Source organism: Ceratosolen solmsi, unplaced genomic scaffold (genome assembly GCF_000503995.2).
Source record: "Ceratosolen solmsi marchali unplaced genomic scaffold, CerSol_1.0 scaffold43, whole genome shotgun sequence".
Classification (NCBI taxonomy): Eukaryota; Metazoa; Arthropoda; class Insecta; order Hymenoptera; family Agaonidae; genus Ceratosolen; species Ceratosolen solmsi.
The window spans coordinates 4473102-4545190 of NW_011948431.1; the positions used below are offsets into that span (position 1 = coordinate 4473102).

General features: G+C 29.2%; 4 protein-coding genes across 4 annotated transcripts; 2 read left to right on the top strand and 2 right to left on the bottom strand.

Moving 5' to 3' along the window:
* The first annotated feature begins 8546 nt into the window (after positions 1-8546).
* On the top strand, positions 8547-18530 carry LOC105364261 (protein FAM179B). The gene is made up of 11 exons (XM_011502147.1): positions 8547-8609; positions 10533-10636; positions 12904-13139; positions 13693-13902; positions 15206-15439; positions 16106-16270; positions 16893-17083; positions 17164-17359; positions 17803-17951; positions 18082-18240; positions 18388-18530. The coding sequence occupies exons 1-11, from the start codon at positions 8584-8586 to the stop codon at positions 18506-18508; spliced, it is 1791 nt and encodes a 596-aa protein (XP_011500449.1). The 5' UTR covers positions 8547-8583; the 3' UTR covers positions 18509-18530.
* Positions 18531-20228: 1698 nt separating this feature from the next.
* LOC105364262 (tetratricopeptide repeat protein 18) lies at positions 20229-28153 on the top strand. Its single transcript, XM_011502148.1, has 19 exons — positions 20229-20339; positions 20429-20624; positions 20751-20906; positions 20988-21232; positions 21312-21488; positions 21761-21861; positions 21942-22069; positions 22145-22257; positions 22353-22489; positions 22580-22706; positions 23368-23511; positions 23891-24073; positions 24139-24272; positions 24682-24830; positions 24907-25079; positions 25148-25294; positions 25620-25871; positions 27743-27892; positions 27978-28153. Exons 1-19 carry the CDS (start codon positions 20229-20231, stop codon positions 28110-28112), a joined length of 2958 nt encoding a protein of 985 aa, XP_011500450.1. The 3' UTR covers positions 28113-28153.
* A 4933-nt stretch (positions 28154-33086) lies between these two features.
* Positions 33087-36168, bottom strand: LOC105364263 (uncharacterized; the record flags this gene model as incomplete). Its single annotated transcript, XM_011502149.1, has 8 exons — positions 36139-36168; positions 35734-35808; positions 35425-35646; positions 35168-35347; positions 34921-35073; positions 34757-34844; positions 34073-34309; positions 33087-33601 (listed from the first exon to the last, which is right to left on the bottom strand). Coding segments are annotated over exons 1-8 (1500 nt in total), but the record flags the coding sequence as incomplete, so codon positions are not given.
* Positions 36169-43860: 7692 nt separating this feature from the next.
* Positions 43861-64744, bottom strand: LOC105364265 (laccase-1). The gene is made up of 11 exons (XM_011502151.1): positions 64716-64744; positions 64039-64046; positions 63629-63951; positions 57128-57338; positions 53866-54146; positions 51415-51538; positions 50939-51159; positions 50292-50478; positions 48936-49142; positions 45827-46045; positions 43861-44379 (listed from the first exon to the last, which is right to left on the bottom strand). Exons 1-11 carry the CDS (start codon positions 64742-64744, stop codon positions 44003-44005), a joined length of 2187 nt encoding a protein of 728 aa, XP_011500453.1. The 3' UTR covers positions 43861-44002.
* Positions 64745-72089: the final 7345 nt, after the last annotated feature.

Here is a 72089-nt window from a genome sequence, read left to right on the forward strand (position 1 = left end):
ATTAACAAATAGCCCTAGACCTAGTTTTGACAGAACTTTATCCGCAGGCATTTCAAATCCTCCATGCATCACCCATGATATGCACATTTCTAAACAATTAAAAATGCCTAGTAATCTAATAACTTTTCAGCATAATGAAACTCATGACTCGCCGCAAATCCTCATCGTCTCGCTAATGCAACATAAAAATAAAAATGCGCGTTCAAGGCGTTTTGTACATAGGCGCTCGATGCCACGCGAGAAGGACGTAGATATAAAACGACTCGTTCGACAGTTCCTTCACATTTTACGCGTAAGAGCCCGTTCGCTCTTCTCTACCCATCGCAACTTAAATTCTGCCCATACCTTTGGTCTAATTACCGGGGGAACTTATGGAGGTCGCCCAAATATAACCAGTGCGCTATATAAAAATGGGGCGCCGGTGAGGATCGCGCACGCAGGTACGGTTATTGCGCGACATGCGAAGCCATCAGCCGGTGGATCGATCCCGAAACACCCCCTACCCTATACCCGCACACCCCGCCGTCGGTGGACACGGACATAAATTAGTCCGACGAAGGAATTCTAGGTCGAGCGATTGACTGGACGAGCTCCGCCTTTTCCTTTCGTACTTTCTTTCTCGACGGGACGTTCCGATGAAAGGGCTCGAGCGGCACTGAATATTTAACGACTAATGTCTACATTTAATGCGCCACATTTCCGTCGATGAGCTTACCCTTCGTCGCCAGGACTCCCTTGATTGTATTCGCCTTTACTCAGTTTACTTTTAGCACTTTTACGCGCTTTCAATACTTATTAATCACACTTATTACTGTGTATCTATTGTGAATTTCTATTTGACATTCTCCGAATTATACATTGTATTGCAATTGTATAATTGTAACTTTATATTCTATGCTTCATCCGATAAATATTGATAATTATAACAATGGCTTTAAGCTAAGATGTTGGTATGAAATAAATCATTGCATATACAATTTAAAATTATCTTCGACACATATAGATATTTATGTAATTACACTAAGAATTACAATTTAATGCAAATTTGTGTATAATAAGTTTTAAACTTTAATAATTATATATTACGTAATAATAATTTAATGAATAATTGATTAAGAAGAGTGATTAGAAAAATAGGTCACAATGATATTGATAATTTCAAAATAATGTAACTCGATCCATTTTTATGACATTATTACGAGTAAAATCGAGGGGAGATTTTATATCTCCAATTTAATGGCGAATACAATATTTTACTTATTTACATTTAAAACAAATCACTGGCATCGAGCAATAATAAATAAAATTTTCGGTTCGTTTCATAAGCGCAAAGAATGTACAATCACGACTGTTGAAAATCATAGAGTAAATGATTATTCATGATATCGGAAGCACGCAACGCGTTAAACATCTTGTCTGGAAATATTCGATTAATTTGATTAAAATTATAATAAAAATTGCTCTACAGTCATTTTAAATATTTTTCTTTATAATCTCTGAAATATAATCTCAAACGTTATTTAATTAATAATAGCTATATATGTATGTGAATGTAAAAATCTTAAATTTCTAAATATCAACAAAATATGTAAAACATAAAAAATATTTATTATAATAGAAAGATAATGTATTTATATTGAATGTGTTTATTTTTGAATTTTATCTTTAAATTTCATACGTAAAAGGCTTAATTAAAAAAATTTTCAATTTAATACGACTATATTAATTGCCAAAATTTATCACAATGGATCGTGTAAATGTGCCATTTATGTATTTTATTATTAATCATTTGAATTATCTTTGTAATAATACTATGTATCGTCCTAGTATTAGCGCAAGTAATTTATCAATTGTGATAGTCAATTGTATAATTGCAAGTCTTCTTTGAGATGGGATATAAAATTATGTAATTGAATGATTAAGCTCCCGCGATATCAATCAAGAAAAAATTCATCCGATATATCGATTGGCAAATTAGGCCATTTGCCTATTATAAAACACCTGTAACTAAGGAAAACGAAATGAAAAAAGTCCAAGGTGTCTTTGATAACTTTTTCGCGAGCTTGTTACGACCATGGAGATAAAAATTGAAACACAAACTATTGAAACGAGAGAATTTATCAAAATTACGTATATACGAAATCGATGAAAAAACGCGTGACGCGTTCAAGTCACCGATGGTCTAAGCTGACCTTCGAGTCAACTCGTTCCGCCCAGTAAACCGGGAAGCCGATAGAGTTGGCTTATGAAATTATAAGACGAAATAATAAATTTTGACAATAAATTTTGCATACATACCAATTATAAATATACGAGTATAAATAAAAAATAAAACACACTTCATAATAAACATATGCAAACTATAAGGATAATCTACTTCCACAAATTAATAATCTGTTGAAAGAATTTACATAAAAGTCTTGGTAAATTTTCAACTAATTTCGAGGCCTTGAGAAGTATACTATAAATATGCTTGAACGAGTTGTTGTTACAAACAAATAATATCTTTAAAATGCAGAACCTTTTTTCAAATTGACAACAAGCATTAAACATTTTTTTTTTAGTGCATTAAAGCATAGTAATTAAACTAATTATTAGTACAAATTCATTTGAGACTATGTAATATGTAATACTTTCGAAATATGTTAAGAAAATGCCGGAATAAGAAATGTCCCATATCATGCTAAATACGATTAATTATAGTTGTATTTTAAAACGATGACACGAAAGAAATTTCTATTCTTTATAGACCATACGATTCATAATTCAATTGGATTATTATTGTAATTCTTAAAAATCATGCTATCATTATTATTAATGATTTCAATAAATTCAGTACATTTCTATACGCTATATTCTATATCTCTACATTCCTTAAAATATATATATATATATGTATAAAAATATGTACATATATATAATTTATATATAATTTAGATTAGAAAATATTGTTGCCGAAAAAATTAATGGAACCTACAACCGCATGGTTGGTTGCGCAGGTATTGAGTTAACGATTTTGTCGACAAAGTGGCTTTGGGACACTGTCATATACATTGTCGAAGAGAAAGTTTGATATTTAAAAGCTCAAACCTTGATGATTTACAAACAATTTACGCCTGATTGTGAAGACTGTTTAGCCACTTCGATCGCGCATGTCTATTTTAGCAGAGTTGAGAGAGGTTTACGCGGTAATCCATATCGGTGGCAAAAGGCCTGAGGGCGTAAGAGACGCGTTGTGCGCGCGCGTCACTTTGGCTTAGGAACACCGTTAATTTACGCGCAACAACGTTTACTTGCGAATTGGCTTTGGCGGGGTGGGGGAGTAAAGGGCGTATACGAGCCTATAAATAATTAAGCCAACAGGCAATTATTTATATCGACGAGTAAGAATTTTTAGATTAGATAAATTTGGGCTTGTGAATTATGGAGAAAGGCATGGCTACAGTGAGTTAATAAAAAATACCTCAATTCCTTTCTGCAACATCTAGTACGGATGTTTTTATTTATAAAAGTGCTTTTACCTTGTAAGATAAAAGGCATCTACATTCAAGCTGCAATAAATAATTCAGCCTACTTTACCTTCTATCAATTCTATAAGCATGTACTGCTTAAATACAGATAATATTTGCGTCTCCTTTATTTGGATTATATTTTTTATTTATTTATTTATTGGCTAATCGCGTATTTTAAAGATGCGTAAATATACGTATTCACCCACTCATCCGCACAAAGGTCGCGCACTAACATGTGCAACATGTGCAATTAAACACTCATTTAGAAGTATTTACAGATATATATATATATATATATATATATATATATATATTGGCGCACGCATACAGATGTAAGTATATATAGATACTCATATATTTGTATTCTCTGTGTATTTTTCACGGTGGTACATATTCGATAAAGTAACAATATTTTTTAAATTTGAATATGCAAATTTCATAGAGTTACAGTAATAAATACTATATCCATGGTATAAAGTGCTTTTTCTAATGCAAAAAAAAAAAAAAAAAAAATTAAACCCGTAACCATTATACAGTAAAAAATCTTAATACTTTTCAATTAATACTTTCAATAAACAAGCATATAAGAGTTGGATTTAATTTTCAGTTTTAAAAGATAGTTGCATTTTTAAGTCTCGTAAAAGTGATTGGTTGCCCAATTAATTAAATATCGTATTATTCCTCGTGCTCCTATAACCATATGCAAGCCATATAAGCTATATAAACCTTACATTAAAAACTCGAAGTAATGAATTTGAAATAAAATTGTAGTTTAACCGGATATACTCTGTACATATGATGCCTATCACCAAGACAATGTTATCTTAATGTATTTTATCATATTAGTATTTAAATGCATTCATGCAACTATTCAAGTTGGAAGTTATATCTCAAACGTACATAAATACTAGCATTTATTAAAAACAAAAAAAAAAACAAAAACAAAAACAAAAACAAAAACAAACAAACAAACAAAAAACTGACATTACTTTTATTTACGTAGATTATCGATCACATTGTAACAAGAAAATACAAAAAAAGTTCTTAACAAAAATAAAAATTTTCATGTAGAAATAACGATTGGATTACAGTTTTATAAATATAGTTACTATATACTTGTATGCTATTAGATTGTTTTGTTTTTTATTTTACTTTTAAAAACTCGTTTACAAGACCTATCGTGGTTCATTAAAATATAATAGTTATTTGAAAATCCAGTGCTAGAGAGGTATATGCATTCATTATTACAAATAATATTTTTTACCATTAATATTTCACATGTTGGTAGTAGAGAAAATTGTATTTCCAATGGCAATATGGAAAAGGGACTGTGTCGTAGTGAGCAACGTATATAAACATATAATGAATTCACAGTGGCACGCGGCTTATCGTGATCTCTGTGTGTATATGTACGTGTACGTGTGCGTGTGTGCGTGTGCGGGTGTGTGTGTGCATGCGTGTGCGCGCGCGCGCGCGCGAGTGTGTGTGTGCATGCGCGATGAGAGTGGGTGAGAGAGAGAGAGAGAGAGAGAGAGAGAGAGAGTGAGACGATTGGAGTGGTGGGGGGGTTGAGGGTGGTATCACGGGCGTGCACAAGGGGATTCGAGTGGTCAGCGTCACGTGCTTTCCCCGTCCCTCTCTTTTCTTTCTCCCTCCCGTCCTTTCAACTTCCACAGCACCCTCCGACCTCCGACCCCTTCGCTCCATCCCTCGTCCATCGCGAAAGTCTACAGTCTCAGCCGGTGACTAGCGACAAGGGAAAGCAACCGCAGTCGCGCGTCTCACGGTCTCGCGAACGAGTCGACTCGAGAATTCAAGTAAGCTCCAAGTCCAAGTTACGTCCGACCGATTCGGCTCTCCCCTCCCCCACCCCCCTCCATACCAACGAGCCACCTTCCCCGATTTATCGCGCCCCTCGCCATTGTCCCGTGCACAATCAATCTTCTTACGAGCTGTGCACGCACGCGATTACTCCTCCTCGAGAGGCCGCACCCGCACTCTCGAATCCCGTGACTCTCGCTATTGCAACCGGTCCTACCTGCTCCGTTGTCGCGTACCTTTACTCGGCTCTCTCCTTTCCCCTCGTCGAGCCAAAAAGCGTGAACATCCGCACTTGGCGCCTTTACGCGAGTGAACAATCGACGCGTTTATTTTTTCACAGAGGATTTTCTTTTGTTGGGACGTAGATGCCAATGAATGTACGATTGACTTGACTTCGTTATTGCTAATATTATGGTTAGGATATAAATTTATAAATTTAAAAACAAAGCTTGTGATAATAAGTCGGGAGATTTTTTTAGAGTACCTTTTTTTCTTTTTTAAGGATTGTAAATTCGTATATAGCATGATTTTTCCATCTTAATTTGTTACGCAAATAAATTCAACTTCAACTTTATGAAATTATTAAACGATATATTTTTATTATTGTAGCTTGCATGTTATTGATTAGTTTTCTAGAATTTAATAAACTTAAATAAAGAATACAAAACATGCTTACTTATCGCTTAAATGGAGATTCATAATAATAATAGATGTATATTAATGAATTATGTATTTTAATTTCCTCTTTAGTTAATAATTTAATGTGAAACCAGAAATCTTTGTCGTATGTTATATTTTTAAAATATAGCCGATGACCGATAGAAAGTTTAAATACAAAGTAATTAAGTACTATTGTCATGCACATTTATTCGTGATATTTATCGTATACTTAAAACTGTAAACGTGAAAGGGAAATTTTTTTAATATACCTTCACTTTCTACACTATGGCTACGTACAAGTTGAAGTAAATTACAAGCAGCTTTATAGTAAAATACTTTTTCACTGTACGGAATACTTACACCTCACGATTATTACCGTTAAAAATAATCGCAGTTAATTTATTGCAATTTAACTAAAATTATATAATATAATTTAAAATTTTCTAGATTAATTTTAATGAAAAGAATATTATTTATACAAAATTTATTTCAATTGAAATGAGTCAAGTTTATAATGTAAAAATAATATATTAAATAATTAATATATTAATCTTAATAATCTCTTATTAAAATTAATATATTAATCTTCTGAGATTACATATTTTTTTCTATGAAAATCATATAAAATATAGAAATATAACTTATTAAACAATTCTTGCTAATTGAATACAAAGAAATTTTTCATATATATATATATATATAGAGAGAGAGAGAGAGAGAGAGAGAGAGAGAGAGTAATGTAAAATACACGGCAGTATCACTTTATTTTAAAATGTTTCTATTTACTTGAAATAATAACAATCGCTAAAAAAATCTTACCTATAAAAACCTTAAACTTTTATAATAATACGCTAATTTTAATTATTTACGCGAAATGTCAATACCAAATAATAAAATTTTCGTGTTGGCTACAATTTAAGGTGGAAAAAGTACAATATTATATTATTTATGAGATACTTCGTTTACGCTAAACTTCATGTAAATTAAAAATAATTTTGTTAATAATTATAAAAATGTTTATAATTAAGTTTAATGGAACTAAGATGTAAATTAAGGTGGTAAATAATCGAACTGTTGTTGTCTTTTCTGCTTCAAAATTAGTAAATCATTGTCATAATAATAATTAATATAAATATATCATTATTTAAAAGAAATTATATATATATATATATGTAATTAATTTTTTTAAATTAATAGTATTTTTTTTTTGTAATTAAACAAAATTACTTCTTCATTCTTTAATAAAGAAAGTATTTTAAAATGTAAGCAATTGAATGCATTTAAATTTTTAAAGTTATTACTAATTTCATTTTAACTTTTATTAACTAAATACAAAATTTATTTATATAATTTATTACAATAGGGCAAAAAAATTTTCTATAAAAACAAATTAATTATCTATTGTTTTTAATGGATGCTACTTACTAATTATAATTAATCGAATAGTTTCCTTTTCTTTTAATATACATTAATAAATAAATAAATATGTGTTGTAAATTTGAGAATATTTTCAAATATAAGAGTATCAATGTTTATTTTATCGAAATATGTATTTTAAGATTGTCATTAAATTTATAAAAAATAAGTTGTTATACACTTTTATTAAAAAAAAAAAATAAAAAAAATTATTAATAAACGGACTTAAGTATTATCATATATCGTGCTAATATTTGTATTAATTATTAGATGCAATAAGACTAATATATTTTTAACACACATAACATTGTACAGATTAATGATTATATGGTTTTCTTCCATTATCCGGCTTAAGAAATTGTATTAAATAGTTTTTTTTTTTTTTTTTTTTTCAATTGTATTTAGCGTTCAGCAAATTTTATGTTAAAAAAGAAATGATTGCCCACGTGTTAAAGAATGAAATACTGCCTTCCTTTGCGGTTGATAAGCAATAAATCATTACGGGTTGAATTCTCCTTCGAATGTTGCGAAGTTGAGCGAGTGCTTAAGACAATAAAGTTCATTAAGAGATGTATCGTAGACAAGTGGAAGGAAGGAAGCGACGAAATAAGCAGTGCTGATTCGCGAACAGCCACTTAAGTGCTACTTGAACATGCAACTCCAAATTGAGCAACACGATCCAGCCTCTTGATAATGACTCGAAGCTGGAGATGATTTTCAAATACTGCGTCTGGCCAGAAGTGGCTAAGGACGAGCCCAATGGCAAGGTCCTCGGCAACGGGACTGTAACCTCATCCGAACTTCCCCTCGAACCTCCGACTGGTAAGAATTTGTCGGATGGTCTCCTGGGCTGCTGTCCTTGTTTCTTTCGTAGCAGAAGGTCCATCGGGATCGACTCGAGAAATGTGTCGGAGCTGTCAGTCGGAGGACATGCAGCCAGGACCGCGACACCGATCTTCGCAGTCAAGAGCGACGACAGCCGCGGCACAATGTAGGATTAATATGGCACTATGTAAAATATAAGCATCTACCCCTTCTTCATAAAAGCAGAATTGAAATTTTACATATATTATCATTAGATATTAATGGCACAGATTCCTCGACGACCAGTGTATTTATGATAATATTTATGGAATCGAAGATCGAATAAGCAATCGATGCTTTTACAAGAGCAATGCTTCTAAATGAAATGCAACTAGAGTATGTAATTTGTAGTACTGATACATGTCTGCTTATTTTTCATAAAATTGCAATTGTAATTGTTAAATGTGAACATTGGTTTGTAAATATTTTGAAAAAATATGAAGATCCGTATAAGAATATTAGAATAGCAAAGATCTTGAAAAAAATTATTACGTAATTTCATACATTAAAAGAGGATATTTGTTAATAGATGAAACGAATTCTATTAAAGTATATAATGGATAGATAATTTCTTGTTATAAAAGAATTTCATTATATGGCTATTTGTTAAAAATGTATTGACAAGATTTATTAATACATACGTACGTGCAAACCATTTTTTTTCTTTTTTCGATACTTTAATAATAATAATACGTGCATAATAATGAAACAAAAAATAAAAAAAAAATAAAAAAAAAAAATTATATTTACCACAAAATCACTTCTAATCGTATCTAACGATAAATATCATTTGATATTTTTTGCTTTCATGCATATTCTGGGTCATATTGATTGATGGATCTAGGTTCAATAAAAATTGAATTTCTAGTATTACCATTAGCATTTACAGTAAATAGTGTCTACTGGATATAAAAATAGAATAACATAATTAATTTACAGTTGATTATATTGTAAAATACTCGTATAACGTTTATTCAATAGTTTATAAAAAGTTTTATCTCACTTACATTTCGAAAATTATACAATTATATAAAAGATTCTACAATTATATTAGATCAAAAATATTGTGGAATTACATATTATGTCTATTTAACAATTTATAAGAAAAAGTACAATATTTATAATTTTATAAACCGCGCAATACTTTTGCACTATTAATTACTGATGTTAATTTTTAAGACACAAAAACTTAATCGAATTGTCCATAGTTGCGTAATATTTATAAGCATATAAACAAATTAAATTAAAGTAAATTTAAATTTACAAAATAAAGTTTTGAAAAGTGACGGTGACCAGCAAATATAAGTCCCTTAAAATATCATTATGAAATACAATATAATAATAATATGAAATTAAAGCAGAAATTTTCTTACCCACTTAATATGAATATATGTGATTTTTGTTTATACTGTGATTAAGTAAAGCTTATTTGAAAATGTCATTACATTGCATAAGTTTGAATTTCATAAGCTTACACCTCTTAAATCATTAAATTAATATTCTTTCACTGTTTTATATCATTCATCTTTATAATTTATTCATTCTTATTATTACGCATCATCTCTATTCTTATTATAAACATAAGATTGTTAAAATGCTACTAGTCATCCCTATTCAAATATAATTATTCCATAGTTATTATTATTATAAATAGTTATGGTAATTAATAGCTGCATATTCTAAAATCAATAACTTGCATTAATATTTGTATAACAATGTATTCAATTATTATGTTTTAGAATAATTTCAGAATCGTCGTATTTATATAATCGTCGGATAATCATATTTTTTAGTTTTTATACAGCAAATAAATAAAGGCAAAATAAATAGATATGATAATTGAATAATAGTCACACTTCATGTATTTTGCTATTCGATTGCAAGTAAAATAATACTTTTCTTATTATGAGTTAAGCTTATATGAACATTTTTTAATTTATTTTTATTTCAACTTAAATCTTATCCTTATCTTATACTAAAATACTTATCTTATATTTTTCTAACCTCGATAAAGACTAAATTTTAAATTATTATTGATTGGCACCTGTACATCGCATTAAGCACCTTACTATTTCTGTTTTCTCCTTTCTAATATGTGAATTGCGTACGTATACAATAACTTTCATCTCGTTCATTATTAATGAACATTTTAATAATTAACGTATCGCGTCCTTATTAAAAAAAAATTCATTATCAATTTAGAGTTTTAAATTATTAATATTATTTGCTACACATATAATCTAACAAAAACTATTTCAGGACTAACCAAACGCCAGAAAAAGAAACCACGAACAGTGATAAGAAACATATTTCACCAAAACCTTCCCCCATAAAAAGCGAAAGGATATCATCGTCTTATTGCGGTAAGTTAACATTTTTCCACGTTTACTTTTCACAAAAATTCAACAATGCATGAACAATAGACTACTTAAGAACCACGAGAATGTATATTTCGATGCATTCAGTTGTATATCGTTTGTTCGCTATTTAATTTTCAAAACATAACTAAATCAACGTACTTTGCAATAGTGGCGTGAGTAACGAGTATTAAGCATTTGATAATTATAAGAGAAACACTTAACAATTAATTGTTAATGCGTCATAAATTTAGTGCTTTCCCAAAGTATCGTCAAGCACATTACGATAGTTTTGTATTTAATAGAGTAACATTGCTGCAATATTTAACCTATTAAAACTCATTCAAGATTAAAATATCTTTTTAAGCTAAAGAAAAAATAAATAATTGCAATATAAAGTAAGCGAAGCAATTAAATTTATAGTATAATTTAAAATTTTGAAAATATTCCATTGGAAATGGAAAACAATATGTATTATTCATTTATAAAAATCTACTTCGTGATAAAGGAAGAGCTATTGTAGCGGGCGAATTTGATACGATGGTGAGGTTAAGGACCTTGACGAACTTTAAGAGAGCTTCAAAATAACATTTGCTTTAAATCGATTATTAGGAGCTGCCTAAAAAAATTAAATATAGAGAGATAGTGATAAACAAATGTCGAATGCATAAATAAACTTTATTTTATCTCGCAATCGCTATTCGAATTTAACTCTACACTAATTTTAAGTTTGTACAAGACAAACTGTATATGCACACACCCCTACCCGCGTTCTCATTCTCTCTCTCTCTCTCTCTCTCTCTCTCTCTCTCTCTATATCTTCCTACCTTTCACCGATCGAAAACATTTGAACTAGAGCGAAAGGTTCTTAACCCCCGTAACGTACCAAGTCCTGCATGCACGAGCTGCATTGCAAATACCCGTGTGCGTGTACGTGCAATGTCTCTGGGCATAAAGTCAGAGACCTGCAGCGATAATCGATATTTAAGAAGGAAGGTAAAAGAAAGAGCGAGCAAGAGAAGAAGTGAGAAAGGAAAACAGTTTCGCCTATTTTACTATTCGTCGGTATCTCTCTCTCTCTCTCTCTCTCTCTCTCTATATATATATATATATATATATATATATATATATTTGTTTCACCATTCGGGAGGCTTTTGCTTCCGTTAAAACTCCAAGCCCACGACGATTACGCTCACTATCTGCCCGTATGTGTAGAGTCAGTCATTATATGCTAGAATACCGTGCGGAAAACGATCGCGAATGTTACCAGGGAAGGGGATGTACTTGGGCACATTCAGTGCTATTATTGCACACTTTATGAGTACAGAAGATTTTTCTCGTCGCTGTTATACGTATAATTTATCGGCGTTTTATATTTTGCTTTTCTTTACATTGTCGGTAGGCGAGTGCGTTAAAGAGTTGCAAAAGCCGTTTGATTAATCAGATAAATATTTTAAACGTAAATTGCTAATTATTAAGTTTATGCTTGGTGATACGCATTCACGCACACTAGAAAACATAATTTACCTCTTCTATTAATAAAGTGAATTAGACGTAATAAAAAAATTTTATAATAACAAAAGAATATCAATTAAAATGAGTCGTTAGTATAATTTACGATTATACGCACATTTAATGATGAATAGCCCAAGTAAAAAGTTAGAAATTTATTGTTTATACTAATTCAGATATTATTGGCACTAATTATGCAAAATATAATTCAAATGTACCTTAAAGATTTTCTTTCTTAACTGTAGGTAAAAGATAATCTTATGAAATTCACATTTAAAGCGTCTCTTTTCATTTTCAAGTTTTAAAATTCTCTTAGAAAATTTATAAATTTCGCCTAGAATTATATATTTATTTATAGAAAATAGTAATGGCATCAATCAATGAAACTCAATGGTACTTTCTTATGCTTAAAAAAGTAGACTTTTTCTTTAAAAGTCCGTGAAAAAAGTACTTTAAATGAATACTTTTAATAGTATTTTATAGCTAATTGAGAATAATTAATATATATCTTCTTCTGCTTATTATAAACTTATTAACTTGTTATTTTAAGTTAAAGTAGGTCGTTTATATTATAAATTACCGTGTTAGTATTATTGCTGATATTAGACTGATCGAAAAGAGCATACGGATCTCAACGTCAGAACAATAAGTTTAGCCGTACGTATGTGCATAAGTGATGTCATTTATGCATGAAAATCAATGGCCAATGAACGTAAAAGTAACGGATAAGCAGGCCGCGATTTTTCAAAAATATATTGCAGATGCGGATGAGGTGAGATCGAACGGTAGCAGCGCTTCATCCTCGAATCGATCGGTCACGAACAGCCAAAGGGTGCGGAGTCATGAAACGCTGTTGGTGCGCACAGAGAGCGAAGAGTCGAGCAACAACGTCGATGAGAGTAGTCGGCTCTCTTCCCCCGACAACAGGTCGGATTATAAAGCTTTCGACGTTATATCCGCCAAGAGTAATCCGAGCAGATGCAACACACCAGACGCCGTGAGTATTCAATTAACAATCGCTCGGTTCGAGATTTTCACTATGATCGATTATAATTGTATTGCCACTTGGTCTATTTATTCGCGCAACAAGTCAAGCGAGCGACAAAATTACATTATACCCGAGACTTCACAATGTAAATATCCAATATTTTTATATTAATCTCTATTTCGAAATATAAAACGATATGTAACATCTCTTCAATGTTGTGACAAAATTGAAAAAAAAACGAATGTAAATCTTAACGATTATTTACAAATAGTTTTTTTTTTTTAGCGGAGAAACTTTTATATAACTTAGCGAATACTGGCTATCTAGCAATTAAATTATTATTTTCTTCATTTAATCTTTTTTATTTCTTGAAAAATTGCCTACACTTTCATGAATTAATAAGAATTGAACGGCTAAGATTGATATCGATCTCAAATTAGAGCGCGAATGTAATTTCACCACAAGTATCCTCCGCTAATACTTTGTCGTCGATCCTTTTACCGTACCAAAAATAAAGTACAGCAAGCCTTTTAATTCTAATACAATTAAACTTCTATCGAAGGATTCCATTCATTCGGACGCGGAGGTGGACGTGGAACTCGAGGGATCGAGCTCGGACAGTCCAACAAAGCTTTCGCTGGAATCGCTTATCGATGAAGACGGCGACGAGGACGAAGCCGTCGGTGACTACGTAACGCCCATTTCCTCCAGAGCTCCATCAGAGAGCTCGAATGACGAGGATTCGAGGGATGGCCGCTTTAGTCCTTCGATGGTGAGTCCTTTACTTTAAGCCCATCATCCCGCGAATTGACTGCCATCTTAGACCTAATCACGGCTTATTGTATTTTATATATAAATTCTTTATTATTGTGAAATTTGTGAAAGAAATTTTCGACATTTATGAGCTAATTCACCCAATTTTTTCTCGACTAATTCAAGCTTCATATCAATCCTTATAATCCATAAGGTCCTCGTGTGACTATATCGTTTATTATATTAGTTTTATTTGCAATTTTTTATCGACTTTAATATTTCACATTAGTAAATTTATCATAAATAAAACGTAAAAAGGCCAATAAGACGGTTGAGTTAATAAATCCATTAATTCGAAATTATCTATTAGCAACAAAGTTAATTGCCCGAATGAATCGAACACGATCATTGAACATTTGATAAACTTGCATCATTGAGATTTATTATATATTTGATTAAGTATTTTTATATATTAATTATTTTTTCATAGAATTCAACAAAATATTTTCTAAACGTTTTTCATAAATGTTTATTGCTATATATTTGGCGATTACAGTAATCGCTATTAGTAATCAGATTCGATTTACAAATTATTAAGCAATTATTTAAAATATTACAAAGAGAGCTAAAATGTATACCTTCAAATGTTAATGTAATGTAATGTTCGTTATTATTAGAATAAAATAAGAAAAAATTGAAAAGATTGTATCGTCCAATGATTCTTAATTCCAATCGATAAAACTTCATGAGATTACGCATAAAAACTATTTAATTAATATAAACGGTAGAATCTTTATGAAACGTAAAAAATGATTATTTTCAAATGCTTTTAAAGCTGATGACAATAATCAAAGAAAAATTTCTTTTTTAGTTGGCATATCAAATTTTCAATGATATGCTGCTAACAGGAGCCTCTCCTACTTATTATTATAGTCAGCTAAAAGTTAAACTTTGATTTTTAGAAATAATGGCACTGATCACGCTATGAAAATATGATCATAAATATTACATCGACATAGATAAAAGATGTATTTATATCTTTAAAACCAATCATTGTTAAGACTAATTAAAATAAAAATTCACACGTCATAAAAAGAAAGCAGCCCCTCTTATTAAAGTAATTATACAGTGGAAGCGTATGAAGTTTGTTACTATCACTATGCTGTCAAAGTAATTTTATCGAAAGATTTTCTTCGTCTAAACAAATTTCGGTAAATAATAAACTAATTCGCCATTAAAAATGAAAGAGCTACGGATATATGGAAAACATTGCATAAAAAGCGAAAATACCTTTCTCCGGATTAATCGTTAAATGTGTAAAGGTGGAGTTGAATAACCGCACCAACGGCGTCGGTGAAGAGACGGAGGATTTTCAAACTGGCGAGGTTAAGGGTGCGACCAAAATTGGTGCCGTGAGAAATTCTGCAGGAGATGTGAAGATAATGACAGGCATTGGCAATTCACCAGTTCGAAAAAGGATGTCCTATACATTAGATGACGATTTGAAAAACAATTCCAGCGTCACCGTATACAACAACAACAACGACGATCTCACGGTAATTAGAATTTTATTTGCTTACAACTTTACATTGTGTACGAGGGATTTAACAATACTTTACAAACCAAACAAAGAAATAACAGGAGCGTTACAATTTTCAAGCTCTTTATGTTTGGACAAAAACAGTCCATATTTATAATGTTTTTATAAATAATAAAATCCATTCGGTAGCAGAAGGTAGCAGTAGACGGTAGTAGTAGTAGTAGTAGCGGTAGTAGTAGTAGTAGTAGTAGTAGTAGTAGTAGTGGTAGTGGTAGTAGTAGTAGTAGTAGTAATACCAGTATAAGATTATTTTTACGAAAATCAATTAGTCTACGATTTACGTATAAAACGTTTTATCTTTAAAAAAAATAAATAAATGATCGTAACGTCGTATTATACCTTAATTATAATTTCTGTCCACTACGTGGTATCACTATGTCGTCATTCAAACCTTAAGAATTAAAAATGAAAAAAATGATATTTTGAACAATCATCTTATTTAACATTTATAATTATCATTAAATCTAACATATATCATTTATTTACAAACGCGAATCACTCAGTTCTAGGATTAAACACTCTATGGCATATATCATTGTTTGGGTAAAAAATGCTTTTAAAATTATTTTAATTAAATTTTTTAAATTATTAGTTATTTATTTGGAGCTATTTTTATTTTTAGACTTCTAAAAATTCGAGCCCAAGGAGATTTATAAATCAAGATCGATCGTTGAAGGACACGCACTCGGGTCAAACTCCGCCACTTCGAATTGGTTTTAACAACGTTAAACAAGTCGTGACTACCGACGTTACCGATGAAGCTGACGATGTCATCGTCAAGCCTCAGGTTATTTATCGATTTCGTTTTCAAGTAGCCTTAATAATAGGAATGATGCTATCTAAGTTGCTTCTAAGTTATATTATAAATAATGAAAATAATTGTATTCGACTTTACAATTTATTTTGATAATACTTGAAAACATTTCGTAATAAGTAAATATATTTTATTAAATATTATTTTTTTAATCTTTTACTGTATTATATTTTGTTTGTCACTAATGAATATCGATTGTTTGCTTGTTAGCCTGAAAAATGGACGTAAAATCCAATAAGAAAATATGAATAAAAATTAAATAAGTACGTATGTAAGTTGAAATTTATGCACCGGCAGCAAAGCCATGAAATTTCTTTAATCTTGAGGTCAATTTATTACTATTATTAATATTTTGATAATTTTCATCTTTATGTCGGCATACGTATGCAATTGTATAGTGTACTCTAATAACGTTTGCAACAAACAATCTTATTAGTAATTTATCAGTGTCAGTTTGTTTGTTATTATATACGTTAAATTAAAATGAATATTAATTTTGTATTTCGTTTGAGCTGTAATTTATAATTGATAGGTGAGCAAGAGGTCAGTGAATGTTTAATGCATAATTTTCATAATTGCCTTGGTTACATTACAGATGTCACGCCAGATGCAGCAGCCAATTGATATTTCAAAAAGATCGTGTAAAGTATCCCCTTGCAAAATAAAATCGCAGTTAAATTGCAAAAGAACAGTTTCAGTGCCGGGCAATCATCGACATTATGACAAACCCGTGGAGAAGTCGAAGATAATACGACAGTGTTTTGAACAGCTGGAAAGCAAAAACTGGTGGGTCGATAAGTAAATTGTCACACAAGGTAGCAGCTATTTATTTCAGAAAGCTTAACTGAAAACTTCACGATTTTCAGGGAAATAACGTTAAAGGGGTTAAAAGTCTTATCGGAAATAGCCAAGGACGAGCCTGAATTATTAGATAGTTGTACACCTGGACTACTAGCTCGTGTCCTCGGCAAGAATGTGACAAATTTGCGCTCCCAAGTAGCAAGAGCCGCTTGCTCGGCAGCTACTCAGGTGTTCGCCACACACATTCGAGGCATCGATCAGGTATGAGTGTCTGCTTAACCTCGAGTAGTTCATTTGGTTATTGCGCGAGACAATTATTACGAGTTGAGTTTTAAGCAGCAGAAAATCAATATTTTAATTAACATTTTTTCATTATAATAGTGTGATATTTCGCAGTGAATCGCTTCATTCTTTCTTTCGTTTCCCCATTAAAATTGACTTGAATTTGTCGAGTATTAATTAATTATATCGTGGATTACATTTTTCAAAGCCTATTAATATATTAACGTCACTATTAAATTAAATTCTTATAAAACTTTTATTCTTATTTTTCATTAACCAGTGTTGCTTTTTGTGTCGTTTTCTTTTTCTAAAGTACAAGTTATGTACCAAGTGTACGCGCATGCTATTGCTCAGCTTATCCCAAATTCAAAACCAATAAATAGATCAATGCTAATATACTTTCGATCTTTCTCATTGCTTAGGATCTTGATGAGATAGCAGGACCGCTTTTGCATAGAACCGCTGACACTAATAAATTTCTTCGCGAGGACTGTAATAGTGCTTTGGACAGCATGGTGGAACATTTTCCACCACATCGAACAATCGTAACTATCGCGAATCGCGGTGCTAGGTATGTATAATTGACTTAAAAATATACGCTATAAACAATAAAAATGACCGATAAATGGAATGTACGAAGGCACCGATTACATTTTACTATTATAATTATTATATTTATTATATTATAATTATCGCTGCAGTCATCAAAATACTATTGTTCATGCAACGACTGCACGGCTGTTGCTTGTTACCGTCACTAAAATCGGTTCGGAGCATGTGATGATTTTACCACGGGATGTTAAAGAAAAATTATTTGCGACAACAGCGAAACTTCTCACCGATGGAAATTTGCAATCGAGGTAGGAAATCTTTCTATATACTGTTGTATTTATAAACCGTTGTAGGCACACGCCCATTAATCTCAATTTTCACATTACACTTTCGCTGTAATCAATAGTTGCTTAATAAAATGAAGCACATAATCATTTTGTTATTTTCATTTGTAGGAAATATGCGAAGGAAACTTTTAGACTCTTGTCGCAATGCGAGGGATTCCGAAAAACATTGACTGATGCCGTGCCGGAAAATACTCTAAGACTCATTGATAAAACTTTGAGATCACTATAATTAATATGTATATAAAAGGAGGAGGAGGAGGAGGTGGAGGGGGAGGGGGAGGGGGATAAATATGAAAATAACGAAGTAATTGTTGTTTCTTATGAAAAAATAATAGTAAAATTATAAAAGTTTTCGGATCGATGAGTATAAATTCCATCTTTCAAAATTATGTTCATCTTACGTCACTATTAAACATTAAATTCCAACACAAACTCTAATTAAACATTCGCAACTATATCATTGATTTTTCAATAATTATTAACAACAATTATTTATTATGGCTCGTATATTATATTTATATTTAATGAAAGTTGAAGAGTGATTTCAAGTTTTAACATTAAGTAAAGTTTTATAAAGCAGCGAGATTTTTTTACGCGCGGCAACACTCAGTTGCCAAAAATGTGGAAAATCGAAAGATGAACAGGAATCAGCGGGCACAAAGCAGTCACTTTCTATTTTTATTCAGCGATTCATTTTTATATCAACTTATACAGTGATGAAAGCAAAAGGAACGATATAATGCATGTATTCGCCATACTTGTCGTCGAATATTATTAACTTATAGTGCCTTGCTGTATATAAAAATACATAATTATAATATACCGACTCTCCATTGTACTACGCACACTATTATTTTATGATATACTAAATAATATAACATGATCATTTCATATAAAACTAAAGTGTCAATTCGCACAAATAATTTTTATCTTGTATTGTCATTTATTACGCGGCACATTCATTCTGGCAATTCCGTTTCTTTTATTATCCTACAATCCGCATTGTCGTCTAGGGCATTAATGGTGGTGCTGAATTAAAAAAATCATCAAGTCTCCAGGCATAATTGGACAATTTTCACCACAATCAATATAATAACAAATTTAAAAATAATTCCTTTTTATATATAGCTTTTGAAGTTTTACTTTTCGAGAAATACAATAAGAACATATTGGAACTATTTATTTATCGACAAAAATTAATAATAACAAACTTTGCTATCAAAATTATAATAGACCTAATTTATAAATTTTACACCCACTTAAGTCAAACGTCGTAATAATTTCGTAGACTAATTTTTTTAGTTTGAGTCTCGTGAAGCTAATCGCGATGAAAGTTATAAAATATATCAATAACTTGGGTTGTTTTAATATTTTATAAATTTACAAACTAATTTTCCTTACTTTTCCTTATTTCGTATAATTTATTTGTCCTAAGTTAAACATAATTAAAATGAAAGAGCAATCAACTTTTTGATCGTTTATAATTTCATATATATACATTTGTTTATTACAATGTACATCATTTAGGTATTAAAAAAAAAAAAAAAAAAAAAAAAAAAAAAAAAAAATTACACTACGGATAAATTAAATAATTATAAACATATTCTTTTAAGATTAACTACTAATTGATTTTATTAATTAAAAATTTTCAATATATAATTTGAATTTTTATGAATAATTTAGTAAACAAATTAGTTTTTATTAGTATGATAATTATTTGAATGTTAATAGAACATTGAGAAAAAAAAAAGAATGAAAAGAATGAATGAAATTTGTCTCTTTTAACCTACAACTATTGCTTTTCTCAAACATAACGGTAGGTTTTCCATTTAATTACAATTAGTCGCTTTGAAGGATATAATTTTTAAGAAGATAAATAAATAATAGGACAAATAATTACTCATCCTTATAAATGCTAATCAGCAAGCATTAAAGGCAAGTCATATAACATGCAAGTCGAAACAATTAAGTCTGCATCTGAAGATTCTCTATCTTATTCAAATAATGATGAAGATGTTCATAATGAAATTGAAATATCGATCGACAGTATTGAAAATATTGTAAGTTTAACATTAACAAAAACTAATATAATTAAAGATTAGATGAATATCGACATTGCTAGTTCATTTATTGCTTGTCTTTTATCCAGATCAGGAATGAGAGTTTCCTGATAAAAATTGTAATAGAACACGAAGATTTACTATTAGGAGAAAGTGACACCATTAAAATAAATTCTAGTTATAAAAATTTAATTAAGGTTTATCCGATAGATTTTAAAATTTCTTTATCTTATATACCTAACAATACGAGCAGCATTGCCCCACTCGTATCAACGCCTATTTTGAGTAAGTTACGTACTATTTGTCATGAATAATAGAATAATTTTTTTAAAGAGCCAAAATAACTGAAAATCATTGTTATATAAGAATATTATATATATATATATATATATTAAAATTATCGTACAATAGTTAAGATATTTGAAATTTTGGGGGACAATGGCTCATCAAAACCAAATATTGAATCTAAAGATAATGAAACAGCCAATGAAAGATCAACGTCTGAACTAGAAAGTAGTCGAAAACTTTATGGAATGTGTAATATCGATATGCTACCGATTATTTTAGGTATTTTAATATATTATACACATTTAAATAATTATGTGACTTCTTGCGGTAATATATAAGATATAATGGAATTACTTTTAGGAGAAATAACGTTTAGTGAGAAACTTCTAGTTCAGAGTCCATCCTATACTTGGGATCAGAATATCGTATCTTGGGAAAATTTATCTAGAATATCAATAACGGTGCAGCAAGACGAAATAAAAATTTTGGAAGATATAGATTTTAATTTTTTGAGTATCACAATTGAAAGTATGTATAATTTGCCAGATAATTTTACCAACAGCATGAACTACAAATGTGGTACTATATTATATCCGCATAAAAACGTATGAATTGAAAAGACTTTTGATATCTTGTTGGAGGATTGGCACGATGATTTATTTGCATTGTTTTAAATGTTTAAAGGTAAAGGAGTCTTGTATTATTTTCGATGATGGCACGTGGACCAACATTTCTAATGTTGAAAAGATGAAAAGCTGGAGATCTTTACAGGACGTACAAAGTCGCGCGCGCTTATCCAAATACAAAATCGATTCCGATTTCAATAATATAAAAAATGACTTCAAGTCACTCAACTTAAAAGTAACTTTTAATGTGAAACTTTCAATGATACATAATATACACGGTATATATACAATGTATATATACAATGGTATACATTTTCTTTAATATAACATAGTCGGATAAAAAACTACCTAATGATTTACCTCGTCATTTATAATGATCAATGCATTTATTTATTATAAATGATCGTTAATATAATGGAACATTGTTATTATTATTTATAACGAAATTGAAAATATTGCATGAGTAAGAAAATTCAAACGATGTATTTCATAATAATAAATTTTTAGACAATCATTGAACCAAAAAATAAAAGAATCAAGTGGAATGTTATGAACAGAAGTTTCTTAGATAAAAAGAATATCGATCGTTTAAAGGATCGACTGAAAAAGTAATAATTTCATTCGCACATGATAAATAAATATTCTATTTAACGTCGGTATTAAATTTAAACGCACGACTTTATTTAAGGTACAAGTATTGGCCATTTGAAGTTATAGTTAAAGAGAACGTTGATCCGTCTGAAACGAAAAGAGAGAGTACCGAGGAAGTTATTTATCAATTTTACGCTGACATTAGTCAACTTATCTTTCCCGGACGTAAATACAATCTTATAATCTACCATTACAACAATTTAATGCAATTAATATAATATAATGACAATATTATTATAGAAAAAAAGGTACGCGTCTTATCGCAAATACATATGCAAAGTTTGGCTGAGATGAAAGAAAAAACCGGACTAGAAATAAGCATTTTTAGCAATAAATCGTTAGAAGATTGTGAGGTAAAAGTCATTAAATGCTTATAGCAACATGTTCAATTTTGTTTACTTTTTACACAAATAACGTAATAACGAAATCTTTCCTACACCTCGTTTAGTTGCAATCAGATGAAATACCAAGTACATCGGATTGTTCAGTTTATGGTGAAAACGGAAAACCTGTTTATATTCTAGTAGAATTCGAGCTATACAAAACTCTTTTTCCTGCTCGGATTTTAGAAGATTTCACGAAAGCGTTTGTATAATTATAACAATAATAAGAACAACAACAATAATAGATTACAATATCTTTGGTAGCTGATATTACAAACCAATTATATTATAGCACGGAGATTTTGAAAAATAAGCCAAAACCAAATAAGCCAATTTATTTGTATACCCCCGATTTGGTACACGATCAATATATCAAATGTATCAAGCAACTTGTTGACGTTCTTGAAGAAAGTTATCGAGTAAGAATTTTCTAATATACATTTACGTATTTAAGAACCGTTTATATTATATTTTGAGGAAGAAATTTTATTTAAAAAAATTTATATTACAAAACAATCGTTTGTTAATGCCGATTTTAACCTTTTTCAAGTACAATATAGATGATTTCAGTAGACTAATAGATAATATAATTGGCATTAGTTATCAAATAAATGATATTATTGTAAGACAAATTTTCCTCTTTTCCATTAAAGTTTTTGCATCAACGTAATATAACAAAAATTTATTTTTTAAATCCTATATATACTAAAGATATTCTCGTTTTGCTTTTGTTTATATTATAAATTATAAATTAATCGTATTATATATATATATATATATATATATATATAATTATATCTCGTTTTGATATACGTAATGATTACTTTTACTCATAAAGAATTCGTTTATAAAACATAATTTCAGGATTATACTAATCATAATGATTTTCATTCTAAAAATACTTCGTCGAGCACATCTTCTAACTGTGGGAAAACAAATTGTCAACCTAATATATTTCCAAAATTAAATTCATCGTGTGATTCGTCATATCCTTATTTTCAAATTGAAGTTTGTTAATATTTTACATTTATCATTCACTCATTACATAGATAATTCAAACTTTTATGTGCTATGTTTTAGGACGATTTGACTCGCTTTAAACAATATCTACACGAGACTGGAAAATATTTATCTATGCAAAGCACTTTAAAGAATAAAATTATTAATTTATTAGACCAAAAGTTCCCACTCAATTCAGCTGATTGCTTTTCAACAAAAAACCAAGTGCGCAACGCGGCTTTGATAAATTTATTAATCTAAATATTTTTTAATATTATGTATCTTGTGTTAAAAAAAACATATTACGCTCAACGCCATTCGATTATACTAAAATCTGTATATAATTTAAATTTCTAAAAAACCACTTATGCATGATCTTTACATATAATAGCTATTTTTCATGACGGATTGTCAATTTGTTCAAAGTCACAATTCGTAAATGGTAATTTACGATTCTTTTACTACTCAACCTCAATCGTAATTGCATAATATGTAAATTCGATCATTGTATAAATAGAATATTAATAATAATAATAATTTTTAGTTTAGGCTGAAAAGATCACTTCAAACTTTGATATGTAAAATTTATTTCGTGTCGATGTAGGATTTTATAGTTTCGTGTTACTCGTATTTGGTGGAACAAATGCACATTGCACTGAATACGAAACTTGATGTTCGTTTTGGCGATGAGTACATTGATCCGGAAAATCCTGATGAACTTTGGATCCGTGCCGAAGAAGCATACGAATATAAACATTACGACAAAGCTAACAAACTATTGATAAAGGTTGTTAATATTATCAATAAAACACATTGTGTTTTTATTTCTATTAATTATTGTATCTGTCTTAGATTATTTCAAATGATCGAAGTAACGCAAGCTCATGGGTGAAATATGGGATCTATTTGCTTAAAATATCGAATAATGACGAAGCAATCGAATGTTGCAGAGAGGCAATTCGATTAAATAGCCGTCATAAAATAGCGTAAAATATATTGTCAATCAATTATAAATAACGTCATAATACTTTAAAGCAATGAAAGCAAAATTATGAGTTATTTCTGTAGAACATATTTATATATAAGGAAGGGAAAAATACTTTATCAATTATTTAATAAGTATATAAGACATTATTGGTATTGATCGAGGGCTTACGACGCTTATTAACTTAAAAAAGAAAAAAAGAAGAAGAAAAAAAATTGTTTAAAATAATTAAAAATAACTGAATTCCTTGCATATCTTTTCTATTGTGGAATATAAATTCTTATTCTCGACAAATTATTTACATTTTCATGATAATTTTGCAATTTATTGCTTACATTTGTATATGTAAAATCAAAAATTTGAAAATAAATTTCACTTAAATTAGTTTATCATAAAAATGTGTATCGTAGATTACTTATGTACGGCATACTTCTTGCCATGAATGAAAATTATTCGGAAGCTGAAATTTTCATTAAAGCCGTAACCCTTTTTTATCCAAGATTCAGTGAAGGTTGGGTAATTTTGCATTTATTATACGTAAAAACTGAATATTATCCAGGTAATAATTATAATTATTAATTAAAATTTATTATTATCATATTAGCAAGAAACATAAAAAGAAATTATTTAAACAGGTATCGATATAACTTTACAACTTGCCGAAAAATGCTTAAAGGATAGAATTCCCGACAAAGATACTATGGAGATTTTAGAAAAAGAACCAATCGCATGGTCAACTAATCTTTGCAGTGAAAATAGAATTTTTATTTTGACAGCAGTGCTGTTACTCAAATTAAACCTTTATAATGTAATTTGTTATTACTATACAATGTAACACGCTATTTATCCTCAATATATTTGTATGTGAATTTTCAGTTTGCAGGCTTGGCTTTGACTCAAGAATTATCTCTTAGACAGAAATCAGTTGAATTTTTATATTTTTTTAGCGTTAATGCTTACTTAAATCGCAACTATGAAATTGCGCTGGACTATTTAAATCAAGCGGAAACAATTATTGGCACCGTACGTTTATCTTAATTCTATTTAAAAATATATTTCTGTTTAAAATTTGTTTAAATAAATATATTTACTTTTTCATTCGATAATTTCGTATGAGTACAAGAACAATATAGTAGTACATTAAATCACACTAAGAATTCGTATTTATATCAATAATTTCTCTTTTCTTTTTCTATACGCTAAAATTACACTTTTAACAATCCAATGTTTCCGCATACTGCTTTATGAATTTTAATATTATTTTATCATTATTTTGACTTTTTATGTTATCTTTATTCGATTATTTTTTATGACATTTTTGCAATCGTAGTATCGAATAAAATATTAGGATTACAGCATAGCTGCTTTATTGGGACATGTATTTTACGAATTTGGAGACATGAACGAAACGATAAAATACTATGAAATCGTCGATAAGCTGTACGAAAGACCGGAAAATATTCATTTGGTGCATCTAAGAATGGGTTTTTACTTCATAAGCAATCGACAATACGAGCGTGCAAGAAATATCTTTTCACGCGCCTGCAAACAGGCCTCAACTTGCAAAATTTGGCTGGGATTCGGCATATCAAATTATCATGTAAGCATTAAAATTGCCATCTATATATTACGGGACGCTGTTTAATTATAAAGATTTAAAAAAACAAAGAAAAACAAAAAAAAAAAAAAAAACAAAAAAAAACAAAAAAAATAGTACTAAGACATAAGCTATTAGTGAATATTAGGCTTAACGAGTTTATATATATATATATATATATATATAAATTTAATTATAAGAAAATGTATTTGCGATTAGTAATTATCATAAGTAACTCTAATCAAACCTAGACCGGGGAAAAGTTGAACGAATTTATGTATTGTGTATATTGACAATGCTCCGATGAAAAAAAAAAAAAAAAAAAAAAAAAAAAAAAAAACGTTTATTTAAGAGAATCGTTATATCTATAAACATAATGTTTAGTGTAAATAATTGGCTCGCGTATAATTGCTCATATTGTTAAGCAATAAACATTGAAATGAAAAGTCCTTGTGTCATCCACTAATCTTACTTCGGATTATTTTATGAATGTTAAAACAAAGACTCGTCGCGTGGTCAACTTAACCGTCGAGTAGGAGGCGTCGAGCCGATTAACCGCGTCGACACTCTCTGGTCAATCCGGGACTACCATTATCTTAATGTCCTGGCAAGATTATAAATACGATGTTGCGCAATATTATATATCGCAATCTCGCCAATTCTAAGAAGGAGAAAGTCCCTCTCGAGAGAACCCAACAATCGATCAATGACTTGGTTGGAAAATCTCATCATTCCTCTTCAATGGCGATTCTCCCACTTTAGTGTCGCTGTCATCCTTTCACGGTACTTGTCCCGCACATTGCATGCCATTGTCTTGTAAATCACGAGAATGTTTGACGTGCCTCTTGCAACGGTTCCATCCTAATTCCTCGTCATCTCTCTGCGCGTCAGCCTCATTCTACGAATCTCCACGTCGGACTTGGATGCGCAAACCGTCAATCTTTACTTCACTTACGTCAACAGCACTTACGAAATCCTTGTCATACACTTACAATTACCATATCTTTATGAATTTATGCATTGTAATTTTGATTTTTCTTTTACTGCCAAAAATAATCGTTAGCGTAGGGCCAATTAAATCTTGGGTATTTGTCTCGTTATAATTCCAAAGTTCTATTATAATAGAACAGGGGATGGGATCGCGTTATAAATTCGATTGGCCGTGCACAATCCATACGCGCATAATGTTTTCAAAATTAAGAGCTTGAAAATTAAATGAGATTTTCAGTAGCTTAATAAATTATCCTCCAATTAACTTTCGATTGATAAATTTCAATTACAAATTGTGGCCAACGTATTATTTGCTTATACTTTCAACTAGTCGCTTAAATTCTGAACGAGCGAATAAAATCGAATCAATAAAAAGAAAAACAAAAAAAAAAACCAAAAAAAAACAACAATGTGTCGCTGAGACCAAGGTAAATGGTTTTTCAATAAAAATTACGAGTTCAATAATTAACGAGTGCTGAATAGTAATAATACATGACGAAAATACCGGGTTAACATAAAAAAATGCAAGTATGTTGAATTTTCTTAAAAAATGCTCAATTTCGAACAGAATTAAGTATTAATAATTTTCCTATTACGTATCTATCATTTTTATCGACGGGCGTTTAATAAGTTTTTATTTAGATAGTATTAAAGCAATTGGAAATTGGATGATCGTATATTTAACGTATATCTAAAATTAAATACGTTCATCACAATCATTTCGATGATAAGAGTTATCGTGTCTATTGAATTTAAAATTATAATCAAGAATTATTCGTCTTAATTAATCTTTGTCTACTATTTAATAATTACGAGCTCTTGATAAAACTGTCCGATTATACAAAGCGAGAATTAATAAAAAAAATGTTTCCTGAACTTCGTAGCTCGAGTATTACGAAGAATGCGAAGCCGCTCTAATCGAGGCCAATAGAATCGACGACGAGGATCCCGAAGTCTGGGCTTACTTATGCTTATTAAGTATATCGTTGCATAGATACGACGAGTTCACTCAATGTTACAGACAGACGGTTAAGGTAGAGATAAAAAACAACGTATTTACAGCCATTACAATTTTATTAACAATTCATTTTCCTGTTGTATTTTATTTTCTCTTATTAGAACAATCTTAAAAATGACGAACTTTGGCGGCTTATAACACGTACAATGGACACTTTTAACTATACGACACCATTTGTATTCGATGATCCAAGTAAAAAATGTACTTGTACAGCAATGTCGTGGGCTAAACAATAACAATTTTTTAAGGTGTTCATTTCTCTCTCTCTCTCTCTCTCTCTCTCTCTCTCTCAATAAATAAGTTTAACTGTTCAAAGTATAATAAAGATTATTCGAACCTTGCGTAAATTTATTCTTATTAATGAGTTAATTCAGTGAAAACATATATCGTTACAATAATCGTTACAATTGCCAGTAAGTAAAAGAATAATAGTAATAAATCTATGCTTATTTCTTGTTTTATTATTATTCAATATTAATATTATTATTATTTTTTTTTTTATTTTTTTTTTTATTTTTTTTTTTTTTTTATTGTTATCGAGTAAATTAGAACTAAGAATAACAGCATTTTTTTAGTTGAATATTTTCAACGATGATGAAAAATCCATATGAATTTTCAATTATTTAAATTTACGATTAATTAATTGGTTAACGCATAAATCGATGACGTCAGGCGTTAGTTATATTAACATAATGAAAAAACTCCTTCCTACGAAAAGGTATCTTTTATAATTTTATTTACGCCGCTTGTTATATTATCGCATAGAGAAGTAATTAACGAACTTTTTATAGTAAATCAAATCGTGATTTGTTTAAAACACGTACTATAGGAAATATACTCGATGGTATTACAATCTACCTTTGTTATTCCATTAACATAATTTTATTTGCTTTTAAGTAATGAAAAAACATATAGTTTTCATTACTGCTAAATAAAAAGTGATATATGCTTTATTCGAAAATAAAATATTTGAAATAATTGAAAAACCTAAAATAAATTAAATAACAATTTTTGTATAGCCCAGCGATGAAAAAAAAGAAAAAAAACTGAGTGTGGTAAGTATATGTATTGATACATAATAGTTATTATTATTTATTATTTAGAATCATAAATTAAAGAAAAATTAAAAGTATAATAATAAAATTATACAGTTAATTTGAAGGGAAAAGAAATTATATATTCAACAAGACTTAAAAATAATATAATTGGTATTTGTAAAACACACACACACACACACACACACACACACACACACACATATATATATATATATATAACAGATAAATCATTAGATAAATAATAAAATATAAAACGCATGCACTTAATTGGGAGAAAGTTTATGATAATACGAAATAAATAAAAATTATAAATTTTAGAAAATACGAACATTAATTAATATTGTAACCTGTAACAATATAATGTTATTAAGAAACGAAATAATAAAATTAATTTGTCGTTCAAATAACAAAGAAAATAAACGATCTTCTAGACTGTACGTATGTCCTTGACGAAAAAATTCTTAACATTATATATCTCAATATGACAAAAGAAGAAAAAAAAAATGTATACATATATATATATATATATATGTATCGATGATTCGCTCGTAAATATTTTTTTCATCTTTATTTTATATCGCTGTGTGCATTAATTCTAAGCGCATAGTTTAACGAATATATAAAAATATTATTCTGCCGTCCACCCAAAATATAATAGCGCTCTTGATGCCTGTATATTGCGGCTTGTAAAACAAAAACAAATAGCGAAAAGAACTTTACCAAGAGACCGAGCATTATAAACATATTTTCAACTGCTCTATTTAGGATATAAGTTTATATGCATATATATATATATATATGTGTGTGTGGGTATATGCGCGCGCGTGTGTTTGTATGTTGCGTGTTTGCATATGTGTATATATGATTGCTTTATTCCAGAGAAATGAAAATAGTATGTTTTCTATTTATTTTTTATTTATTTTTTTTATTTATTTACTTTTTTTTTTGTTTTTTTTTTGTTTTTTTGCAATGAATACTCGGCTAATACGATGGAATTATTGCAAACTCGTAACATTTGGGCATTGAAAAAAAAAAGGTAAAAAAGAAGAAAGCACGATCGAGTTTATTAAAGAATTAATCAATCACTGAATAATTACTTATTTTTTCATGGGGTTGGGGGATTATGTCGCTATTTAAATTAAATAGTTTTTTTTCTCTCTCACTTTTTACCCCAAGATCGCTTATGTGCACGTATAAATTCAACGAATGGCACTAAGTTTATAGCACTTAACAACACTTTTTTAGAAACTCGGTAATCTATATTCTACAATTGCTTATATCTTTTTATCATTCAATGAGACTAACAATTACCCGAATCAGGAAATATGAGTTTGTGCACTATCGACTAATGTATATCAAAGACTACACTGCATATTCACTGATGGGATTGAACAACATACAGTGAGTGAGTAGTTAATAAAGATTTATTTCGTTATGTGGGTTACGAAATGTATTTGTTATTTAATCGTCTAATAGGTATTGAGCGAAGTTGAGTAAGGTATATTAACCGGGGAAATACTCGATTGTTGTTGTTGTTGTTAAAATAATTTAAGGACCATCTCTTGTATTTTACAAATAAATACGTATAATACTAAAATTTAAGTGAGCTAGTATAATGAAATTTTTATAATAATTGTAGGTATATCACGTAAAGTAAAGGTAAAGCTTATATAATTTTATATAAATTATTTAACGTACTTAAAACCGTTGCAATTTCATAATATATATATATATATATATATATATATATATATATATACACATATATATATGTATACTATAATTAAATTTTGAAATAAATATATAACTGCTTTTATCTAACGTATCGAATAACTTACATAATAGAACAATAATATCATAATAAGGAATAAAATTTTAACTCATATGCAGCTTGAAAATTATAAATTTTCTCAGTCAAAAATTTGCTCAAAGCAAAGAAATAAATAAGAAAAATGATTATTTCATATTATATGTAACTCACAACACGCTAATATCCATGTAAAAATGTCTGATGCAGATTAAATCTTAATTGATTAAGAAAATAGACATATGGCTGTTTCGCACCAAACATAGATAAGCCAGCCTTATCAGTTTATCTTATAATAGGAAAAGAATCCTTTTTCATTCACTTCATTTTAGTTAATGCAAATTTCTGAAATTCAATCATCATTTCGTTTTGTCTTTATCACAATCTTCTATCTGGCTAGATTATCACTGTTTAGCGAACACTTATTAGGTAGTGTATAATATGTATTTCAATTAATTTTGCGCGATTTTTCTTAAAAACATGGCTTTTAAAAACTACAAAGCGTCCATGCATAAGAATTTGAAAATACTGATGAATCTTCAATATCTTAGGCGCTTATAAATTTTATTAGTAATAATAAATAATTACTGTATCCTTACAAATTAGATTCTTTCAGAATCTAAACCCTTATTAGATTGCTTTCTTAACTCACGAAAAATCTATTTTTATCTACTTATTATTAAATACTATTAGCTACGTTGTTAAAAATACAGCTCCTATTAATATCATCATTTATAATAGTTACTTTTTTTTTTCTTTTCTATTAAATTGCTGCATAAATTTCAATATTTTAGTCTTTATTAGCTTATTTCTATACTTAAAAATAGATTTTTCATGTATTGAAAGTGCCATTAGTATTTCAAACCTTCAAATATTTAAGTCTTTAAAGTAGAATAACATAAGAATGTATCTTTGCTTTTGAAGCAATTTGAATACAACTAGGCTACCTCCGACTTATCAGATAATTTGTTTGTCGATTCGTCAGAAGCAACGCTCGTGGATTTTACAATATCAAGTATTGCGGCAGCCTCAGTAACAACTCGCTCTGGCTCTGGTTTATTAAAACGTTCTTCTGCTAATTCATTTTGACGTTCTAGTTTAAGGTTTATGAAATTTGTCGGTCCTAAGCTTTTGTCAATGTCGTCAACAATACAAATCTTATTGTCTTTGGTATGGCTTTCCGATATCATTTTTATGACCTGCTCGTCAATGTTACTTTCAATACTTCCTAGATGATCTTTGATTACTTGAGTGAGTTCATTGGATGCGACACTATGTATATCACAGATATCTACATATTTATTACATACTTCTTTGGTTAATTCCATTGTATCAGATATCACGAATTTCTCAGGATTGTTTGCAGCAACAGTATTTTCATCATTAGATTCGATGATGGAAGCATCAAAATTATTTTGAAGTTTATCAAAATCATCTATAAAACCACTATCGTTAGTAGAGTTTTTTTGGAAACTAACCATCTCAATGGCTTTAATTTTATCACATTCAATTGACTCGTTTGTTATATTATTATCTATAAAACTACTATCATTATCAAGTTTATTTTGTAAGCTAAATAGTTGGGATATTTTTTTCCCTCGTGACTCATCAAAATCATTTGTAATATTATCTATTAATTGCTCCGTTGGGCAGTTAGTTACATAAGCAGCTTCCAAATCAATATTAATTGATTGAAAGTTGTCATTTAATTTTTTCAACTCAACATTCTTCTGTTCTAATTCCAAGGCTCCTGTTTCATTATTTTCACAATTTTTTATCAATTCCTTTTCTTTAATAGTTTCAATGGATGGAATTTGTTTTTCATGCGAAATATCTTCTTGAGTCACGTATTCTTGGGTGAGCATAGGTAAATTGTTCTTTTGCTCTGTTAAGCCAACAATTATATCCGAATCGGCAAGTGAATAATCATTATTTTTCTGTTCTTTTACATCTTGTAAAATATTTGAGCTCTCAATGTTATTTTCAAATTTGTCATTCTCAAAAGTTTCATAGCCTTTATCCATATTATCCAATTTTTCCTCTGTATAGTCATTATTTTTTAAGTCTGTGATATTTTCATTTATTTCTATCAAGTCCATGTTTATATTGATTTCTTCATTTTTTATATTTTTTATATTTTCATTTATTTCGATATGTTCATTATTTTTATTTATTTCATCGACTGTAATATTATCGCTATTTTGATGATTAGTATTTTCAGTGTAATTATCGTGGTCATTTTGATTGATTAATTTATCGTTAGAATCGGAATTGCTATAAGTTTTAAAATTTTCTGAAAATTTTTCATCTATTTCATTAGTTTCACCTGAAATTTTTTCAAAATTTTCATATTCAGTATCAAGTTTTTCTTTGTTTACATCTTCACGAGCACTAAAAGACTTATCAGGATTATATTCACAAGGTATTGCTTCGTCGGAAATAGATAGACTCTCTTCTTTATTTATTACACATTGTTTTTGACTTCGCTTTTGAATTCGTTGTACTTTGGATGATAAATTGTTTAATTGTCTTTGATCTTTAGATTCATTCCTCTGAGAGTAAGTTGTTTTTATTGCAATTTTAGTTCGAGTTGATGATTCGTCATTTTTAAATTCTTTCCTCTGATTGTAAGCGGATTTAGAGTTACTATCTTTCTTTCTTTGAGAGAAAGGGCTTTTTGGCGTTGACTTTTGTCCGCTATTGAAGTACGCTCCAGCCGTCTTTTCGTCAAAAGACTTCTGTCTAGAAAAATTATTTAATTCATGAACAGTCACATCAGCATCCGACTGACTGCTGTAAGTAACTCGACTCTTCTGTCGCGGACCAACTCTTCCAGTACCAGCAATACTTGGTGAATTCACTAAAACAATATTAATTTTGTTAAATTTAATTCTCATTATCAATTAATCGGGCTGAATATGCTTAGTGACGTAAACGTGGCGTATTTACGTATTATAAATACGGTATTCATACGAAATATTTATATAATAAAAATTGATTTATTATATTAATTTATTACATTCGATTTGATTACGTAAAATATTATTGTATTTACAAAAAATTTGTTATTCGATGAACGGTGTATCTTTACTCATTATTTAATTGATAATTTACTAATTTAATACCGATTCGACAATAAAATTTAAACATTTTGGAAATACTGATTTCATATTTTAATAAATATAAAGCAAAATGTACAGAGTAAGTAATAGAAAAATATTACTCTCAAATTTCAATAATTTATTGCTACCATAAAAATAATACAACCTCTAATTTTTGTCTATTAAATAAAATTTAATAAATTTAGTATTTTAATTCTTAAATTTACAACCTTTTACACTCATTACTGGACCTTTGGTTTGATTTCCATGATTCAATGTTACTTTAATACTTTTATCAGTAGCAGTGACTGTTCTATCATCATTTGGTGACAAAGGCGGCTTATTATCTAATTGTCTCTTATATTCGTGAATTTGTTCATGATGTGAACGTCGATAATCTTGATTGTGATTTTTTTGAGAACCGTGATACGTTCTACTTCCGCCATGACCACGATTAGAATAATCACCTTTTTCGTAAAAAAATTTTATAATGAAAAATTCATTCTTATTAGGATTTACAAAAAGGTTGAGGGAAAATAATTTTATAATCGATAAAAGTTTTAAAAAAAAAACGAACTTTTTTTCTTTTTCTTTTTTTATTTAATGTTTATTAAAAATCTACTTTGTATACTTGCAACTTATAGGAGAATATTTCTTAATGGAACTAAACTTAAAATATATAATTTTCATTCTAAAATTAATTTATTTATTTCAAATTTTCAAAGCTAACAATTGTTGATAATGATTTGTATTAATGTCAAAATTGATTATATAAAACACAATAAAAAATTCTTTTATCAATAAACGTGAAACAATATTGTTAAATATTTTAAACATGATGAGCTAATGTCGCATGGTAAAAATATTAATAATACCGGTTATACGATAAGTGGGTTATCTTAATTTAAACTTACTGTCATAATGATTATTTCTCCTGTCATAATTATTTGATTCTTTTCTATTAGAATCTCCTTTTCTTAAAGGATCTTTTTCAACATTTGTCTGTAAAGATTTTAGTCAGATATATTATTTGTACAATATCAAAATAATCAAAAGATACATATTTTTATAATTATACTTTATTGCTATCCCATTCTCTGCGCCAATTGCCTTCGGCGGTTTTCTGTCGACTAATACGTGCCTCATCGATTCTATTTCGTTCAGCTCTCCATGCTTCGTATTCCGGTAGAGCTTCTTCTCTACTGTAAAACGCATGTGGGCCACGATTATCCTATTCAAATATGAAATTAACATTACAAATAGCGGTTTATAAAAAAAAAGAAAACTTTGAAAGCTACAGGATGCTCTGCGAGTGCAATGCTTACTTTGAAATATGCATCTCTAGATCCTCCTCCGCTATCACCTCCTCGTTTTTTGGATCCACGAGAGGCCTTGTTTCTAGATCTGTTCTTACTTTCATCTACCCTACTATTATCCGTAATACGTATTTCCCTTTCTGAATCCGCTAAGAAATTATATTTTGGATCAGGTGGCGGTCCATCTCCCTGATTAGAGAAAATTTTATACGTTATTTAGGTATAAATATACTCATTACAAATTTTCTTTGGCTGCAAATTTATACCTGAGCAAATTTGTGATCTTTTTTGCCAAGTCTATCTTGAATTCCTGAATAATGTTGCGGAGGTCTATCATTATGTTCCTTATTTAAAGCTTTTTGTTTCTGTGTTATTTTAGGTGGAGCAGAAAACTCTGGTGGCTCCTTCCTCTCTGGCCAATCATCCGATGGTACCATTTTTACTAAAGCATTTAGTTTTGCTGCATTTTTCTTATCAGCTTCGACCTCCTATATAATACCAAGGATAAATCAATAACTATCCTATAAATATTTTTTTCTACTTGTCCTTTCACTTAAATCTAAGAAACGCCTTACCTCATGTCTCCGCCTTATCTCTTCATTTTGTAATTTAATCTTAATAATTTTTTCTTCTAGTGCACTGGAAGCCATCTGAAAATAATTTACAAAATATTTTCAAAAATTATTAGACTCTCTGTATTGTTGCCATACTTATTTATATACATTATGTAACATATCTCTCTTGAAATTTAGCTTACAATAAATTTATACAGTTTTCCCTTGAATAAAAGATTATTATATAATTACTTTATCAACAATTATTTGAATTATAATGTTTTACTGGAATTACTCGTACATAATAAAAAAACAATTTCTTTTTTATTTAATTTAATAAAAAACAAACATGCAGCTTTTGTATATTTAGTAATTAATAATTCTTAATTTTTAAAATTTACTTATTTTGATATAGATAAGAATTACATTATCATGATGCACATCAAATTTTGACATAATTCACAGAAAATAAATAGGTTGTTAAAGTCATTAATATTGTTTGAACATTGAAATATTAAAAGTGCAATAGTACGTGTTTATAAATATTAAAAATATTAATATCTAATTTAAGCATTCAATTGACATAAATGATGGTGTACATTGAAAATGAACTCGTAATTAAATATGAATTTTAATTTATAATTGTTGATTTATAAATGCAAATTGTAGCCAGTTGCCAAATACTGCACTATGCTAAAGCAATATGAAAGTGGTAGATGATTTGATTGTCCTAAATTTAACCGTCTAACGGTAAAAACATACGCGAACTGGTTTGCAAATAGAAAAAATCATAACATCGATCCATATTTATGTTACATGTGCATACGGCATACATGTAGGCCCACTTCATCAAATATATATATATATATATATATATAGAAATATACCGACACACGCGCGCGCACGCACAACCACCGTATTCACATAGCACACACTTATGCGAAGAAGTACGCATGCATAGGCAAATATATATATATGCTGCGCAAGTATACGAGTTAGTGTATGCGATACTTTTGAAAAATCATACGTATTTTATATTTTCGACTACCATATTGTAAAAATAAATAAAACAGCGCTTCCAATGACAATGTATGCCTACAAATGCAATCGTCATCACAAAATACTCGTTTTATATGTGCTACGATTATTATTATTATTATTATCATTATCATTATCATCATTATTATTATCATCATCGTCATAATCATCATTATTACAATTACATTATAAAATACTATAACGTAAAAGAAATCGTAACAACTACAACTAAACTTAACCTCACATTTCATCTTGCGTGTAATTTTCTTAAATGTCACTTTCTTACCTTGGTGCGGATATATTTCTTTGTTTTGCTTAATTCGACGAATCTTCAGCTTAAGCTACAAAACTAGTCTAAACGATCTCTTCGTGGTATCCCGCGATGTCACTCATTAACAGACTCACGACCTTTGCAGACCATTTCCCCTGTTGTTCTTAGAAAACATTTGAAAAACATTTTTAACGCATGCCGACCTTTTATCTTTGTTTACATTCTTGCCTTCTTACCTCACGGTACTCAACGTCCGCTTCCCAATATCACCCTACCCCAATCTCTATTTCAATATGACTTTTTGTAGCAATATAATCGCGTCAAATGTTTCATGTAATCTCTTCATGTAAAGCACTGAGAGACAGGAGCGAGCCCCATGGAGAAAGTCAACGACTGTCCCCGTCAGTGCGGTCAGCGCCTTGTCAGCTAGCGAGACGTTCGAGGTGAAAAATTTCGATTGAAAAACGCAGGAGCGCAATTATTATCCTTTCTCGTGTGTTGAGTACACACGAGTCTAGGACGACGGACGGGTCGCCCTTTCGTCCCGCGCATGCGCTCTGCGCCTCTCAACCGATTGATTCGCTCGCAGCGCAAAATGCAAATCTTCTCACAGCTGGCCGATTACCAACTAATAACCGAACGTTACGAACGCGAGTCGCGGATCCTATAACCCAATACTCCAATTCGTTTTCATCATTCGAGCGAACTCGATTCGCCCCGATGAAATCATACCGCGTACCCTCGTTCGATTCGGCTCGGTCAATTTGCATTTCGCGCTTCGACAATTTACTCACGCGACGACAATCGCCAACAAGTCGAGCAACATCAACGACAACAACAATATTGCACAATATTGCACGATGGACATGGCATGCCGACGCCAATAGCGAATACCAAAGGAGGACGATGTAGTTATGGGCCGTCTCGGTCGCCCAACACTCCATTCCATATCGTTTACAACAAACTGTCGTTACACAATCGATGACTTGTGTTTGATTATTCGAATCGAGGGATGATGAAACCAAAGGGAAGTGTAACGATTATTCATTGGCGCTAAGCTAATTAACACAATGTAACATTGTGTTGGTTGTTTGTTGTTGTTGTTTTTTGTTTTGTTTAATAACAAGGCAGACCTTAGGAAATTGCGTACCTTTAAGAAACGTCGATAAAAATAGGATGAAGAGAAACGATGGGAGATGAGTACCGAGGATGTGGTTATGAAACTGCAAACTGCGGGTAATAATAAGTACAAATTAAAATTTTCGCACTATTAATAAAAAAGACATTACGTTTGGCTAAGCTTATGCGTGTACTTAGGATAATTATAAAAAAAAAAAATTATTTAAATCAAACGCTTATTCTTTTAGATTGTTTATTAATTTTTAACGGCTATTCTTGGAATAACTTTATTCAAATCATAAGATAAAGTATGATCGCAGGCCCATCGTATTTACGTTCATAAGAATTTTCGTGTTAATTTCAACTATTTGACTTTAAAAGTTTAGCTTGTATGGCAGCTGTTAAGAAAAAAAAAAAAAAAAAAAAAAGCAATAAGGGACTAAATTAATTTATTATTTGAAAAAAGGATAATAAAATAAGAATACTATAGAAAGATAGTGGAGCTTCGTAATTAATTATTGTAACGACGTATGTTAGACCGTTGTACAATTACCGATTACTTTTGCGAAAAAATATAATATGACAGCTCATAGGATGAATATGCCAGAACAGTTGAAGAACATTCAAATTTTTCAATTTCTTTTTTCTCTCTCAATGAAACAATCTGTAATATTACAATGATGCATACAGAGTAATTCGATTTATAATCACAAATTTCATGTATCTTAATTTGCAAAATTTTTGCCATGACACGCTATTGACTGTCTATATAATTTTCTTTTATCGAATATCTTAATAAAACCCTTATTGTTCGCCTTCTTTTTATTAATAAAACGTATAACAACACGTTTATTTATCTGTACAGCTGAATGTGAAATAATTATTTAAAAGGACTTTATTGTGCCATAACGATTTTAATTGTCATATACATCTATTGCAATATTCAATTGATATTAATATCGAATAAATGAACTTGTACCATTGTATGATAATCCATGCGTATCATAATAATTAAGTCGGTTATATTAAAAGTCTAGTCTAGCGGTAAATGTAATTATTCATTATACTTTCATTAATGAAAATTCGATTACACTAAACAAGAATAAATTCAAGAGTTGATATGTATTTAACAAACAAAACAAAAAAACAAAAAAAAAAACAAAAAAAAAACAAAAAACAAAAAATTAATATCGATATCTTTGTAAAGCAGAATTTTTTAAGTAAGCAACGACTGTAGCTCGGTTCACAGCTATGCAACAAAAATCATAGATGGAGCTAATGCCCTACGTACGGGATTTAGCTGAAAACATATCTCAAGCCAGAATGTAGGAACTATAAATAAATAACAATGGAGATTCTGCTGAAAAATTAATAATATCGTTTCAAGTTAAATACTTTTTTTATTTATAATTATGAATTATACATTGAAGCTTTTAGGTGAGAGAAACGTTGCTTGCTTACTATTAACATTACCGCAAACATTATACAAATTTACATTATTACAAATTTTAAATTATAATTATATTTAAAGAATAATCGTAAAAGAAAATATTTTCATCCTTTTAAATATTTTTTCCAATAATGTTTCTTTATGTTTCTCAAATATCTATCTTTATATAATTTAATAAATAAAACTCATAAAACTAGTCTCGTAATTATTAATTATATGCAATAATTATAGTCCTATTATTACTTAAAACATAGAAAAACATTAAAAAAATTTTTGTTTACAAATTTCAGATTTCTCTTCGTGAACAATACGTAATCCTGTATATGGAATAAAGGTATGAATTTTTTGCAATTTTCCGATAGTATTAGCATTGATTAGGAATTACTTAACATTGAATAATTTTTCAACTTCCTTAAATAGATTTAAATCTGAGGATATAAATTTCATTAATGACAAAAATTGCTATATAAAAAAAATATCCGTCTAAATTAACGTAAGTTCGTTGAATCATAATTTTCCGTTTTCTAAAGCATATATTTTTAAGATATATGTTTTAAATTATAATGCTATATAAACAATTCAATAAATCACTGCAATTGAACATGTAGTAAGAATATCAAAAATAATTTCTACTTTTTTTTTTTCTTTTTTTTTTAAACTTTTAATATAAAACTTTGTACATTTTTTATTGTATCGGTGAATTTTTTTATATACTAAGCCAGCATCACCAAGGATTAATGAAACTGTAGTTAATATAATTATACGTAGAATAAAATTTATACATAGGTTTATAAATATATTATATTTAGATTTATAAAAACAAAATCATAGATTATTTTAAATAATGACGAATGGTATTAAAATTTCAATATATTATTCAAATTTAGAATTTATTACGAAATAATACATATTCCGTGTTTAAAAACAATGAACAATAATTATAAGGAATTAACACTTCAAGAATTTTTAAATAAACAATTAGAAATTCTATAAATACTTTATGTTCGATAATTAATCTTTTGTCTTTAACATAAAAGTTATTTTACGTTTCAAATTTCAGCTAATTAAATTAAACACAAACGCATATATTTTGTAAATAATTAATTCTCTCTCTTTTTTTTAATTGTACATTATAGTTTATTTTTATTATTATATAAGTGATTGTTAATGTATGAATATCATAACAGAAGGTAATGAAAATGAAAGATTTTTTTAATACAATGAAAAGCATAGACAAGTATGTAACTAATTTTCAATGTTAATTTACTCTAATTATAATACACCTTTTTTTTTATTGTGTATTACGAAATAGTTATAATAAGGTGTTGATAAAAACATTTTATATCTAGATTCTTTAGCATTACGTAAATATTTCTAACATATAATGTACAATTTGAAACCTTTTAAGTCAACTTCTGTAAATTAAGAAGAAATAATGATAGCAGTGATAATAATAATAGTGTCAATATTAATCGTTGAATTATAAATATCCTTAAAGTAATGATAAAAACAAACTTTGGGAAATTAAGGAAGCAAAGTGATGGTCGATTATAAATAATAACAATTGCATCGCAATCAAAAATAATTTTATATCAATTATTTTTAAATTCAGGTACATAAATTTATATTTTAACAAAAATTTGTGTAAAACTATATATAGATAATGTATTGTTTATACTATACAAATACTAAAATATTACTTTTCACGTGAATGAAAATTTTCTTTTAGTTCCTTATCCTTACTTTACACGTAATTAAATATAAATTAAATATGAACGAATAAATTTTATGTACATACACACACGTGTTTTTTTTTTTTTTTTTTTTTTTTTTTTTTTTTTTTTTTTTTTGTTTTTTTTTGTCAATATTTTTAAACGAACAAAGAAACACCACAATTTATTGACATATAACAATAATTATAAGAATAGTGTTAGTATATGATATCATATAAAAGTTAATAATCCCTTTTAAATGTCAATGTCTATTTCGTAAGAATATTTTAATAAATGAAAAAATGTTGAATAACTTAAACTAGTGGCTCAATGATTTATTTTTTTATTTACGAAACACAGACATATTCACACACCTCAAAAAAATATTTTATTTACATACAGCATTAGTTCTCCAGCAAATTATTACCTTTGTTCTTAAAATTAGTTAAAAAAAAAAATCTTATTTTATCAAAGGCACTGTAATATTTAATAGAATATTTTCTCTAATAACTGATTCATTCATACGATTTAATTCAAGAAAATATTTTTCAATATTTCTTCATTTCACCTCTTAATAATTTCTTCCTGTTCCACAACTCTGGCATTAACAAAGATCTGAGAACGAAAATAGACATAATTAGACATAAATAACGCGAACACTTAACTTGTTAGAGCGATATAGGCGATACAATTATAAAGAAAACAGAAAAGTGCAATAAATAAACATTAATTTACATTTATTATGAACAATTTAAACAAATAATTTGATTTATTAAGAATTATCACAACATATTTATTTCTTATGGTAACTATACAAATTTTTATCTACTTATAAACCATAGTTTTGTAAAGCTTAGCACATTTAAAACGTATGAGTATTTTATTGGATACTCTATCTATAATGATTAACAGACTAATAGACAGTTAAGGCAATTTTGTTTAAACTAAAATTGAGCTTAGCAAAAATTGTCAACACACATAAGCAAGCCTAAGACCATATCACAGTACAAACTATTATTTAAAAATAAAAGATTCTTTTCCTTTTAACTTATACGAGGGTAAAAAATAATAATAATTGCAATTTTCTCGAGTCGGCAAATATAGTAATAAAAAAAAAAAATAATAAAATAAAATAAATAAATAAATAAAATAAAAAAGAAAAAAAAATTAAAAAGAAATAATAAAAAAAATAATTATAAATAATTAATTATAAATAATTTGATCGACTTATGAAAATGAGCAAAAATATATTTTTTCAATTTTATTAATTTTTACTATAATGATAAAATACTGTAGGCTGAAACGTACAAACACATAAAATAAACTTTTTACAATAATAAATTAATAGTAATTAATTTATTTATTAAAAAGAAAAAAGATCTTTTTCATTCTTATGTGATATATTAGCCGAATATAATGAAATAGTATAGAAATATTTTGTACAACCAAAACATATATTCAATAAAATTATAACAATAAAAACAGTTGAAAACTTCAGAAACAGCTGCTTTTAAAGGGGAATAATTATCAGACAAAATTATAATCTTCATATTGTTGTAACGTTGATTATTTTAAAAATATTTGGAAAGATGAAAGCATGATTATGAATCTTTTTTATTCAACAATTAAAAAAATCATGGATCATCAATGAATATCCGTCACATAATAATAATTGCAGTCTTTTAGTTGAAGATACAATTGTAATTTTGATTGAAATAGCTTTAAATTCTACAAATCTAGTTAGACTTTAATTATTACATAGATCCTAGAGAAAAATGGATTTTTTTTTTTTTAACTTGAAAAAGAGTGATACTTTTCAAGAGCAAGTTTGCCTTTAAAAAATTGCAAACATATTCAAAATTGGCGTTAAAACACTTGTAAATTATCTAGACGATAAAAAAAAACATATTAAAAAATTGAAATTGATAGGTTTGTCTAATACTTATGTTTATTCTTTAATTTAAGCTTTGGCTTATCATCAGAAATTTGTATTTAAACCGCTTTCGATGCTCGTAATTTGTAGATAAAATAGCCAGTTGACGGACCTCGTAATAATTTTAATAAGATCTGATGAAAAAGCTACCTATCGATATGCAAAACTCTCTGTGCAAAAATACAGAGACGAAAGTGAATCTTAGAAATTCCGTACCGTATCTCACACCTCCTAATCTCAATCATTATGTAAAAAGTTATTTTATAATTACGTCTAAAATGCTCTTCCTTTTCTCTCTCTTTGTTTTATAATATTGGTTAAAATGCTTAAAAATTACTCACAGACAAAGTCTGCATTATGTTTAACACCTAAAAAATACTGTAAGATTTTTCTTGAAAAAAAAAAAAAAAAAAATTTTTTTTTAAAAAACTATAGACCATCAAATTCTTATCACAATTGATTATCTATAATCCGTCCTCAACTTAAATCTAGGACACTGATAAAAAACAAAACAATATAAAAAAAAAAAAACAAAAAAAACAAAAGAAGAAGAAAAAAAAACAAAAAAAAGTTATAAAAAAAGAAAGGAACGTACGAGTATCCATCGTACGCGCAGAATCAACGCGATTACACGCAGTTGGAAGAGTAAGGGGAAAAACGGGAATGACAAAGGTAAGAGACGCGTAGACCTCCGCGCTACAATAAGCGTGGGCCCATTTCACGCGAGACAGCACCAGTCCCAAAACAGAGATGGAAAAGTCAGTCCGTCAGAAAGCAAGAGGAATGAGTTCGCGGGCAAAAAGGAAGCCTAAGCAAGCAGTAATCGCAGCCTCGGGTAACCGGAGGCTCGAGCTCCCGCTCGTGGCTCGCAGTTCGCTGAGAATTAGCGGTAGCCAGTTGGCGATGGACGTTCGAACCTGCTCGTCCATATAATTGATCTCGTTATCGTTTGTGTGGTACTGGGTACTCTGCGTTGTCGTTGAAGGGTGAGCGACGTTCCTCGTCGTATCCACGGGCTGATAATTGCCGCAGCGGGGGAATTGAGGCGGCACCGGCTCGAAGTCCTCGTGCTCGCCGACCTTGAAGATCAGCGCCATGCCCACCTCCGAGTGGAACTCGATGTGACAATGAAAGAGCCAATAGCCTGAAAACAATTTTACCTGTGCTTTATTCATCTTCATAAAGCGACGACGCTTTGCCGAGGAATGTGGCTTTCCTCGAAACCTCACCCTTTCCTGCCCTTTAAAACATCATGTCCATCTCCCGCCCATTTTGGAATTTTTCTCGAATCTTGCCTTTCAACTTTAAGATTTTGTTTTTTTTTTCTTTTTACCATTGTATCTTCGACTTACGAGACTCTCTCGCTATTGATGTTTGCAATTAATTTGAATTGGCGCGAATTGAATGCATGATTAACGAATGAAAAAGCTTACCCGACTGGCTGTGTGTAAAATAATGGAAAATCAACTGCACTATACACTTACCTAAGATAGCCAACCGCTTATCAAAACTATTTCAAACGTCTGTTGTATAATGGAAAGAGTCTTCGTTCGTGTCTTTAAACAAAAAATAATTAGATGATTTCCGAACGAACATCCGCCCGATTGTTTTTGATCGTAAACTTGTAATAATCTTTTAAATATGTAATTTTACGGACTCATTGTTAGATTCTAAATGCGGTTAACGCATAAGTTAATTAGCTCATAAGAACACTATGCGCACATATACGTACATACATATACGGAGATTTAGATGCCATTCTTTGAATATAATACTACATTTTTTAGATGTTATTATCGTTCTTGAAATTAAATGGATCGCATATAGCGCGTTAAGGTATGAAATTGTTAAACTCTAAATTCATTTAAACAATGCAATCCTGCCTAATATTTATATTTTTCTTATATGTTTTTCTTTTTTTAATAAAGAGTGATAAGCAACTTTCATCTAAGAATCAAAGTGTACTACGAATATAATTATAATATCGTTGTTAATAGTGGTGTGTAAATTGAAAAGAAAAAAAGATCGTTCATTCGTTGTATAAAAAAAGTTTGCCAACGTTCAATTATAACGATGAAAATGTCGTAAAAACAAGTAAAAAGGGAACTACTGTGCTGCTCAATCACCCCACTCACTCGCATTATATAATCGTTAAAGTAAAGTTCCAATTCTACGATTGTTCGAATACTTAAAAGTACGTGTAAAGTGTTTAAAAATTATTATTATCAATTATGTGATTAAGGCAAAACCGAACCGGTCGAGATCCCATTATTTTGTGAAGGAGTCGAAAATGTCAAGGAGTCGCTGATGGGCAGGATTTTCGCAACTCTTCCACGTATGTCGACGTTTTTACATTAAAAATTCGAGATTAATATATCTGATGATGGTTTGGTTGCAGGATCGGGCGAGTCAATCGAGACAAACCGTATGAAAAAGTAATAAAAGCTCCATAATGCGAGGCATTAAAGATTAAATGACTAGGATAAAAGCCAGAAGGACCTGGCACAATAAGTCTTCTCATTTTATTATCCCTCAGACGCGTCTCGGCGCACTTTCGATCGTCCGACGACTTCCTCCACTCCAATACTTACCTGGATTATCGGCGAGGAAGCGTATGATCGTGTAACCTCCATCCGGCACTGTGACCGTGTCTTTAATGGGTGCCCGATCGAACTTCCTGACGATGTGTCCTTGGCGATCGGCCGTCCTCACGGCCTCCAGCGACACGTTCCTCGCCATCCGCTCCATGGCGACCACGCGAAAATCATGGCCGTGAAGGTGAAACGGATGGTTGGCGTCATATGGCAAGCCTGCGACAATGTTACATGAGCATCGCGATTCCTCCTAACATTCCCGCGGCGACGCCTCGTACGCGATGGGTTTAGCATACATAAGGTTCGCCGAACCAGGCCGCTTTTCCACCTATGTGAGAGCGATTTTCTTCGCGCGCCGTTAGAAAAGCCACAGACCGCTCGAGGCTGAAGTCGCGATTATTCTTCACTCATTATTCTTTGTCGATGCTTTTTTTTCTCTTTATGATTTTCAGCTCGGCGCTCGCTTTTCAGACCCGAGAACAGAATGCTACTATTGCTGCTGCTGCTGCTGCTGCTGCTGCTGCTGCTACTGATTATGTCATGTAATTGCCAAAGGAGGAAGGTAAAATATGCCAATCCATCACGTGCATCTAGCATTTGCTAATTATTCATTAACGACCGTTAACAGTGTGCAAGAGCTCGGATGTTTGTGTACGATCGATTAGTCGACACTCGCTCGTAACGGAGCCTTAAGGAAATTTCGGTGGATCGTCGCTCAAACTTTCCTTTTCACGCCTAAGCACGCGACTCTCATTGTTTAATTAACTAGAAATGGCTACAAGACATTTCTTACCATATGCCTATTTAATACAGACTATAGGGAGCAAATACATCTTTTTATATCCAAAATACATGCATTTTTAGTACGCATAGTGTGCATAAAGTAAGTGTTATACTTAATTTGAGGCGAAAAATGGCGAATGAGAATTAAAGTTCGTAAGAAATAAATTATTGAAAGTATTTGAAATATTAGGATACGCAGTGACATTGACTGTTGGTTATTATCATTATGAGTGAATAACGTTACGCTTTAATGTCAATGGATTTTTAAATATTTGTTGTGCGAGTGTAACTTAGATCAATGTAACCGAAATACATCGTTTTAAATTGTTAAATATAATTATTTAGCAAAAGAATGTGGACAAAAATCAATTAGAGAATATCATAAATTATAATATTCGATTTTAAGTATTCAGTTACATATTTATCTAAATTAAAAATAAATCAATTATCAATATGATTATTAATTTAAAAAGTATATAAAGTTCAAATTCCATTCCAATATGCTGATAAATGAGTTGCATCATTATCAATGCAATGGAGGAGTTGTTTGATATTCAATTTACGTGACAAGTTTTAAAGTAATAAATGAATGAATAATCAATAAAAAATCACTTATCTTTGAGATCATATGGAATAATGAATGGACATGATGTAGATCTTGTGCAAGGAGACACAGTGATTTATAGACGTAATCCTATATAACGAGCTATTCTGTATATTTTCCTCTGTCTCTCTCTCTCTCTCTCTCTCTCTCACTCACTCACTCACTCTATCACTCTCTTACTCTTACTCTTACTCCTCATCAATGACACAATAAAATCCGTTGCATTTGAGAATAGTAAATTTATATACACATGTAGAACAATACACATCAAGTGTCAAAGTTAAGTTTAAGTAAGGATAAAAGTGTAAAATTAAATCGATATAGAATATAACTACAGAATTGAACGTATTTTTAATATTTTGTATTGCGCTAAAGTGTCGAATTTAGAACATTTGCAATGTTACGGAGAATGTAAAGAATTTCAATTATTTTTTTTTTAATATCGGATGATTTTATATTTAAATAGCAAACAATTATTTACGATAAAGAAACAAGCACACCCATGTACACGCACACAGGCGGACACGCACACGCACGCGCGCGCGCGCGCACACACACACACACACACAGACAGACAGACAGAGACAGAGTTATACAATGAAACGTTTCTTAAAAACTATATCCACGATTTTGTAATGAGTTTGACATTGACTTGAGCAGTAAGATTGATCTCTCTTTTTAATTTCCTCTGCCTAGTTACCTTGAACTAAATTAATTTTATAACTTGTAAATTTTTTTTTTTTTTCGATATTACACAGGATATAGAAAGTATGATAATTTAAATAACTGCGTTAAACCAATTATATTTGAAGCGAAAGAAAAAAAATTATGTAATCAATATTTTAAAAAGTAGACTAAATATTTATTTTAATTACTTTAATAATAATCGTGGGAGTTAAATATTGATTAATTGTGATATTTCCAAAAGATATATAAATAATCAAATTTAAAATTATGCCAACTTCATAATTACTAAAAATTAATCAAATACTTAAATTATTTATAAAAAACAAAAATATTTTTCATGTATATTATGTATTGAGTGTGCTCCAAAAATATTTTCTTCTTACGAGTTATATAACTATTATATAATATACGAAAATATTATTATAATTACGCAGCATGAAAATTCTCGCTCTTATTTTCAGTTTTAACATTTTTGTATAAAATAACAGTAATGAAACTGTTACTTGGACATAATTTATAAAGTTCTATCGCTTATCATTGTAAAGAAATATTCGACGTGTGTAAGATTTGCATCTCGAGTAGTATTAAAAAGAATTATTTTACTACTCAGTTGCAAATATATTACAATTGGTCGAAAGAATTTTCATAAATTTGTTAAGTGATAATTATTAGAGGCGGTATTTTTCTAGTAAATTACACCATTCGACTGGGCATTGAATAATAATACCCTAAAGCATCTATAATACGACATTTAATTACTAAGAGAAAATATTATAAGATATATTGATAATAAAATAAAAGCGACAATTATATAGCTGCGAAGAATTTGTTATGTATAAATGAATTTATGTATTTATGTTATTTGTTAGTTAGTTGACGTAAGAGGCTCGAAGATAGTAATATTTCCTTTCATCGCGCGGTACATTATCAAAGTCCCGTATTCTACGTTTAACGAGCCCACTTATCGACGCATTATTTTATTACAAGGGAGCAATTAATGTGAAATGTCAGGAATATTCGTATGGATCGTACCTTCATCGATAAGAACAACTTCGACAATACTGTTGAGCTTCACCTGCAGCACGTGAGTACATCTGCAATAGGTTTTGTCGCAACCTTCGACGGTGCTCTCGTTGCAAAATCTTGCCGAGTTAATGAGATCTCTTTGTGACATGAGTGGAAAAGACGGCAACTTCATCGATATGTGATTCAACTGCGGTGTGCCGACTTTTTGCTTCACTGTACATTACAAAACAATGTTAGAATGTGTGAAATACACGCTCGACGAGAGTTGCGTGTGCGTGAAGTTATTGCGGCTTCAGTCGGAGAATAGCGGAGAATTCCGATGGAAAGGATTGTTGGGAAAGGTGTTGACGCGCCGCTTGGTAATGTGAAGACGAGACAGGCCATTTGAATTTTCAACAACCCGATTCATTAGAATTTACATATTTAGATAAATTTTTAATTTCTACATTAAATTAGCATCTCTATGGAAATGAATATCTCGACAGTGTATGTTTTTATTTATATCCTTAAAGCTTTAATATTATGTATAAACTTTATGAGCGTTAATAATGACAATATTACCATAAATTCGAGCAAATTAATCCAAAAATTTGCTCCTTCAATAATAATAATGATAATGATAATAATAATAATAATAATAATAATAATGATGATGATGATGATGATGATGATGATGATGATGATGATGATGATGATGATGATGATGATGATGATGATGATGATGATGATGATGATGATGATGATGATGATGATGATGATAATAATAATAATAATAATAATAATAATAATAATAATAATAATAATAATAATTGCAATTAAGACATTCGAATTGAAAGTTTGAAAAAAAAAAATTTTTTATTATTGCGAATGAGGCTTGCTATAAAATTATATTGTCACGTCGATAAACAAATTAAAATTCTGTTATTAAATCTAAATATAAATTAATATAGAGAACAATATGCGTATATGTATGCAATCGACAATACTGGATACTTAAGATATCTTTTATATTACGAAGATTTTCTATTTAGAAATCTATTAATCGTTCGAAGCATACGTGACAGTCATAATGAAGAAGAAGAATAAAAAAAGATAATACATTCTAGCAGAATTTTTAAAAGGATCGATCATCATTATGTTCAAACTTTATGAAATCATTCATATTCTGCCAAATATGTGAAATTAATTCTCCAACGACTTTTCTCATACTGGTGAAAGAAACCGCTTATTTGCCGTCAAAACTAATATATTTCAAAGGATCTTCGGTAAAATTATACGCGCTAATGATTTATTATTATGCTATGTTAAAATCGCTTATAAAAAGAAAAGAAAAAAAAAATGAAAATTAGTACTATTAATTACCCTGCTGATATCCGTAGAGATGTTTTCGATGAAATTCATAATTATCTATCATGTAGAAATCGTATGATACAAAAAATTGGTAATCCGGATCCATTGTATTAACTTGGTCATTTTTATCAAGTGCTTCTAAAGAAAGAATGCTTAAAATATCCTTTGTCTCTGTACCTTTATTTAAAGGATTAATCTCCTGTAATATAATGCGTGTTTGTTTTGTTTTTTTGTTTTGTTTTTTTGTTTTTGTTTTTTGTTAATTGGAAAAAGGTAATGAAACGAGTGTTAATTTTCTTAGTTATAAATATTATTAACTCATAGCTTTGTTGACGTTATAATTAAATAATTCATAAATTACGTTCATTTCGTCACCGTGCATTTTGATTCAACAAATAATCTCATTCTAAAGAATAGTAATGTCATGATTTTAATATTTATAACTAATATAAGTAAAAAATTATAATTGAAAAAATTAATTTAACTTTAATTACATAATTAATATATTCAATTCGAATATTTTAAATTTATGTAATCCATTGATTGTCATATCTCATTGATCGATATATTCTCAACTATACAGAATAATGCAATAATAAACATTGAAAATTGAAGGGAATTGAAATTAATTAACGATTAAAAAAAGATTTTAATAATACCGGCACCAATGCTTCTGAATCAGGAAAATTATAAGAAACGTGCTCATCTGGATCATTATCGGGTGCACCTTCGTATCGTAAAATTGCAACTTGATGAGCACTCGTAAAGTTTGCTCCACAATCCATCAAACCTTTAAAACGCATCCAATAGTTATTCACTGCTTGATTCATTTCAACTATAATGTCAAATCGTTCTCCAGCATATGTGACCACAGACTTGACTGTAAAAACAAAATTCGTAATATTATAATTAACGGTTAACGGTTGTAAATTGTTAATTAAGTTAATTATCATAATTTTGAAGTTAAATAGTCATTGAGTAATGATAATTAAATCAAATGTAAATGCCACATTAGATTATGAATAGTATTGAAAGCTTAATTATCAAGCAACAAAAATCCAAGACTAATCTATACGGAAAAGAGGCAATTTATTTTTATAAGAAAAGCTAGAGCGTTTAGATAATAAAATTTTACCTTCCAATGGTTCTACGTCTTTGCCGTCAGAGCTCACAATCCAAAGATTATGGTTATCGATAGATATTTGTATAGGGCAGTTCAAGAATTCAGCGTTTATAATGCGAAATCGGTATTTAAAATCCTGTAAAACAACAATGTTCAAATACTTATTGCTATTAGTTACATAGACGTGACCTGAAAAATTTGTATTTCTAGTGCATGAAAATATGTATCTAGAAAGTTACATTCGGCTCATTATATCATACTATAGCATAAAGTTCTAAGGTCAGTTCTTTATTATTAAACCTTGGTTGCTACTACTATTAATATATGCCATCAAAACTTCTCACGTGCTTAGAATAAATCACCTTACAATAGTACATTTTTACATTCTTACATTACGCAGTTTTATAAAATCTATTAAAATTCCTCGTTCAATAAAAAATTCTATATTTTAAATTGAGACGCAAGTTAGTCATATTAATGGCAAAAGTCTCTGGCAACATATTAATAATAATTAGAAATTAATATTATTAATATATATATATATATATATATATATATATGTATACAAAGTATTTTTAATTTCGTATTCGTCTTGAAATTAAAATACTTCAAATGATAAAAACACAGAAAATCATTATCTGTCGTTTAAAAATATGTCAATAAGAATACTTTCGAAGCAAAGGGTAAATTAATTGGCAAACTTTTTGATACAAGACTTTGCTCGTGTAACCACTCATTTTAAACTTAATTAAAAACTAAAAATATAATATTCTCGTCTATTATTACGTCAGTTGTCACGGAGACATTTATCGCTAATTTTCATCTCACTTGTACAATGAATTAAAGCCGAATCTAAAAATTACAAAGAACAATAAAAAATACGCTATATGATATTACAACCTACGTAATATGTGCAAAATTTAAGCAACATAAAACATTGGGAATAAATTGGGAGCGCAAAAAAATTATCGAAAAACAAAACGGACAACGATATTTTGGCTACGTCCATCGCACGTCGATTAGTCATCATCATCGACGGTTACGAAGGTCTCCGATACACACGCAAAAAAGAAAAAAAAAAAGTCAAATACAGCCGGAAATCCCGTGAATCAAGGATCGGCTTGAAATTATCCTTTCTCTCGTAGATCATGCAGTTGTAGTGCGTCATACAGCTAAGGAATAAAAGGCGAGGGATTCAGAAGCTACAGCGACCGGGAAGTTGAAGCATTTAAAGGCAAAAGTAAAAAAGGAACAACGCCACGGCAATGCGATTAATGGCTCGCTTTTTTAAGCGCAAATGCTCGGAATTTTATATTGCATAATGAGCTCGTGAAGCATGATTGGCAAGTAATCGGGAGTACGTTGCTAAATGTTTCGGAGAGGACTTGACAAATCGGATGATGGCCCGAGGAGGTACGAGAGATGAGGAAAAAATCAGCGTATGTCGGTAAGTGTTCTTCTCTAAGGTCGTTCCTAATGTACCAAATGCCCACTAAGAGATACATCATCGAAACTTACGCGTAATCGTTGTGACCTCCTAGCGATTGACACTTTATCGCGATAAAAGCATTATTTCAGTCTCCTTACTTTAAAAAGTCTTTATTTTTAATGGCACATTGTAATTTTATGTTAACCAATTGGTAAACAAGGTAAGTTGCCTTAGTATGTATTGAGAGACATTTTGCATCGTGGATAGCGTGATTTCAGTGTTTTCAGCTTCATGAAAATGTGAATAATATATTGAAATACCTGTTTGAAAATCACCTCGATACACAGATGTTAATTACAAAATTAATTAATTATAGTATGATTGATTTCGTAAAATTGTTGATCATCTTGAACATAAAATTTTCCAATGTTCCAAGATTTGTAGATCCGTAGGATGAATCATGTTTCATTATAATAACTCGAGAATGATCTTGTTATTTAAATACTTAACAAATGTCGGGCATTAATTATTTAATTGCATAATTTTAACGATTAATAGGGTAAGGAGATAGAACACGCTAAATTAATAGAGACTAAAGAAGCAAAATTCATCGCGCACTTTTCATTTAACGAAATAGCAAGTATTCCGATTATACGTCGATCTCTATTTCATTATTAGCTCGTAATGTAAATGCCATGCAAAAACTTGCAAAATTAAGAGACTCGAGTATAAAGTATTACAAAAAAAAAAACAAAAACAAAAAAAAAACAAAGGAACAAAAAATTAAATAAAAATATAAATATTCTATATAAATATAGATATTCTCTACCTGTAGGCTGGAATTATTCGTTAAATAATAGATCGCCGACGAGCAATAATTAATACGGTAGAAATAATTTAAAAATGTATGGCCTGCCACCTCGCAAAAACAAAAAGTAACCTTCGCTCGAGTTTAAATGGAAAATCATCGGTTCACTTTTGATACGTGCGACCTTTCACGTAGCTGATCGGCCGAATGATCTAGAAGACGTTACCTGCTTGACGACGAAAGTAGCCACGGGCAGCATGAATTTGGAATTCTCATCATCCTGGACCATTGTCTCGAAGCGGCCCATACCGTTGATCAGGATACTCGGTGGCTTGTTATCGCCACTCCCATGATAATGAGCAAGGAACTTCTCAAGCCCGAGCTCGTGATCCCAGTCGGAAACGATGATGTTGTGCTCGTCGTAGTCGTAAAGATTGTGCAGAGGATTTCGTTTCGGTGCTCTGCGCACAATCAGAGGCCCGAACATACCGTCACCCCTTTGGAAACCTAAGGGTATGATATATAATTTCATCTGACGCTTCCCGGTTGAAATTATAAAGACAGAGCGCGCGCGCTATTCGCGAGGAAGCGTTGCCGGATATAAGTCGTACAATCGATTTATTACAATGCAAGGTATTATTATTGATGGGACAGACTAGTGTTTGATTAAAAAAAATAAAATAAATAAATAAATCAAAATAAATAAATAAATTAATTAATTAATTAAAATAAATAAATAAATAAATAAATAAATAAATAAAATACGTGACAGATGAAAATTTATAGCGATCTATCTCTAGTTGTATTTTGTAATTCAAAACTAATTGAATCGAGAGAGGCGCCTTGAAAATTTTATTCCGACAAATGACTTTTACACGAGGAGGAGACTTTCATTCGATAATTCATAAAGATTAAATTTTGATAAACGTACACTAATAATTTCCGGAAAATTGCTCATTACAAATAATATGAAATAGTTTAATCTATCGAAGCTTTTCCCTATGTAAGCTAAACGATAAATTATACCTTAAACTCATAAATTAATTAAGCCAAGTGAAATGAGCTTAGTACTCCCAATGGTATAATTGTATAGTAGCTTAGGTTTGACGATATTTTGTTAATCACTGAATATTACATCACTGAAAGCATTATTTTATTATCTTAATTGATACAACGATGACAAAATATATTTACAAAATATACTATATTTAACTGGTTAATCTCCATAAATTAACTGATATAAAATTTATCTCATAACATTCCCATGAGTCCGTAATTCATAAACGACTTATTTGTTACATTACAATTAAAAAATTTTGTATTCATAAAAATGCATTGTTCAAGATGAAATTTAAAATATATGGAAAATCAAAAGAAAATAAGTCCTGATATAAATTATATAATATGTAAGAATTCACATCTGCCTATGTGCCATAATTAATCTTTAAAATATATTTAGACTAACGATTATTCTAGCTATTAAAGGCTATTAAAATAATAAAATAATATTGATTGTACACATAAAACTAACATATAAATGTTTGCGTAAATTTTATTGAAGAAGAAATTATTAAAAAATCAAAATGCTTTTGTAGGGGACAGATAGGCTTTTATTTTGTAATACTACAATTTCTCTTTTACGCGCTTATGTATTTATCTTTCTCATTTGCACAAATAGTAAACACTTTTCAACACAAACGTATTAAATGACGATGATATGTAATTCACAAGAATTATAAAAAATAAAAAAAAAGTTTAACTTTTTAAATAGTAAATAATCTAATATATTTTTTATCTTTCTCGTTGGTTTATATTTATAGAAAGAATTAACATTATATATGATTTCACAAATATTAATCCTTTTATTGGCATTAAAATAGAAGGCTTTAGCTAAATATCCTAATGATTAAATAAGAAATAATGGAACGATAATTTAACAAATTTTACCGATTAAACTTATATTTTCAGTTTTTCTAGCTTTTGTCGCGCGCTTTCATGTGCTTATATCGCATTGCCTTTAGTCACCGTTTATACGTAATGTATTGTATGCTTTATCGTATTAAGTTCATAACAAAAAAAAAATTAAATCAAGGCAAAACAAAAATCATCACGTATATTCACTTATGTGTTAATTTATTGCCAAAACTTTGTTATACTCATTGTGAAATTTCATAATGCGCAACAAAAGAAGCTGACGCTAATAATTCCGAATTATCACGAAAGTAAACTGTAAGTAAATAGAAGGAGATATATGGATTTATTATTTATCAGTACTATCGATATTAGAAAATCGTTATGTTTTACGTTCGAAATAACCGAAAAACAAACAAAAAAATTATAAATAAATTAATACTTTAAGAAATAAGACTCAAGTTTAAATATAAGTTTTAATATGAAATCATTGAATTCAATCAGTCGTTAAAGGAAAGATATTTATAAAAAATAAAAACAAAAACAACAACAAAGAATAACTTATACAAATTATATTTACAAATCAAAATATCTGCTAGCGGGTCGCCGTAGATTTTATAACAGTCAAATTATTTTCAAGTACGGTACTAAATTTATTTAAACATGTATACAAGTTTATAAATGCAGATGTATTCATTATTGAAGCGTTAAACTTAAAAAAAATTCAAAAAAAGATGTATCTTAGGTTTTATTCCTATTTTTACTCTTTTGAAAGATTACGTTAATTAAAATACAATAAAGAATTTTAATCGAAAGAGTTGAATTTTATTAACATTTTTTATGTATAATTTTAAAGTAATTATTTTTCAACATTTGATCTTGAAATTGTTTGTAAATTTTGGATTTTCAATATCAGTAAACCGTTGAACTAAATTTAAATAATATTGCTTTCATTACGCCTAAAAGTGTATATGAAAATTTATGAAAACTATTAATTGAAAATTTATGCATTTAACCAATTGACAAATCTTGGGTTGTTGATATTTAAATTAAGAAACATCGAATGAATGAATTCGACATTGAAATAAGGTCAGTTACTAGCGATTGTGAAACAGTCATTATGTTTAATGTATTTGTGACTATATAATGCGGTATAATTATCGAAATCCTTAAACGTCCAAAATTGAAATCGCTTATAATAGTAACTATTTATCTAAAAATTTCGAATCTCTTATAAACATAATTCGCGTAATACTCCTATTGTCCATGTATGATAAACAATTTACCTGCAAATTCAAGCTGCGGATAAGTAACAATAGATAAAAATCTTTAGTCTACAGTGATTTCAATGACACAAGGAGGGGAGAGGATTTAAAAATTATCCTTATTACACACATTGTAACTATATATAATATACCTATTATAAGGTACAAAAATTGAAAAGTTGAAATTATTAATAGTTTAATTGTCAATTGTTTCGGTTAATACCTACCAGCTAATCAATGTACTGGTGCCTCCTCCTCCTCACTGGGCATAAAAATAATCTATTGACTATTTATTTGGTAGTATGAGCTTACCGACATGCGAGTGCCAGAAATGAGTGCCGTGAGGTTTGGCGACGAAGTTGTATTGGAACTTGTTCCCTGGTGGAATTGGACACTGACTGATATAAGGGGTCCCGTCCATGTAGGGCGTTCTGCGCATGTGCAGACCATGCCAATGGAGGGTTGTGCTATCCCCGTGCATCATGTTGATTACTTTCACTATTACCTCGTCGTCCTCGCAAACCTGTGTAACGGGTATGCGTCGTATTTTTTTTTTATCACATTAACCATCAAAGTCGGCGCTTTAAAAAAGCAGCCGAAATATTTTTATCAATTACATAAGAGATAATTCCGTAACATTTATGGGCGTTAGAATGAATACGTTCACAATTTCACGTTTCGGGCAAATTTCGGCAAACTTTTTGCGAATGAGTAATAAGGCTAATGGCATTTTATTTTAATTTATACATTTTTAGCGATATGCCTTTATAGGATAATTGAAAATATCTATATTGAAAAATCATACTTTTACATATTTTTCGAAAAAAAATTTTAAATAACATTTTATGTACCATAAAATATTGATTTAGATCAAAATTTTTCAGCATCTTCTATTGAATTTGCAAAATACCGTATTTCACGTTTATCAAAAACCGTTACAATATGTAATAAAAAAAAACTCCCTACAATTTAAAATATGAAAAAAAAATTTTTTTTCCTTGTCATTAACATTGTTCTATATTTTGCAAATCATTTAATGCCTTATATGTAAGAAATTATTTTATAAATCTGAGATTTATTTAACTCCTTAGTAAAAATCATTGCTAAAGGCTGTAGCTAATAATTTCATTATTCTTTATTATTGTAAGATTAAACTAAATAAGTAATCGATATCAATTCTTCTGTCACATACTTTTATATTCCCGATAAATGCAAATATATTATTAAATGACCGTGTAATTCTTTCTCAATTTTTTAATCCATTTTCTTAATGTAGAATATTCGTATTGAAAATTAATAGACAAATAAATTTAAATTATAGAAATATTTATTTTCTAGATTAAACAAACATTCTACTAATTATATAAATCTATTAATTATAATAGAATTAATATAATTTTACTATTAATTTTCAACAAATACAAATTTTTTTATAAATATATTATGAGCTGCTTTATATATGATGTAGCTAATAAACAATTCTATAAATAATAAGTTTGTTTAAGAGTATAATTATGTTTAAGAGTATAATAATAATGTAATTTGATTATTAAAAATTGTATTATATATAACAGAAATGTTGAAATATTGAATTATAAAATATTTTTAATATATATTTGAATAAATCCAATAAAATATTATTTGTGTATATATATATATATATATATATATATATATATATAAATGAAATTATTTCTGGACGGCTATTTTAACTTAGTATATCGATGTAATAATACGAATCGAACATTTTGTACACGTGTATTGAAAAATATAAAAAAATCATTTCGTTTAAGAAAAATTAATATAAATTGCAATTCTAATTCAAGATAATATTGATATTTTACAAGTCGAGATTCCAAATATGTCCAAATATTATAAAATATCTTTAGTGAATTAAAATATTGGATACATAAATATATATATATATATATATAGATATATATAACGCATACGCACACATTAGGAATTTACTTAATTTAAAATAACAATTAATCATAATGATTAACATCCTTTCAGAAACACAGGTATTTATTTATAAGGCATGTATATCAAGTCTTGTCAATCAGATATTTCTCAATAACAATGCGGGCATATTTTTATTTGTATCCTCCGTTATTTTTCTTTTTTCAGAAAATGATTTATACTTATTACGACAGCGACTTTCATGTTATAAAAAAGGAAGAAAAAAATAAAGTAAAAAAAATTGAAACTAACCATTTTATTTTTTCAAATTCAAATTTATTCAATAAGATTAGTGTTGGTAATAACTAAATTTTTCCTTTAAAATCAATATTTGAAAAATATATTTTATTTGACAAAATTGTATTATATAGATGATGCCTAAAAATTACCTGCTTATTTAAATTATTGTTGAAAATTTAAATAAACTTTAAAATATTTAAAAGTCATAAGGATACAATGTAACTAATAATGAAGATATCAGTGCATTTACATTGAATTATATTTGCTTTGTTTTGTTTTTCCACATATATACCAATAATTGAATTTTCTCTTATTTTTCGTTAAATTCTCTAATAATAGATTTTCTTCGATTTCTTATTAGAACCTAATCGTAAAATTTGTTCTGATGTAGCCTTACATTTTATAATTTATGGCAAGGATTATTAAAGAAAATGTATTATTATATTAAATTATCATATAGTATCGTTAATTCGTTGATATTATTCAATTTTTTTATTATTATAATATTTATTGTACGATAATGTTGAAAATCGTGTTGGTAGATATTTAATGATATCTGTATAATTCTAAGAAATAATTTTCATTAAAAATTGTGCTAGATATGCTACTGACAACTGACAATCAAAATTCTAATAACACAATTGATGAAGAATCATAAAGCTTTAAAATTTGTACTGATTAACGTTAAACTGATTAGCTCATTCAAAACAAGCGAATACGGTATTTGTCAGTTAATTTTATGTATTGGAAAAACTTTATTAGCTATGCATTATTCTTGAGGTTAAGTTTTTACACAATAGAACGTTTTTGCAAGATGTGTTTATTTTGCATAGTGGCGTCATTACTTTCTTTTTACAAAATTTAATTACCAATCATAATGTTTAATATTGTAGTTTAAAAAACATTGCCAAAGTTTCTTTTAATAATATCATGATTTTTTTGTCATCAACAAATTAATTTTATAAAACATCGCTTAAAATTTCTAAGATATTTATACATTATATAAAAAAAAAAAAAAAAAAAAAAAAAAAAAAAAAAAAAAAAAAAAAAAAAAAAAAAACCTCTCAATATGAAAATTATTTTTATGTAATTTTGTAATAAATCATATTTATGAGAACAATAAATATCGAGATTAATATTATTTGTTTATTCGTTTTCTTTTAGTTATATTTTTCTTTTCATAATTATTAAATAAATATTTGACGAAGATTTGAAATCTTTCCGAAAACATGCCCAAATAAATGAATAAATGCTTCCTTCAGCTGTGATGTGAAATAATGCATTATGAATAATGTAATTTTGTAATTTATTCATTGTAAATAATTCTAAATTGAATGCTAGAAGAAATCATGATATTGATGCATCTGTTATTGCTTAAAATTACATAATGATTTGTTAAAAAAATTGTTTATAAATCGTGAATTGGTGGTAATGCATGATTTATTAATCTAAGAATTAGTAATGTAGTAAACATCGAATGAAAAATCCTTATAAGGGAAATTAATTAAATCAGCTATGTAAATACGGATATTCGGTAAATCGATTAACCCGCATTGTGGAAATCAACTTTGTTCGTTACCACATTTAGTCAGAATGCTCGGCCCTTGTCTTACCACCTGCTTCCTCATTTTCTCCTCCTTCTACTTTTCTCACTATTTGTCATAAGCTTTATAATATTCCCCACCTAAGTTCCGTACGTCTAATTAAATCGAAGTATACGAATCATCAGTTAAACAGGCGTCAAGAATGCGTTAATAGTGTTACTCAGAAGGACAGAGCGCTTATTGTAAGAAATGGGGAGAAGAGGTAAATGAGAAATAAATCGAGGGGGATAAACGAATTGAATAATGACACGAGTGATTTTTAATCAAGGACGAGGGGTCACGTGCAGCTGTTCCTTGAAATAATTCGATCTGTTGCAGATGAATGACGTAGACAGAAAGAGAATTTTTGTTTTCGAGAGACCTTAAACTAATCGTTACAGAATTACCTACGAGCCAGACAAAGAATTCATCTGTAATCTTCATTTCATAGTAAAGTATTGAAAATTTCGAAATTCTCGCGAATTGATAAAATAATTGTAGCAGTGTATTTGGTATTTAAATAGAATTTCATAGAATTATTCGTATGGCGCGAAAGTAATTCGTTGTTTAAATTCTTGATAATGAAATTTTGCAAATGATAATGTTATTTTTCGGGAAGATGATGCTTTAGTAAGAATGATATAAAAAAAATTAATTAAACTAATCTAAATTCTTAAATATTTTAATAAAATTAATAACAAAAACAGAAGATGATTCATTTAACTTAGAGGAATTAGATTAATGTAAAATTTGTTGACTATAGAATTATGAAAAATTCTAAATACTTAATAATGCCAGATATTAAATAATGTTTAAAAATATTTTTAACACTCAGTGCTTAATAGTAATTTGGTCTTTTAATAATAATTAACATTATTTCCTTGATACTTCGTCCGTCACAATTGATATATCATTTTTAGAGAAAAATAGCTTATAATGGAAACAAAAAAGCTTTTCATTGACATATCGTGCACTTTTTATCGTAGAATCTCGATTATTACTTGGATATTAATTACACAGGACATTGAGAAAACATAAGATTATGAAAAACCAGTGGCATTATACGTAATATGCACGGGCATGAAATTAAAAAATTTGAATGCATCCACCAACATATAGAGAACACTGAGATGTATGAAATTTAAAATAGCTACAATACTGCTAAGCATTTAATTAAAATACTATTTGAATAATGTGGATTATTTCAAAGTTGCATAATTTTTTAATGTTAAAATATACAATTGGCTGGAATAAAAAATACATTTATATTGCTTGAACTTTACATGGCTCGAACAATTTTCTTAGAACAAATATTTTTAAAACTTTTTATATTATCGAATGTTAGTAAATTTCGGTATTGTGAACAATGGCTGCTTGAATTACAATTACAATAATTATCTCAGCTATACATTTAAATACACCGAGAAAGTAACATTGGGATAGATAGGCCTTGCCTAGTTTCTCTATGATTTATATATATATATATATATATATATATATATATGGCATAACTAATTTTTCTAATCTCTTAGGAAATGCAATCTTGCTAGAATTTAAATTATACATCCATGCGAATTTGAAATAAAAATGGAAATAATAGAAGTGTCGCAAGTGATGAAAAACTTCGTAAAGTCGTAAAGACTTATAGAACTATTCTTATTTTCAACACAATCACGTATATTTATATATCTATTTATAAAAATGTATTCTCACCTATCTCTTTACATTTCCATACTGAGCCTTAAATTTTTGTAATTATTTCTCCCTTAAATTGATCTATTTTATTTGTTTAGCAAGTAAATTTACCCAAGCGAAATTAATGCTCGTAGTTAATTAGGAATTATATGATCGTCTATTATATTTAAATGCAGATACAATTTTAAATTTTATTCTTATTAAACGTCAAATATTCGTGTATGGCTCTTAAACCGAATACATCAAGTGTTAGATAATTTATTCAGTAAATTTATTTGCTTATATTAAAAACAAACTTCTTAATGTGCTCGAAATAAATTGAAATGCCATTATTCTTAATTAAAAGAAATATATTTGGAAATAAGAGTGTGCTTACTCATAAGTTTTATTACGTTTGCATACCTTATTTATAAATTTTAAAATATTAACGGTTACATTTCTGAATTGATTTATATCGTACAATAAAAAATCTGTATCTATAATGTTTGTCATTATAACCTTTAAAATAGATTATTTATCTTATCACTTTAGAATTTCAAAGAATCCTTAGACTTAATCGTCCGTTTGTTTGAACGAAATTTTTCAAATTTGCCATATTTTTCTATATTCATATTTTCTTCACGTATAAAATTACTTTCGGGAACTGAATTTAATCTAGGTTCCGCAATTAAACAAATACTTAATTAAATAAGGTAATGAAATGTCTGGACAATAATCGTCCACTTAATAACAAATTATTGAAATTTTGATATTTCATATATCTAATAATTTTGTTTTCACGAGTACAAACATATAAATCAAGTTGTATTGAATTTAGTTTTTTCTTTTGTAGTTTATAAATTTAAAAAATGCAATCCACTTTTCGATTGTTTCTGAAAGAACTTTTTTGCCCATTTTGCAATATCGAATGAAACAATAAAATTTAAATCTTAAGTTCTCGATGACTTTCAGCGGTAATAGCATTATTGTAAGTCAATAAAAAAAATTAAATCGATCCATCGCCTGTTTCTCTAATCTACGCTAATTCTTTTTAACCAAATTTACAATTTATAAATCATATAAATTAATTATAGCGATTATATAGTAGAAAGTGAGACGATATTTTATTCGTCACAATCTCGTCTGATCTACAAGCAATTCTCGACATAATTTAAAAGAATTACAATGCTAGTTATCCTTTTAACGATGAAAACCTGGATTTCCTAATAATTTGCTAACCATAAGGCAACACGAGCCTAAGTCTATATCTTCACATTAATGATTCCATATAAACTTGGAAAATCTACTGTTTCTCTGGCATAATAATTATCGCTTAAGAACAACAAATTCTCACCTCGATCGATGGTCCCGGCATTTGTCGATTAACGACTACGAGGGGCCTGTCGATCCCATCGGCCGGTATGCAATGGGGCCTAAAGCAGTCGGTTATGTTTGTGGGACAATCATAACAGGCCTTACTCATCGTATAGTATTGCTCCACATAGAAAGTATAGCTGCACTTTGCAGGCGGCTCGTTGTCCTTGCAGCTTCTTCGGCAAGGATGCTGGGACAAATCCACTTGTGGCACGAGTTCCTCGCTTTTTTTGTAGCCCCAAAATGGCTTCTCTTTGTAGACTGTTATTAATGACTCTGTCGCAGCAAACTCGGCATCTTTATCTTATTTCAATATTATTAAATTAGTATAACGTTTCTGTCAATAGGCGCGAGACGAGTAAAAAGTATTTGTAATTGGCCGACAAGTACGTCTTTTACTATAAAGTTAGACGCATCATTTCTTAATGCTATTCTTAAAGTTGTTATTATAAGTATAGATTTACGTTTATCTGCATATATTAATGTGACTTTTATACAATGACAACAATCACTTCTATTTTATATTATATGATGTTCTATGAGTATAATCATTATTCCTTGCTAGTCCTTATATTTTTTAAATTGATTAAATACGTAAATCTGCAGTCACCGAGACAATTTATCAATGAGTCGAATACATTGTTACAGTACAATAAAAACAACAACAACAACAACAACAACAACAAAGATTAATTAGAATTAATCATAAAATATGTATTCAATCGGGTAATCTATTTCTATTATATGTATCATCATTTACATAATATGTGCCTTTTACCTATATCGCCAATGCATACATTCGTAGTGAGATTAGATAATTACTAAAGCAATCGAAGCGTTAAAAAGTTTGCGGATTTATTCAAATTTTAGGTTTACATTTTTTAAAGAACTTTTTGAAAATAAAAACTATCAAATCGGATAAGCGTATTGGCTTGAAAACAAAATTCATAGATAATTTAATCTAATTTTATCTCTTAAATATTTCAATTGAACATTAATAATAGAAATAATGTGAGTATAATTTACTATAAATGAATCGATCAGGTGTCCCTTAACCATTGAATTACCGTTCGTAATCTACATCAATACAATACATTGTATGAACATTTCATTCATTCGCGTTTACTAAATTGACATAACCGTGAAAACAAAACAAAAAAAACAAAAAAAAAATCAAAAATAATTATTATTACAATCTACATTATTTCTATATTTAATTTATGCTTAAAAGCAACGTATAATTATTTACAATGACAAATATGAAATTCTTAACTTTTATCCCTAATTTTAGAAACGATTCTAATTATTTAATGTAACACTACATCAATCACGAATAAAATATTTATATATTTTGTATACAAGATAAAGATATTCGAGACATTTAAAACGTTAAAATAATGGCTTCGTCAGTGCAATTTTATTGCAGATAATAATATTACTTATAATATTCGAATATAATTAATATTTATTTATTTATAGTGGCAAAAGACATATTGAGTATTCAAAAAAATGATTAAGATATTAATATAATATAATATATTTCATTATGATTTATTTGTAAAGAATAATTAAATCATTCGAGTGAAAACCGGCATTTATTATTATTGATATTATCAATGGTAACATTGATGGATTTATTAATCCTGTGAATTATATTTTTGTTTTTTAAATATCAAGAATTTGTTTTATATTTCTACTTTTTAATAAATTGAAAAAGACTCAATAAAGTCAAAAAAGGCCAATAAAGTCTGCGTAAACTCGTTTTCTACTACTTACTCTAGGCCACAGAGAATCATTTATTAGGAATATAAACATAATATTATTCAAGCTTGTTGCTTAAATTTGGTAGTACTAACATCTCTTAATTATTTTAAAATTTATTTTAGTGTATAAATAGTAGATTTATTGATTGCAACATAACACGAAAAGATTAAGGTATAGTACATTTTTAAGCAATATATTATAAAAATAATATTGTTTTACTGTACTTGCGAACAGAGTTTGCGAGCCGTCTAGAAAAACAAAAATTATTGGATAATTTTAGATTTCAATAATCGTAGAAGATGTACTTGAACAGAAAAATAAAAATTTCTATCAATCGTTATATCAATTATCGATGATATGGCGTGTGTGTGTGTGTGTGCGCGCGCGCGCGCGCGCGTTAAAAGACAATAATCGTTTAAAATTATTTATATTATATTTTTTAAATAATAATGTTATCATTCGTTCTTACCCGAGTGACATAGTTGCACAGTTGCTTGAAGCAGAAGAAGAAAGCACAATTTCACTTCCATCGTATGAATCTATAAAATATCAGAATTATATTTAAGCACAAACAATCGCAACGATAATTATTATTCGAATATAATTAATGCTCGACAATTTTTTCATTAAATACAATTGATTAAAAATTACGTTCTATTTAAAAATACTAGCTCATAAAGCGAATAAATAACCGTTTAACGCTACATTGTTTGCGTGGTCTAAAGTATTTTTTTCAGCTTTAGGCTTTTGATTTCGAGTGTCATAATAAGTTCAGCTCGTGGGATTTACACATTTAATCTTTAGCAAGATTATTTTTTAACTGCAGTATTTTCATTTTCTCTCTCTCTCTCTCTCTCTCAGCTGGCGACATAGCTCATTGTACAAGTTAAGCCGACGTACAATAAATTATCAAAATTATTATTTAATTAGATCACGCTGAGCGAGCATGAAAGTAACAAAATAATCAAGAGCCCGGGACGAGTGCTGTGAGCAGTCGATAAACACGACTCAACGGCGAACGACGACGAAGACTTCAAAGTCATGAAAATTAAAACAAACCCCGATGAACTTTGGGACCCGTTGAGCTCGTTAAATATCACTTTGACACTCACAGTCGGTGCCGGGCCACCGTCACGATCCCCGATGAGAATGGCCGCGGTCGTGCGGGGCCTACGGAAACCGCGTGCGCACCCAATAAACTTGCGATTCTCCGAGGTTGGGACTAGACGTCGCGGGTGATGCTCTCGTCGCGCGCGTCCACGGCCGTCTACGAAAAGCGACTTATCGCTCGCTCAACTGGACCTCGCCTCCTCGACTCGCCGGCGCGCCGCCTTTTCGAATACGTCAGGAGGGGTGGTGGAGGGGGGGGGCGGTGTGTGGAGGAGGTACGAGTCGCGTGGCGCGCACGCTATCTCGCTTGTCTCGAATGGGTTGCATTGACTTGACTTGACTTGACAGGACGGGCAGGTCGCGGTGGTTAACGGGAGTGGTGCTGGGGGGTGTGAATGCGCGAGTGCGATTAAGACGAGGATCGCGTCGATCGGGCCCGGGTGAATGGAGCAGCGAGGGTTTAAGCGACGATTTTAATGCGATTAGAATGTCCGAATTAACGGAATTCAGTTCGCGCTCGTTACGGAACATCCAACGTCGCCTCGATCGGCTTTACGAGCTGCTCCCGCGAATTTTTACCAAGCCTTGGGCCCATATGCAGGTACTCGAATTTTCCTGGCTTTCCCAGAAGAAAAATGAAAAAAATGAAAAGATCTATAAAGAAATATAATTTTGCACTATTATCGGCGATCGCTCTTTTTCAATATCATTTTGTAATAATGTTACCGACTTCTTGGCTGTCGACGGTGCTCGTGTACCGAAAGAAAGTCATTTGGTGATTATTAGCAGGCAATTTAGAATACATTCTCATTGCGACTCATTCTTTACTTAAATAAATGTTGATTCTTCAGCCACGTCACTTTACTTTGCAATGAATAGTGATTAAATCGTAATATCTATTATTATACGTGCGTTGCGTCTACGTGATGTTAATTATTAATTTAAAAAATAATCACCAGACAAAATGCGCGTTCGTATAATAAAGAAAAAATATAATATTTTCCAATGAATGATTTTCTAATATACGGATTTACGTTATGCTTGCTTAATTAAAAAAAAAAAAAGAAAAGAAGTCTTATAAACATCGCTCAATGCTGTTTGTTACGTTAGAATTTCAAGAGAAATTTTACAAAACAAAAGGTGAAAATATTATCTTATCAAGTATGTATCAGTTTTTTTTTAACGGAAGAACATTATTTTGTTACAGAAAGCATAGTGAATACTGTGACAAATCATAAAATGTCGTGGATATGCATGGCAGATGCGTAAGAAAACTAAGTAGGAATAAAATGAGATAAAAAAAAATGTGTAAATATTTATATGCTATTACTCGCTGTAGTAGAAAAGCATAAATTAGCCGAGTTGATCACATGGCAATGTAGAAGCATGTCCTTATAGAAGCACTTTGTGAACTCTCATATATATTAAAATAATGCCCGTGGTGTGCCGTACCGTAAATATCATGTGCTCACGCTAATGGTAGTGGTAACGCTAATCCAATGTAAGACATAAAATAGAACATTATTCGATCAAATTCGGCAAAACAAAACTAATTGATTCGTTAGAGTTCGGTGTATTGGTACCAATAAAACTACCACAACACAATACTATACACTATTTCTCACATTACACATAATATGCCGTAATCGTATTATTTGACATGTCACAGGAATCAAACGAATTCGATTCCAGACGATAGACAAGCGCAACGTTGATTGAAAAACGCTAGTTTAAAAAGCCGAATATTTTATAAAGCACAGCATTATTTCTTCAATAGAAACTCGAAAGCCTAAATGATTTTAAAGACAGAGACAGAGAGAGAGAGAGAGAGAGAGAGAGAGAGAGAGAGGGGGGAGAGAGAGAGAGGAGAAAAACGTAAAATTAAAGAATCACAGCGATTCAAATGACGATTATTAAGATATTAATATTATAATTAAAAGTCAGCGAGCATTGTAAATCATTTGTTCATACATAAGTAATAAAATAAGTTCCAAATGCCATTTAAGTCTTGTTTCAGTAAACACTCATCCATACATACACTATTCGCTTAACGCGTGGGAATTTGGAACGGCATCGCTTAGGCAAATAGACTCTCCGCCCAATCTTTTCCCCGAACGCGCTACCTTCCAATTGCCTCTCCTCCTCCCCCACCTGCTCGACGCAAACAATCCTTACAGCCGTCCAACAACAAAATTTAGTCAAATCGAGTTATCTCTCTCTCTCTCTCTCTCTCTCTCTCTCTCTTTATCTCGCTCTCTGTCTCTTTATTCATGTACAACGCTATTCCGGTCTCCTAATACTTCGTAGTCCATCACGAGCGAGTGTTCGCTCGGTGTTGCCGATTAGCGAATAGTCATTTCTCTTGATTAATATCGCGTGAACAAAGATACCGTGGCCGCTGAGAAAGTATCATCTTGTCCTCCCCTCGTTTTCACTTGAATTTTTATTTATCAACTTAATTTCAGCACGAGCAATCGCACGAACATTCAGCGATAATAATACGCATTTGCTTTTACGTGCCTTCTTCCTTCTCTTCAGCCAGGACTAATAGCGATGTCAGAATTCGATATGTCTCGGCTTCACAATGTCGTCACTTCTATTTTGAAAACTTTAATTGCAAGGTATTGTGGTAAAATAACCGTACGCAGGTGAATAACAATCGCACCAAAGGGCCCTTTTTACTTCATACAACAACACTAACTTCGCAATGCATGGAGTCCTCGGTTTCGTCGACAAGGGCGCATCTCCTCTCCCCTCCACTTTTCTTCCATATCGAAATGGAAAATGTTTTCCGAAATTTAGTAAGGCCACTTTCGTTTCGTTTCCATGGTCCCTCTCATCGTTCCTCCCTCACTTTCTCCTACTCGTAAAATACTTTCACTTTCGTCTCTTTCCTATTTCATATATAATCGAACGATCTACCTATCTTCAATACATTTACATCTTCTTCTTCCTTTCTCTCCCCCCCCCCCCCCCAACCCCGCCAGCCCCACGATATATTAATATTCCACGAAAATTTATGAAATAAAATTCTTTAATAACTAAGTCATTAATAATTCATAACCTACAATCTTTCGTACAAAATTTCCATGCTAAATAGTTCATAATATAATTTCAAAAAAATTGTAAATAATCAAGTTCTGAGATTTGAATTTTGAAGATTAATATTGATGATAACTACCAAAGTTGGCAAATAAATCTTTTAAATATAATAATTTATAAAGATAATATTACGTGATCTGAATAAACTTCGCAGAATGTACTGAATATCTTATCGCTTTTAAAAACAAGATTAATATAATATTATTTAATTTTTTTTTTTTTTTAACGTCAATATAAATTATACTATATATTACATTATATGATATTCGTAAAAAGACTTATAAAATGATATTTACATTCGTAACTAATAAAATTAATATATTTATCTAATTCTGTTATCCATAGCGGTTGAATTACTTGTCGCAATTTCTACTCCACTGTTTTGTAAATTTTTCCCACAGACATTTATAACGCAGGTATTTTAAATAAATTATGAAACTCAGATTGCAACAATAGTGTTTATCATATAATTAATAAAAACAGTTAAGGCATTAACACCATATAAAGATATTAATATTATTTGAATGATTCTCATAGAAAAAAAAAACAAAAAACAAAGAAAAAAACAAAAATTCAATTATACATTTATGATTATTAAATTATAAATTATAAATTATCTGCTCACAATTGTTAAAAGGAAAAGTTTCTAATACTTTATTTTTATTTTTATTTTTTTACTTTCTTTTTGTTTTATTAATTGTACAAAATTTTGACTTGTTAGAATTAAATTTGCTTGATAGTTACCTTTTAATTCTTATTTTATATTCAATTGTTTAAGTAAAGAAAAAGTATAAAAATAGTTTATTTCACTGGCAGATATTTATTTATATGCAATATCTATTATTTTATAAAAATTATGAAATTATTGCGTTTTTATATATGAGTATAATTAAATTAGTATAATTAGATTTCTAGAAACGTAAATTCATGTTGTTTACAAAGACTTTGAACGTTAAAAAAATATTATATATAATGTTAATCAAATTTTAATAAAATCAATAATTTGATAAACATAATACGATTATGCAAATATAAAAATAGTATTCTTATCTTGTTTTTATACAAAATACATTCAATTTAAAAAATAAAAAATTTATTATATTAACAATTAACAAACATTAATATATTATGATCTTATGATAATGAAATAGCATTAAAAATATTTCTACTAAAACATAGAAAATGACATGGAAAAATATGCTTTTATTATGAAATATTTCAATTAAATTAAATACATGTATCGTATTTTCATATTATTAATTATATTATTATTGTTATTTTTTAATAATAAAATTACATTTACTATAAATGTTTGAACTGTAATTTTAACTTGAATACATGTTTTTTCATAATTATAATTACTTATTTGTTACTTAATTATACACTTATTTGAAATTAATTTCATTTACAATGTAATAGAACTTGAGATACTAATAATTGAATTGTAGAAAATTAAAAAATTATCATTAATATTATTAATAATTTTAATTTTAACATCTAAAATATGTATATTTAATAAATGTCGTTCCAATACAATCAACCGGTAGTTTTAAAATTTTATTACTTTAGGCCGTCGGATGTACATCTGATATCAGTAACATAGCTTATCAACAACTTGGCTTAGATTTTAATTTTTGCCTTGTATTAAACTATTAGACATTTAATATTCTGAATTGTATTTGTTAATCTATCGTAATTCTTATTGACATTAAATTTTGTTTATCATAAAACTAATCTGACAATTATATGCTTAAAAATTAACCTTATATCAACATTAAAGTATATATTCGTTTCGAATTTTACTAAATACCATCAACTAATTATTTCAGCCTACCATTAAATAAAATAACGATCTTACATTTAATATATTTATTAGTTTTTAAATATGCAATATTATAATATACAAATTTGCTTAGCTTTGTAAATATTTCTATTGATAGACATCTTTTAATAATTTTTAATTTTAAGACAGATCTCTTTATTCTTTCAATATTTATTCTTTAAACTTTATGCGTTGATGTATAAACGCCTTTGATCAAGTTTAACATTATCATCTGATATTTTTCATTAAAGTGATACTTTTTATAAGATGATATAACTTTAAAAATTATGTGTATGATTATTAAATATTATTATTGGCTTTCGATATTTGATTCTCCGTGCTGCTATTCTCTAAAGATATTTCAATATCAATTTAATTCTAATAAGCTTCTGAATATAATTGAATATTGTTATAATATTGTACGATAAATAAGTTTGAAGTAAATTTTCCAGATATGTAACTTCATTTGATATTTGCAAAGCATTATCATACGTTTTACACATACTTTAAGCGAAGTTCGATGTAAAAGATATTTGTTAAAGAATAATCTTTCTTAGTTTTAACATCCTTCAATTAACAAATACATCATATTATAAAAAGAAAAATAGCGTATTTTATAGTCTTTATTTCTTAAGACTATATT

Excerpts from the sequence above, each read along its gene's own strand:
- LOC105364261 (XM_011502147.1), top strand. The coding sequence starts at position 8,584 with ATGCTTCTAAATGAAATGCAACTAGA. Across the intron at positions 10,637-12,903 it reads GATATCATCGTCTTATTGCG|ATGCGGATGAGGTGAGATCG; the intron begins GTAAGTTAACAT and ends AATATATTGCAG. Across the intron at positions 17,952-18,081 it reads ATCGCGAATCGCGGTGCTAG|TCATCAAAATACTATTGTTC; the intron begins GTATGTATAATT and ends TTATCGCTGCAG.
- LOC105364262 (XM_011502148.1), top strand. The coding sequence starts at position 20,229 with ATGCAAGTCGAAACAATTAAGTCTGCATCTGAAGATTCTCTATCTTAT. Across the intron at positions 20,907-20,987 it reads TATGCTACCGATTATTTTAG|GAGAAATAACGTTTAGTGAG; the intron begins GTATTTTAATAT and ends AATTACTTTTAG. Across the intron at positions 21,862-21,941 it reads TTAAAGGATCGACTGAAAAA|GTACAAGTATTGGCCATTTG; the intron begins GTAATAATTTCA and ends ACTTTATTTAAG.
- LOC105364265 (XM_011502151.1), bottom strand. The coding sequence starts at position 64,744 with ATGTATTGTATTGATGTAGATTACGAACG. Across the intron at positions 54,147-57,127 it reads TTTCTGGCACTCGCATGTCG|GTTTCCAAAGGGGTGACGGT; the intron begins GTAAGCTCATAC and ends TCATACCCTTAG. Across the intron at positions 49,143-50,291 it reads TCTCTACGGATATCAGCAGG|TGAAGCAAAAAGTCGGCACA; the intron begins GTAATTAATAGT and ends TGTAATGTACAG.